This window comes from Gorilla gorilla, chromosome 4 (genome assembly GCF_029281585.2).
Source record: "Gorilla gorilla gorilla isolate KB3781 chromosome 4, NHGRI_mGorGor1-v2.1_pri, whole genome shotgun sequence".
Classification (NCBI taxonomy): Eukaryota; Metazoa; Chordata; class Mammalia; order Primates; family Hominidae; genus Gorilla; species Gorilla gorilla.
The window spans coordinates 179,457,334-179,528,514 of NC_073228.2; the positions used below are offsets into that span (position 1 = coordinate 179,457,334).

General features: G+C 48.8%; 1 protein-coding gene and 1 non-coding gene across 4 annotated transcripts; both read left to right on the forward strand.

The window, feature by feature from the left end:
• Nucleotides 1–1,056: 1,056 nt before the first annotated feature.
• HRH2 (histamine receptor H2) lies at nt 1,057–53,374 on the forward strand. 3 transcript variants are annotated; one of them, XR_002006231.4, is made up of 4 exons: nt 1,057–1,144; nt 25,691–27,290; nt 34,197–34,332; nt 50,399–50,482. XR_002006231.4 is itself a non-coding variant. In XM_019028619.4 (3 exons), the coding sequence occupies exons 2-3, from the start codon at nt 26,215–26,217 to the stop codon at nt 50,589–50,591; spliced, it is 1,269 nt and encodes a 422-aa protein (XP_018884164.1). In that variant the 5' UTR covers nt 1,057–1,144; nt 25,691–26,214; the 3' UTR covers nt 50,592–53,374. The 3 variants fall into 3 exon arrangements, 2 of the variants coding, with proteins under 2 accessions (XP_018884164.1, XP_063563038.1); XM_019028619.4 differs by lacking the exon at nt 34,197–34,332 and having other exon boundaries at nt 50,399–53,374; XM_063706968.1 differs by lacking the exons at nt 34,197–34,332; nt 50,399–50,482 and adding an exon at nt 28,398–34,190.
• On the forward strand, nt 46,518–46,624 carry LOC115934760 (U6 spliceosomal RNA). The gene has a single exon (XR_004070517.1). It is a non-coding gene; the product is annotated as a U6 spliceosomal RNA (small nuclear RNA).
• Nucleotides 53,375–71,181: the final 17,807 nt, after the last annotated feature.

The following is a 71,181-nucleotide window of genomic DNA, read 5'->3' on the forward strand; positions in this document are numbered from 1 at the left end:
GGGCTGGTCCATGGTGACAGAATGGCTTGAGGTGGTGCATCAATCAGCAGTGGCATGTGTCTGACACGCATGCTAGCTGAACCCTCCTCGCTTTCACCATCCTTTGCCAAGCTTCCACAGAAATCCCCCTCCACACACCAGGCTCCCCAAGCAAACCGGGGCAGCCCAGCTGACCGCCTGCCTCCCCTGCACTGGGCTGCTGTCCAGGCCTGGCGAAAATCTCTCACCATCCTGCCCACCCAGGCTCCCTCCACGGAGATCTGTGTGGTTAGCACAGTGGCCTTGATATCTTGATATTTAGGAGACGGGTTTTCCCATCTGAGCCTCCATTTTCTCATCTGGAAGGTGGGCATTATTCTCCCTACCCCCAAAACCCCTTTTCCCAAAGCCCACTTCCTTACTTTTCTCTCTCTTCATCCCTTCCTTCAACCAAAACAAAGCCACTGTAGGGTTTTTGAAGTTTCCTGATTTTTTTTTTTTTTTGGTGATTAATAACCCCTGGACTAATTAATTTCTGCATTTGTGTTTCTAGATTTCAGATTCCAGAATTATTCAAGCTTTTCCCTCAAAACTAGTTATTTCCCCCTTCTAGCCTGACTCTAGCTGGGTCGTGGGCGCCCAGTGTGAGGGATGCCACCTGACCTCCTGGGTCTAGCGCCCACCCGGGGCAGGTCCTCCAGCTGTGGCCACTCAGCCAATATCTGCACAGGTGGCGGTTGCCCGGTCAAGGGCGGGCTCACAATCTGCGGGGCGGGGAGAGGGAAGGAGCCAGGGAGAAAAGGGAGAGAAAGAGGGGGCAGTGTGGCAGAAAGGAAGAGGAAGGGGCAAGTGTCAGAGTCGGCGAGATGAGGAGGGAGGGTGTAGGAGAAAGGAAAATAGAAAGTGGGAGAGGGAGACTGGGGGAGAAAATGTGGGCGTGTGCGCGCTGAGAGAGAGAGAGAGAGACTTGGAGAAGGAAGGAAGGGAACGAGCGTTGAGAGCAAGGAGGAGCGAGTTGGGGGCGGAGACGAGGAAGTGGGTGCGAGGCGCGGGGCGCAGGCCGTGCGCGCGCCGCCCGCTGCATCCCTGCCCGGAGCGCAGCCGGCGCGGGCGCGGGACCGAGGCGAACCGGGTGCGGAGCCAATACCCGGGGCAGCAGCACCAGGTAACGCGGCCGCCGCCTCCCCGCGGGGCCTCGGCTCGGGGTGGGGTCCCAGGCGGGCTTGGGGACCCGGCGTGGGCTGGCGGAGCCGCCGGAGGGGCTGCTCGGGATCCCCGGCGGCCGTCGTGGCCCCGAACCCTGGTTCAAGCCCCGGCCCCACCGCTCCCTGGCTGTGCCTGACCTTGGGCAGGTGCCTCCGCCTGGCCTGCGAGCCTCAGTTTCCTTGTCTGTGACCGCGGGGGTCGTGCCTTCCCCAAGGGGGCGTTGAGAGCTCGGGATGCAGCCCCGGTGCACAGCAGTGCTCGGGACGCGGGTCGGCTTTATATCCCCTTTGCCCGCGAAGGGTGGATTTGGAAAGTCCACTTGCGCCGAAACAGTCCCCGTTTTGTCTCCAGGTCTGGGTGGTGGCATTTTCTCGCGGCGATGTGTCTGTCGGAGCATGGAGCAACTTTCTGCTAAAGGGAAGCCAGCGGAGAGCGGGGGCTGGTGGGGAGGAGGCTTCTATGTCTCAGGAAACCAGAACGACCTGCCTTCATCCCGCTGGGCTGCCGCCCGCTGCCGGATGACCGATGACCGGAGCCACAACAGGCAGCGCTCAGCGGGTGGGAGTCCTTGCTGGGGACATCTGGACGTGGATTTGCCTGTGGGATGAGCCGAGCAAGTGGCCTCCGATAGGAATCCCAATTTGGGCAGTGACCTTGAGCTTGAGAGCCTCAGTTTCCTCCTCCATGAACAGGGCCATGCTAATCCCCCACCCCGTCCATGAGGTGTTGTGAGGCGAAAGAGGTGGAGCAGGAAAGTGCTGTGGTGTCCCCCAGTGGCAGCTGTCATGCCCTAGATCAGATAGGCCCAGTCCTGGAGGCGGTTGCCTCTTGGGAAGTCATTTGTATGCCTCAGGTCCCCTCTGTGTCCTTTGCCAGAGAGGATCAATCGGTGAAGCTGGGTGGTGGCCGGGCTGGGCATGAAGCAGGGCAGGGCCTAGGGAATGTGGGGGGCCCAGAAGCTTCAGCCTCCACTGCACACGTGTCCTGAGGCTGATGCTCCTGTAAGACATGACGTCTCTCAGATGGCAGTTTTTGTCCTGTGAAGACTCCTGGCATAATCTCTCAGCACCTCAGTTTCCTTATTTATAAAAGGAAGTTATAAATTCCTACCTACTAATGAGTTTCCTGTCCCTGGAGGTTATCCAAGGCAATTGGATAGATTACATTTTTTGACATCTCTGGGTCTGGATGGTGGCATTTTCTCCTTATATCTGAGCTAGGATATAAGGAGAATTCAGTATCATGAGAAAATAACTTATCTCGAGAACCTGCTCCTTGCAGGCCTGGTACTCGGTGCATTACAAGTACGGCGTTGGTTACGGTCACCACAGCACTCCTGGGAAACTGGTGCCATCAAATCCCAATTTACAGATGAGGAAACTGAGGTTCCCAGAGGTAAATGATTGATTGCCATGTGGTCACACCGGTAGGAAGTGCCTGTTCAGAGACTGGAACCAGGTCTGCCCGCCTCCAGGGTGCTTCTGGTGGTATCGTGCTGGCCCCAAAATATGACTGTATAAGTTGCGGCATAGCACAGGGCCTGGCACCTGGCACGTGCGCGATCAGCACTGGCTTCTTGTTCCATGTGTCATAGGAAGGACTGCTACAAAGCACTGGAGAAAGTGAGCCTGAAGCCTGGCAGCAGGGTTGGGGTACTCTTTCAAGGGATTTCTCTAAGGGTCTGGAAGGAAGGAAGGTCACTACTCAGTACTACATAGGAAGCCGATATCAGACTGACTCACCCCAGCCCACCAATTTCTTTGCTTCCTCCATCACCTTGTCCCAGTTAACCTTGTCTTTATTCATCTCAGCCTAGGCCGATTCTCCTGAGCTCACAGGCACATTCCACTCTCCATCCTAGGCTGATGATTAACTACTGACCCTCCCAGGCGATGTGTGATGTGTCCGTGGGAAAAACAAGACCAGCTGTGGTCCATCTCTGCCAACACCCCAAAGTAAGGGAAACAGGATTAAGTTCCAATCCCAAGGGTTTAATTCAGACTAGAGGAAGAAATCCCTGATGATGGGGAAAAGGGTGTCCCAGCAGGCTAGAGAGGTTCCTTTGCCAAAAAATGTTTTAAAGAAGAGGAGATCATCCAAATGAAAGGATGGAGATATGCACAAAGCCTCTTTCACGTGCAGAGATATTCATCAACAGTCAGAAAGTGCCTAAATGTCCAACAGTAGGGAATCAAAATTATGGAACACCCATGTGACCACCAAAAGTTGAGAGTTTTTAATGAATGGAAACATGTTTTGCATTGGCATACAGATGGCAGGGTCCCAAATATGTGGCAAGAGCTTAGAAAAAAGATTGGAAGGAAATAGGCCAAAGAGTGTTAACAGTGTTTGCCCATGGATGGTGGGGTTGTGGGAGATTTGTTCCCTGACTACTTTTTCTTGACTTTCCAGATTTTATGCAATGAGCATGTTCTTTAATAATTAGTGGACTACCTGGCTTCGAGTTCTGAGAGCAGGGAGGAGGGTGCCTGATTGAAAAAAAGGTAACTTATGGTTCAGTAAAATGGGTGCCACGTATCTGAGGGTGCCCTGTCTCAGGCCTACAATATAGACTGAATTGCCTCTAAAAGGGTTCAAGTAGTGTTTTCCAGATTGAAGTTTTCACCATCTTCTTGTCTCTTATCTTGTCCCCTCCAATTCTGATACATCCTTTATCCTATTGTCAATTTGGTAATACAGATCTGAGACTACTGCTCCCCTGCTCAAAAATATTCCAAGACTCCTCATTACCAAATGGATCAAGACCAAAGTCCTTAGACTGGCATACATGGCTCATGATGGTTTAGTCTCTGGCCAGCCTTATCGCCTCCAGCTACCCCACCCACCCACCCTCTGCTGGTCCACCTACAACAATCCACATCCAGCTGGCTGAATTAACTATGTTCTTGCCCACCTCCAAACTTCCCACTTGGAATTTCTCTTGCCTGCAATGCCCTCCTTTGCTTAGCAACCCCATCCTACTCATCCTTCAAGATTCCATTCAAACCAGATCTTCTAGGACCCCACAGTTTACAGGTATGCTCCTCCCCCAGGGCTCCTTAAAGATGGGGACGATGTAACCTGTCTCCTCCTTGCCAGCACCCAGGATGGGGCTGGCACATGAAGGCTTGTCAGTAATAGGGGCACCTCTATGTCGAAGCCTGGCAGGCCCCTTAGAAGAAATACAAAATTATTAATATCAATAATGTCTGTTGTTTGTTGTATTCTTACTGTGTTCCCATGATAACCCTATGGGTCTCACCTTCAGATTGGAAACTAAGAGTAACACGCGCTCAGCCACTTGCCCAGTATCTAACAGAATTCGAACGCTGGCCACCTAAATCCATGGCCTACACTCCTAATCAGGGTCAGGGAGGGCTGACAGATTCAATCAACCAACATTTAATCAGGGATCACAGAGCTGCTGTAAAAAGCAATGCATCTCTGCACTGTAGAGGTGAAGAAATGCACAATGACCTCCAAAGTGCAAGGGTTTGTGCCGGATACTGGGGACCTAGGCATATATAAGATGCCGTCTCAGGCTGGACACAGTGGCTCACGCCTGTAATCCCAGCACTTTAGGAGGCCGAGGCGGGAGGATCACAAGGTGAGGAGTTTGAGACCAGCCTGGCTAATATGGTGAAACCCTGTCTCTACTAAAAATACACAAAAATTAGCCAGGCATGATGGCAGGCGCCTGTAGTCCCAGCTACTCGGGAGGCTGAGGCAGGAGAATCTCTTGAACTCAGGAGGCGGAGGTTTTAGTGAGCCGAGATTGTGCCACTGCACTCCAGCCTGGGTGACAGTGAGACTCTGTCTCAAAATAAATAAATAAATAAATAAAAGCCATTGCTACAGGGAGCTTACAGACAGTGGGGTGTGGGGAGAGTGGTGTGTAAGCAGGGTCCTCAGGGCTTTGATAGGGGGTGTTTAGGAAACTGTGGGGCCTCAGGGGATGCAGGGTGAAGACTGCCCAGAGGGGATAATATTTGAAATAGATCAGGAAGGATAAGTAGGAATTCACCAGGTGAGCCAGGGAGGTTGGAAAGATGGTTCTCAACTGGGGACATTTTTGCCCCTTTGAAGACATTTGTCAACATCTGGAGCTATTTTTGATTGTCACAACTTGGGGAGGGGGAGTGCTGGCGTCTAGTGGGTAGACGCCAGAGATGCTGCTAAACTTCCCACAATACACGGGACAGCCCTCATAACAAAAAATTATCCTGTCCCAAATGTCAATAGTGCCGAGGTTAAGAAACGCTGGGCTGGAAGAGAAGAGCATTCCTGACCAGGGATCAGCTGGTTCGGGTAGCCACAGGGGTTTACCAAGTGCCTTCAAAGCACTGGTCCTTTGAGCCTGAGGTTGCTCTATTGGCCACCTGCCCTCCCTGCTTCCCCTCTGCCCCCACCCCTCAAGCAACAAAGGTGGTCTTCTTTTTTTAACGTAAGAGCATTATAGAGACATAATTCATATACTATAAAAGTCACCAATTCAAATGACAAGTCCATAATTTTTAGGATATTCACACAGAGTTGTGCAGCCATCACCAGTATGTGATTTCAGACCATTTTCACTATCCCCAAAAGAAACCTGTCCACATTAGCACTCACCCTCTATCCACTCCCCACTCCCACTCAAGGCTCAGCAACCACTGGTCTACTTTCCCTCGCTATAGGTTTGCCTGTTCTGGACATCTCACAAAAATTGAATCATACGATAGGTTTTGTGACTGATTTCTTACACCTAGAATGTTTTTAAGGGTCATCCACGTTGTTGCAGGTATCAGCGCTTCACGCCTTGTTATGGCTAAATAATATTCCATTATATGGATAGACCACATTTTCTTCATTCATCAGTTGATGGGCATTTGGGTTGTTTCTGCTTTTGGGCTATAATGAATAATGTTGCTGTGAATGTTTGCATATAGGCTTTTGGGGAGACATATATTTTCATTTCTCTTGAATATATGCCTCGGAGTAGAATGGCTGGATCACATGGTGATGCAGCTTTGACTTGGCGCCTGTTTGAGGAATTGCCAAACTGTTTCCAAAGAGGTTGCACTGTCTTACATTCCCACCAGCAGTGCATGGAGGTCCCAGTCCTTTCCAAAGCTTCTTAGGTCTTTTGGATTCTAGCCATCCTTGTGGGTGTGAAGTGGTGTCATTGTGGTTTCGGTTTACATTTCCCTGAGGGCTAATGACTTTGAGCATCCTTCAGTGTGCTTGTTGGCCATTTGTGTATCTTCTTTGGAGAACTGTCTATTCAGATCAGAGTCACCTTTTAAACTTCAATGCGTCACTCCCTTACTTGGACTGAAATGCTAACTCCATAGAAATCTATCAGGCGCCCTCCATCAGGCCCTGCCCGTGCACTGTCTGCATTTCTCCTCACTCGGCTCTGGCCAAAGCATCAAAAGGGCCAGCTCGTTCCCCATCGGCCCTTTGTAGTTGCCAGTTCCTCTGCCCAGCTTGCCCTTTGCACAGCAGTTTAAGGATCAGCCTCAGAGAGGCCCTCCCTGTCCCCCCAGTCTCAAGGACACTTCTCCAGCCCCGCTCTAGCACACTTCAAGTTGTCTTTGATCGTATTTTCCTGTTTGATAAGCTCTTGAAGAACTCCAGGTGTGACTACACCTTTGACTACTGTGTGACCCTGGGCAAGCCACCTCCCCTCTCTGAGCCTCAGCTGCCCCATCTGAAAACCAGAAGAAGTGGGACTGGCTGATTGCAAAGGGCCTTTCCAGCTCTGCCCTTATCTGATGCTGTGTGACAGCAATGCCAGGAGGGTGCGGGCCTGGCGCCATTGCTGTGAGAGAAGGGTGGCTGGAGGCAAGTTGGTCACGGACTAGAGCAGGCAGTGTGGATGATTATTGCCAGCCCCATGGGGACAGTCTGCAGGAGCGTGTGGCAGCTTTGACCTGGCACCCAACCTCCAAGAACAGGAGGGAGGATTGCAAACACCTCCAGCTCCAGCAAGGACTGGACACTTTGGCCACCTTGGGCTCTAGAATTGCCCATTTTTCCTGGGAGAATGATCTAACAGCCAAAGCCTCTCTTAACATGATGGCCATTCATTCACACATTCAGTCACTCACCAAATGCTTCCTGGGGCCCTGCTTGTGCTCAGTCCTGGGCAGTGCACTGAAGATACAGCAATGGATACACCTGATAAGATTCCAGCATAGTGTGGAAAGCAGACAGGTGCATGGGAATGCAGCAGATAGACACAGAGCGTCTGGGTATTCCAGATGTAGAAAGGGCGTGCACAAGGAAACAGAGCTGCAAAATGTCCAGGGGTGTTCAGGGCATTCAGGAGGATTAGGCTTGACCTGAGACCCCAGGGCAGTGGGGGCAGGCAGTAGAGGAATCAAGGGCGCAGACCTTGAAAAGTCTTCAGCGTCAAGCTGAGGTGTTTGGATTTTGTCCTGTAGGCAGTGGGAGCCACGGAAGGATTTTTTTTTTTCTGTCACCCAAACCGGAGTGCAGTGGCGAATTCACGGCTCACTGCAGCCTCGACCTCCTGGGCTCAAGCAATCCTCCCACCTCAGCTTCCCAAGTAGCTGAGGCTACAGGAGAGCCCCACCATGCATGCTGCTTTATTTTTTTCTTTGTAGAGGCAGGGGCTCGCTATGTTGCCCAGGCTGGTCTCAAACTCCTGGGCTCAAGAGATCTTCTTGCCGTGGCCTCTTAACGTGCTGGAATTACAGGCGTGAGCCACCGCACACGGCCTGCACAAAAGGATTTTCAGCTGAGGATAGAGGCGATCTGGTTTGCATTTTCTAAAATGCCTTTTCTCCAGACAGTGCGGAGGAGGGTGGGGCTGAGGAGAGAGCAGGAGGCCAGGAACTTAATCAGGATGCCCTGGCTCTTTTTCTTCATCTTGTGCAGGGATGAAGGCCAGTACTCTGCAGCTGGAGAAGAAGGGACAGCTTCAAAGCTGAGAGGTAAAATCATCTGAAGGGGATATGGGTTGAAGGAAAGGAAGGAATCTAAGTAATGAATGACACAGGAACAGCTGATGCCAGCCTCCCGGGGTTCCTGCTACGACCGAGGAGGCACAGGAGCTGGCATTTGGGCATGGCATTTTCCAGGTGGCTGGAGAGGGGGAGAAGAGGCAGCGGGAGAGGGAGGTCCGGACCCAGGGATCTGGATATGCACAAGCACAGAACTGTGAGAATTAAAGAGAGTTAAAGAAACAGTGAGAGGCCCTGGATACCTGGAGCACAGACGGTGTGATGGCAAGACGGGAGGGGAAACTGAGGCTGGAGTGGGCAGGAGGGGCATTCCTGCTTGGCATCAGAGGGCTGTTAGAACCCAGAGCAGGGATCCTGGCTACAAGACCACTGACTGTTGCTTCCAGGCACAGAGCACTCGCTGCCCTGAGAAAGCCCATTGCTAGAGCTAGAAAGTTCTCAACACCTTACCACACTCCCAGGGCCAGAGATGGGTGCCTGTCAGTCTGATTGTCAAACAGGCAGAAGGCAGATTCCCCCAAACAATTGACCAGTGAATGTGATGTCAACTGAGGCCAAGCTCTCAAAGCGATTATAAAATGGGCAAGAGTGGTTAGAAAAGGAAGAAGGAAATCCTGGAAACCAACCTGGCTCTCCAAGAACACCAGGAACATGCCAAGATCATAGATGGCAGCTGGCAGAGGACTTTTGCAGAGACCACAAGATATTTTTGGGAAAAAAAAAATGAGCCAACAGTTTTAAATGAGATTTCATTGAAAAGTTAGGACATTTTATTTCAAACCCAAAAGATTTTACTGAACATCCAGATTTCCAGCTTCTGGAGAATGTGGAGCTCTGATGGCACTGAGCCCATAGTGGCCACAGCTGTGTAGTGGCTCCCCCATCCAGCTGGGCACTGCACCCCCACTGTGGGTGCAGCCTGCCACATTTCACCTGCCTGCCTGAGCCCTGAGGCCCTGGGATCTGAGACCCCAGGACCAGCCTCATCCTTGTCTCTGCCCTGCTACCTAGAGGCTGGGCCAGTGTGGGAGTTTCTTGCCCTGCAGTCCCCAAACTGTGTTCCTGGAAGTGACAGTCTCAGAGAAGGCTCTGTGGAGGTGGGATCTGGGGCGTCATTTGGCTCTCTGGAAGCCCTGCCACCCCCAGCCCCTCTCAGTCACAGAACAGGATGACGAGTTCAGTCAAGTCCGCAACAGAGACCTCAGTTGATGTGACTCACCCTTGAACTCAGGCGCAGATTCCTTTTTTGGTTTTTGAGATAGAGTCTCACTCCGTCACTGAGGCTGGAGTGCAGTGGTGCAATCTCAGCTCACAGCAGCCTCGACCTCCCCAGCTCAGGGGATCCTCCTCACCTCAGCCTCCCAAGTAGCTGGGACTACAGACATGTAGCACCACACCCTGCTATGTTTTTGTATTTTTTTTGTAGAGACAAGGTTTCACCATATTGCCCAGGCTGGTCTTGAACTCCTGGGCTCAAGCGATCCACCCGCCTTGCCTCCCAAAGCACTGGGATTACAGACATGAGCCACTGCGCCCGGCCTCCAGGTTCCTTTTTTTGAAGTAGCACCTTTAACAAATATCCACAGAGCTCATTTGGGACCATACTGCCTTCTTCTAAAGACTGATTAGATGGTTGTTTTTTCTTTTCACTTTTTGAGTAGATAAGACCTTCATGTGGTTCAAAAGTACAATCTACAGGGTACACAGTGAAAGGCCTCACTGCACCCTGGCCACCGTCTGTCCAATCCCTGCTCAAAAAAAAGAAGAGGTTTCTTTTGTTCATTTGTTGTGGTTTATTCTCCCAGGTTTTCTTTTTGCAAATAAAGGCATATATATATATGTATGTAATGTATAGTCTTATTTTTGGCCCAAAGGGGAATATATTATACATACTATTTTGTACCTTACATGTTGTTTTTTAGTCACTGTAGACTTAACTCTCAATGTAGAAAACTTTGAATAAAGAAATGTGCTGGCTGGGCACGGTGGCTCATGTCTGTAATTCCAGCATTTTGGGAGGCTGAGGCAGGCAGATCACCTGAGGTCAGGAGTTCGAGACCAGTCTGGCCAACGTGGTGAAAACTCATCTCTACTAAAAAATACAAAAATTAGCTGGGCGTGGTGGCAGGTGCCTGTAATCGCAGCTACTCAGGAGGCTAAGCCAGGAGAATCGCTTGAACCTGGAAGGTGAAGGTTGCAGTGAGCCAAGATTGCGCCATTGCACTCCAGCCTGGGTGACAAGAGCAAAACTCCGTCCCTCCCCCCACCCCCCCAAAAAAGAAAAGGAAAAGCCAAAGAAATGTGCAAAGAAGACAAAATAACCAGTACGACCATCCAAAGAAAACCACTAATACCATCCAGTCTGTCCTACCAGGCATACATTTGGTTTTGGCTGTCCCCCCACATCCCCTGTAAGTTAACAGATTAGGAGTTCATAGTTATAATCATTGTCTCCTTACAATTTGAATCCTGCTATTTTTTGACTTAAATATAAGCATTTCCCCTCATTATTTCATAGTTTTCAAGAAGTGATAGTAACAGCTGTAGTAATTTTGTTATGACATAATTTAACCATTCTTCTAGTTTTGAACATATAGGTCATTCCCAATATTGCCTATTGTCGAGAATACAGTTATACCTACAGTTGTTCTGTATATTTCTAATTGGGCAGAGTGAGCATCCCTAGAAAGTGGGCCACCTACTTGGATTTTCTTTAAAATATTCACATGAACAAACAAAAAATATTAAGTGGTGGCAGGGATGAAAGACGATTGGCACAATGCTGAAAATAGGCTGGAAAAAGGGGATGTGGGGTTCATCATTCTCTCCTCTCTACTGCTGTGTCTCTTTGGAACCTCAAAAACAAATGCATTTAACAAAGCAGGGGCCAGGTGCTGAAAAGCCATGGTTTGGTGCTCCAGGGCTGGGACTGTGTGGGGATGAGGTTCTCGAAGGGGAAGGGCCAGGGTGAGGCACAGGCACCTGGGGAGCTGGAGGAAGGCAGGTGCCAGTGTGGGCCAAGCACTGTGGTGTGAGCTTGTGCATCACACATGTGCGCTATTTATGCTCACGGTGTGTGAACAAAGTAGTGAGTGCTGGGGCTTGGCACACATTTACCCACTGACTCCGCACAGCAGTCAGACAGTGGGGGACTGCAGGGATTTCCTTCCTCCAGTTGAGAATTCTGAGGCAGAGACCCCCCCAGCTGTTGCTCGCAGGGTGGGGGTGCAGGGGAATATTACTCGGGAAGTTGGCTCTAGAAGGGTCTTGATCTTGACCCCATACACGTGTCAACTCCATTGTGAGGCTGGGTTATTAGCCCCATTTTACAAGTAAGGGAAATTGAGGCTCAAAGCAAAGTCATCTGGCCAAAATTGACTAACTGGTAGCAGCAGAGCTGAACTAGAACGCACTGCAGCTGCTGTGAAGGATGCCTTTTTTCATCAGGTCCTGGAGACTGAGATGAGAGTCGCGGTGAGGGGCCGGCTAGGAGGAAGGGCCCAGGCTGGTCAGTGAGGAGGAGTCCGGCCATTCTGCAGGCTGTCCAGGAACAATCGCGTGCTCCCAGAAGCAGAGCGAGGGTGACAGGCACTCAAAGACTCTTAGGGAAGGGCAGCAAGGTCAGGGCAGAGTTGTCCAAATCCAGAAAGAGGGTGGGAGAAGCAGGGGAGAGGGGAGCTCCCCAGCATGGAAGGGATGTTGAGGGCAGGACTCACTCAGTGCAGAATCATGGAACAAAGTGCGACAATGTCCACAAAGAATCAATCGTGCAGTTCCCCAGGAGGTCCCTGCTTTGGTTTTTGTTTTGTTTTGTAAGACGGGGTCTCCTCCAGCTCAGGCTGGAGTGCAGTGGCACAGTCATAACTGAGTGCAGCCTCCACCTCCTGGGCCCAGGCGATCCTCCTGCCTCAGCCTTCCAAAGTGCTGGGATTACAGGCCTGAGCCACAGCACCTGGCCCCTGCTTTGTTAAATGCGTTTGTTTTTGAGGTTCCAAAGAGACACAGAGAGGAGAGAAGGATGAACCCCACATCCCCTTTTCCCAGGCTCACTATTTTCAGCATTTTGCCAATCGTCTTTCATCCCCGCCACCATATAATATTTTTTGTTTGTTCATGTGAATATTTTAAAGAAAATCCAAGGCATCATGGAACTGTGCTTGTAAGAATTTCCTTCTTTTTTTTTTTTTTTTTTTTTTTTTTGAGACAGAGCCTCACTCTGTCGCCCAGGCTGGAGTGCAGCGGTGCGATCTCGCCTCACTGCAACCTCTGCCTGCCAGGTTCAAGTGATTCTCCTGCCTCAGCCTCCTGAGTAGCTGGCATTACAGGCACACACCAGCACACCCGGCTAGTTCTTGTATTTTTAGTAGAGATGGGGTTTCACTATGTTGGCCAGGCTGGTTTCAAACTCCTGACCTCAAGCGATCCACCCACCTCAGCCTCCCAAAGTGCTGGGATTACAGGTGTGGGCCACGGTGCTCAGCTTCAGTGTTTGTGTTTATTTCTAACTGATGAGCACATGGCACCCTCCCATTGCTGCAGCTAACAGAATGACAGAAGGAACACAATTCCTTAACATAACCTAACACCCGATTCGCATTCAAGTTTCCCTGATTGCTTCAAGATGCCTTTGTCCCACGATTATGTTCACATCAGGATCCAAGCAAGGTCCCTTTTAATGCTTTCAAAAAGCACTAGAGCTCCACTAAAGGAATCCTGCCTTTACCGTTCATGGACTGAAGAGAACAGGAAGACTGGACACTTCTGCGACTTGAAGCTGCTTTTCCAAGGAGCCCAAATTTTACTAACCCAGGAGCAGCCCCCTCGGGGTGACAAACTCTGATGCTTCCGAGGCCAGGCAGGGGGCATCACTGCTCGGTGTCACTCCCTGGTGGGCCTGTGTCTGGCCAAACAGGCTTCTAGCACCAGGCTCCAATCCAAAGGGGACAGGTGGGAATGAGGGCCAGGGCTGTTTTTCAAGAGTAATTGGAGCCAGGCCTGTAATCCCAGCCACTCAGGGGGCCAAAGCAGAAGGATCTCTTGAGCCCAGCAGTCCAAGACCAGCCTGGGCAACATAGTGAGACCCTGCCTCAAACAAAAATTTTTTTTTAAAGTAACTGGAAATCTAGACTTTTTACATGAAATCTCCTGATTGTTCAATGTTGCTTCTTAAAAAAAATTGATAAACATTATTTGAACCCAATAGCACTCCTCAGTAGCCTGAATTCAGCCTGTGGCCATTGATTCCATCTTTGCTGTCCAAAAATTTTAAAACTAGGGGAGACACATGTTGTTTGAAGGAAATGACCTCCCCATCTTTGGAGGTAATCAAGGAGAGGTAGCCTGGCCATCCATCTGAAATGCTGGACAGGGACTCTTCCACTCACAGTGACCACTAGGCTATTTCCTGTCCTCGGTCCTACTAATAGATGATTCAGAAATCCTACAGCCTCCCCTCGGACCGGCAGTGTGCCTGAGAGCACCGCCACAGCCAGGCTGCAAATGCAACCACCTGCCTGGAGCAGAACCCTCAAGACCCTTGAGCCCACCAGAGACCCTTGGAGAGTCTACATGATTAATCCTAATCCCCACCCTCATTGCTGGGCAAAGACTGGCCACATCAGGATGATGAAAATCTCTTCCAGGCAGACAGCTGCCTGGGCTGGTTCTTGATTTGCTTTGCCAGGCCATATCCAGATTTGGGCCTGTAACAATGCTTAACAAGCCTCATCTGAATGCAGTAGTGGGCAAACAGACATGGGCCCTGCCCTGTGGCGCTTATACTCACCCGGCAGGGGCCAACAGAGAAAGAAAGAATGGCGCACATGGGGTTAATAACAAGGTATGCTAAGTGCCATGCTGGAAGTACAGGATGCCAAGAATGTATAACCAGACGTCTAATGTCTGTTGAGAGTGCTGCGTGGGGATGGGGCAGTGCTTTGGGGAACTGGAGGACAGTTCTGTGCACAGAAGCCTCTGAGTGAGGAAAAGAGAAGTTGGGGACTCATATTAGAAAGTTCCCAGGAGCCAGATGGATTGCCCAAGGGTTTGTAGGGCACCGCATGGGCTTGGTTTTTCTCAGCAGAGCAGAGGTTGCATAAGATAATCAACGGGTATAAATGTTCCTGGCAAGTGTTATCTGTTTGCTGCTGATATCTTTAAGGTGACCCAGCTGGTTGCAGGACTTCTGCCTGTAAGAGAAAGTTGTACCTTGGCAGAAGGGCAAAACCTCCAAGGAATGAGGCTGGGGGAGAGAACAGAGAGGGAGGAAGAGACAGTGTTGTCAGTGGCAGTGCTGGTATCCAGTTCATGTGGCCACAGCTGCTACTGATGGTGGAGGTGACGGTGATGATGGTGGTGATAGCCAGCCTGGAAAAAGGAATTTGGACTTCTTCTCTGAACCTCAGAGCTTTTCAGAGACACACAAAAACTTTGCAAACACACATGCATACACACAAAGTGCCAGGTATAAAATACAAAAAGAAACCCACAAAATTGCAAGTATTAAATGTTCAATTGAACATCCGCAAATGTAACATTATGCCAGCTGGTCAAAGTCAGCTGCCTGAGTCAAATAGCCATATACAAATTATATTTTCTTTGGAAAGTGCATAAATTGCAATGTATTTATTATGCAGTGAGGTATGACCTCCAAAAGAAAGAGGGTGTAGAGCTCTGTAAATGTCCTTAAATGGCTGTGACTCATTGGCAAACACTTTGTAAGATAGTAAGCCCCGCATCGATGGAGGTGTGCAAGGAAAGCCGGGATGACTGCCTCTCTGGGGTGCTACAGAAGGGGTTCCTGAACATGAGGAGCACTGTGTTTTGTTTCCACCCAGAGCTCTCCTATTTTACTATGGAGAGCTCATGATTCCTTCCCTTCTCCCCTCCACACACACACACAGTTGCTGGAAGAGACCTTTGAAATATTCTAAGCCCGTCTCCACATTTTTCTGCTGAGGAAACTGAGGATATGAAACTTGCTTGAGGTAACACAGCAAGTCAGAGTCACACCAGAGACACAAACTCAGGATCCGGATTCCCAGCCCAGTGTTCTTCCCACCCCAGCTCCTGCCCCTGAGCAGTTTTGCCCCTGGGTGGCAGGGATGTGGGCTTCTCTGAAAACATTGGCGATCCACATCTCACCTCCCCAAGAACCAAGGCAGACTCTTCAGCTATCCCATCTCACCCCTGCCCTGAAAACTCCCTCCCCAGGCCTCTGCCACGCTCGCCAGCCCACTGCGGATGGAGGACTTTGGCCAAGTCACAAAACATCATAAACCTTAATTTTCTTATCTATAAGATAGAGATGAATAGTGGTACCCACATAATAGGGTTGTTGAAGAGATTAAATGGGATAATGTACGTAAAATATTTCAAAGATTACCTGACACTTTCAAAGTACCCAATAAATGGGACATGATATTGTTACGATGGTTATTTTCAAGTGCATTTAGCCAACTGAGTGTTAACAGATCCCCCATTATGTGCCTGTTGGGGAGCAAGGTGGAGTGGACCCTGGACCCTGGATCCTGACCCTCGCCAAGCTCTCATTCCAGTAGGGAGACACAAATAGTGAACCAATAGAGAAACACACGAAATGCTAGGAGGGCCATGTGGGGTGGGGGATGTTAAAGAGGGTGAATTGAGCTGCCTTGGAGGGGTCCAGGAGGCCCTTTGGCAGAGCTGATGTGTGTACCGAGACGGGAATGTCCAGGTCATCAGCAGGTCACAGACCAAACTCTGGGGAGGAGCAGGTGTGTAGTATCCGAGGAATAAGAGCAAGGTTAGGGGGGCCAGTGTGCACCCACTGAGGCCTCGGGTGGTAAAAGAGGAGATGGAGCAGGTTGCAGGGGATGCTGATCATAAGGGGCCTTCTGAGCCAGCGGTAAGAGCATGTAACAGGACAAAACTGGTGAGGTAGAAGCAGGCAGGTGCTAGTGATTCAAGCACCAGCAGCAGGGAGGCTGGTCAGGACCTGTCTCAAAACTTCAGGCAAGAGAGGGTGATGGCTCGAACTAGGACTAGGACGGGGGCAGCTGCAAAGGAGAGTAGATGTGGGTGTGTGCGTGTGTGTATGCATGTGCGCGTTTCACAGGCAGACAGGGTTTGCTGATGGGTTGGACGTCAGAGGTGAAGGAAAGATGGGAATCAAGAAGAATGCCTAAGTGTTTAGCCTGAGCAACCAGGTGTTTGGAGGCTGGGGAGGAGCAGGTTAGAAAAAAGAATCAGGGGTCCTTTTCTAGCCCCTCACTTCATGATTTATATGCACTTTGTGCCCACAATACGCAGAAAAGACAAGTCTACAGAGACAGAAAGCAGGTCGGCGGCTGCCAGGGGCTAGGGAAAGGGAGGAAGCAGGAGCGACTGACAGTGGGAACAAGGACTGCTTCTGGGGTGATGAAAATGTTTTGGAACCAGAGAGAGGTGGTGGTTGCACAACATGGTGAAGGTACTGAATGCTCCCCAACACTGTACACTGTAACATGGTGCATTGTATGTTATGTGAATTTCACCTCGGTTTTTTTTTTTTTTTTTTTTTTGACGGAGTCTCGCTGCATCGCCCAGGCTGGAGTGCAGTGGCGCAATCTCTGCTCAATGCAACCTCCGCCCCCCTGGGTTTAAGCCATTCTCTTGCCTCAGCGTCCCGAGTAGCTTGGATTACAGATGCCCGCCACCACGCCCTGCTAATTTTTGTATTTTTAGTACAGACAGAGTTTTGCCATGTTGGCCAGGCTGGTCTCGAACTCCTGACCTCAGGTGATCCACCCCCCTCAGCCTCCTAAAGTGCTAGGATTACAGACGTGAGCCACCACACCCGGCCACCTCAATTTTCTTTTTCAATGTGAAAGATAAATAAAGCCTTTCCCATACAAACAAAAACTAAGGAATTTTGTCATCAGATGGCAGCTTCAGGTTCCCACATCCGCTGTTGGCAGAGGCCAAGCAAATGGTGTGAGTCTCTCACTGATAAGGAAACATCACGCAAGAACTGGTCGCACAAATCAGTGCCGAGGCTGGTTTCATGCCTTCTGTGGCAGGGTGGGTCGGGGGATATGGATGTTCAAAGCCCTGCCTGCCTCTTTACCGGCTGTGTGGCCCCAGACAAGTGAGCTTTCCAAACCTCAGTTTCACCATCTATCAAATGGGAACACGACAATCTCGCTATCCAGATACTATTATTATCATCTGTCAGGTGCCCGGCACGTGGTAGGTGCTCGGGAAATGGAAGTGGCCAGGGTCCTTGCTTCAAGTCCAGGTCCCCCTCTCCCTCACTATGATGCCTAGGGGATGACACTCATCATCATAAAGTGTCCACTCTGACCCCGCCATCTAGCGCTGAGCTGGAGGACACACGTCTCGGGGGTAGTGAGACTCTTCCCAGTCTGTGCCAACAACACAGTTACAGAACCTGCCCCCAATTCCAAATTCCAGACAACATTCAGATCCATTCACTTTTCAGCCTGTGCAGAGGGGTCCCGCTGGGGGCTGCAGAGCTTGGGACAAGACATGCTTGAAGACAGAAGCAAGAACAAGTCATGCCTTTGCACCCCTCCTGACTCAGAAGAAATAAAGGGGCAGGAGCAAAGCTCCTGGGAGGCTGGGGGCTTTCTCTCCAAGGAACAGCCACAGCCAGAAGTCTTTTCCTGCCTATGGGCTTTGACCAAATGTCCTGCCAGGAAGGAGTTAGACACCTGCAACCACAAAGATGAAAGATGTTTGTATGTTATCACAAGGGAGGAAGTGTCTTGTGCTGTTGATACAACTGCAATCATGCCATCTCTTTTAAAAGCCCAAAGTCCTTTCTCCACCTGCAAAGCCAGATATGTGGAGGCCGAGAACAGGGACTCTGGAGGCTGACAGATCTCGGTTCAAATCCTGACTTTGCCACTTACTGTTTTTGAAACTTTGGACAATTTCCTTAATTTTGCTAAGCCTCAGAGTCTGTGTTTGTAAAATGGGGAAAAGAAAAATCTCTTGCCTCACATTGTTGTGGTAAAGATTAAATGAGATAATGGCAGGCCTGTATGAAGTAAGCATTCTTTATATGCCAATTTGTAGTAGTATCATTCTCATGGGTTGAAATCAAGAGATATGGGGTCCCATATCTGCTACCAGTTCCCTAGGTGAACTTACGGCTGATGATTGAACCTTCAATGACTCCTTATTATCTTCAGAACTAAGTCCAAACTCCCAAGCACTCCATCCCCAGCTACATTTTCCTGTTGAGAACTAGCTGAAGAGGTTGGCGGGGGCCAATCACACAGGGCATAGCAGGCATTGCCATTTTTATCCTAACAACAGGAGGGGAATTGGAAGGCCGTGGCATGCTCAAAGACCAGGACAGTTGGATTGCAAAACCTGTGCAATGATTGAGAGGAGAGGATGGGCCCTGAGGGCTATGAGCTTGGAGGTAGAGGACTTTTTATAAAGGGGCATCTGGACTGAGTGGACCAAGCATCAAACCTCACCCAACCCTAGCCTGGAGCCCATCTCAACCATATGGCCCTGTCTTACTCCTAAGCATGAGCTAGTCCTCCAGCTTCCATTCCTTCGTGTGTTGTTCCCTCTGCTCAGCATACCCTTCTCCTTCCATTCTCCACCTGTCAAACTATATGTCTATTAGGTTTTGAGTAGGTGATACATACACAAGGTGGAAAGACTGAAAAGGTCCCAAGAGACACATGGTGAAAAAGAAGCCTTTCTCCCGTCTTGTCCCAGCTCCCATTTCCTCCCTGGAGGCAGCCATCCCTACCCTCTCACTGCCGCCCTCCTGAGCCACTCCTTGACCGATGTTAACATGTAGATGCGTGGGTATGCACACGTGTGTTCTCCCTTGTGCATATCACACTCAGCATCGGCACACTTTTGCAGGCCCCCCATCAGCCCAGACAATCTAAGTCTTTTGGACGGCTTCACCACGTTCTGTCACGTGCACGTTTACACTTTCCAGACTTTGCCTACACAAGCAGTGCTTTGGGGAATCACAGGACAGACTCCTAGAAGTGCAACTGCTGGGTCAGCAGTCTGAGTGATTTTAACATTAATGGGGTTTTCCAGACCCGAGAAAATGCTTCCTTCCACGAATAGGTATGTGTGTGCCGGAGTACACACTCTGGTATGCGCACATCCACGCCTGCACGTGCGCGCACACAGAGCTGTTGCTGGCTACCGCCCTCAGAGCCAAAGCTCCAGTGTCCCAGTTCCCACACCTGTGTGGCCTCCACCCACAGCTCTTATTAGCCATCTCTTACTGTGTCTGAACTTCTAGAGGATTGGGACCACCACACCCTGTTCATATGTATCCCCAGCCCCTGCCCCAGGGCTCGTCTCCGGCTCCTGGGCAAAGGCAAGAAGGAGCCCAAACTCCTAGCACGTAATGGGCTGTCAGCAGTTTTTTCCAGGTTTTTTAAAATTTGTATAAATTTATAGAGTACAAGTGCAATTATGTAACGTACATAGATTGCATAGTGGTCAAGTCAAGGCTTATCATATCTATCACCCAAATAATGTATATCGTACTTATTAAGTAATTTCTTATCACCCACCTCCTCACCCTTCAGAGTCTCCATTGCCTAGCATTCTGTGTGCTAAGTCCATGTGTACACATTTTTTACCATCCACTTCTGAGTGAGAACGTGCAATATTTGACTCCAGTTGCACTGGAGGATATTATTTTAACTAAAACAAGGCAGACACAGAAAGTCAAATATTGCAAAAGACAAGATTTCATTCTTTTTTATGGCTGAATGGTATTCCATTGTGTGTGTGTGTGTGTCTGTATACCACTGTTTCTGTTTCTTTTTTCCTTCTTTTCTTTTCTTTCTCTCTTTCTTTTTTGAGGCAGGTTCTCACTCAGTTGCCCAGGTTGCAGTGCAGTGGCATGATCTCAGTTCACTGCAGCCTTGAACCCCTGGGCTCAAATGATCTTCCCACCTCGGCCTCCCGAGTAGCCTGCACTACAGGCGTGCACAACTATGCCCAGCTAATTTTTAAACTTTTTGTAGATATAGGGTCTCACTACGTTGCCCAGGCTGGTCTCAAATTCCTGGCCAATTCTCCCACCTCAGCCTCCCAAAATGCTGGGACTGCAGGTGTGAATCACTGCGCCCTGTTACTTTTTCTTTATGCAGTCATTCACTGATCGACATGTAGGTTGATTCCATATCTTAGCCACTGTGAATAGTGCTGTGAAAAACATGAGCTCAGGTATCTTTTCGATGTATTGGTCAGCATTTCTTAAATGAAGCTGTTCTGCCATGTTAAGTGGGAAGAAAGGGCTCCCTGGAAAGGCCAGGGATCATTTCAGCTCTGACTGTCTGGGCTGAAGCCACATTGGTCCGCAGCTCGTATCGGGGCAGCCACTCTGGGCTTGGAGAGGCTTGTCTTCCTTGCAACACTAAAATAACTCCCTGCTTCCTTGCAACCCCAAAATAACCCCTCCCAGCCCATTTTGGGCTGCTCCTTGGGTGCTGATGCTGGGGCCACTTCCTGATACCCTCAGTAGGCACCTGGAACATTTGAAGCGGTCGATGACAGGGGAAAAGTTCTGAGAACGAATAGCTCATGAGAATGAGGAACTGGGCGGTGCCGGGCAGCCACCTGCTCTGGCCCACCCCCAGCTGCCACACCCTCGAATCCTGATCTGCAGCAGGAGGTCAGGGACCCTGCGCCACTTTTCCCACCTTCCAATCACATCACCCTCTGCTCGAACTTCCCCTCCACCTGCCGGAGGCGTCTCAGGGTTCTTGGGCTACAACCCACCATCTTTCTCCTCCAAACGTTCACCGTGGCTGTTCTCTCTGGAATCAGCTTGTCCCATGTTCACCCAGTTACCTTGTTCCCATCTGTACCGATCTCAACTCGAATATCGCTTCCTTGGGGAAGCCTTCCGTACCTACACCGTGATACATTCTGGCGGTGCTATTTCCCTTTATATAACTCTTAGCACGGCTGCCATAAATAAGCAGCTCCACAGTAGGTCCCGGATGTTGTCTCCTCCCACCCCTGTGATGGGGGCTCCAGATGTGTCTGCTGTGCCCACTGCTGTAGCCCAGTCCCCAGCACAGTGTCTTCACCTGGAAGCTGCTCAGTATGTGTCATGCACATGAATGCTATTTGCTGGCCATACAGCTTTAGCCAATGACAAAAGTGTTATTGGTAAGAACCTACCAGGTGCCGGGCACTAAGGGTTTTCCGTCCCTTTACTGTCTTCATTTCACAGCCATCAGGTGAAAGAGAAGGTAGTAGCATCACCATTTTACACATGAGAAAACTGAGGCTCAGAGAGTTGGAAGTCACGTGCCCAAGGTCACAAAGCTATTTCAGCGACAGCGCTGGAATTAGAACCCAGATCTGTCCAATGTCCAAGTCCTTGCTTTCAGCCCGGCGGCTCCCCTTCACTCCTCACAGTGTCTGTTCTGTAGAGTAAGGATCAAACCACCTACTTCACAGGGTTGCCGTGACGCTCGCCCAGAAGGGGCGTCGGGCACAGCGGTCGCTGCGTGGATGCAGGATTTTCTCTTCCTGTTGTACATTATTGCCTGGAAAATCAGATTTATCTTTCAGGCCGAGTGAGAAGCCCAATCAAGCCTTAACTGATTCCCCCAAATTGTTGGCCGCTTGTGTGCAATTGCCAGGCTCCCACAGGGCTGTGTCTGGGGTTTAAGTACTTAAACAGAAAAAGGTGTTTCACTTCCCGCTGAAGAGGGAAAAGAAAGTATTGGACTTGATTTCATAAATGTGGAGGGGGAGCACATCCCAGTCACCAGCTTGGTTGCTTTTCTAGATGGCCTCGCCCCTCTGGTTTTCTAACTGCATGCATACCAGTGGCATTTCTTCTGGGGTTTCATGAGTTGGGGGCAGTGAGAGGGAGGCTGTGGCATCAGGCAGACCTGGGCCTGTCTGCCAAGTTCTATCTCTTTCTGTGGAAATCTTCACCCTCCAAGCCCTCATCTTCTTCACCACCAGATGGAAGGATAGAAGAGAAAAGTGGTATTTTGTGTCTCACCACAATTCAGTTCCCGGGGAGACACATTCTCATGGTGAATCACCAAGGACTCCACTAAGAAGAGAGTGCTCCCAGGACCTTGAAAACTCAAAACTCTGCCCAATGGGATTAAAAAACACCCCCTTTCTGTCCACCTCAGAAAGCACAAGCCTCTGCCTGAAGTGAGTACAAGGGAGGTAAAAGTGAGAGAGGATGGAAAACCTACCTCTGGAAGACTTCCTGGAGGAGGTGACAGAGGAGGCCAGGGTTTGAAAAAAGAGTAAGAGCTCTCTAGGTAAGGAAAGACCTTCCAGGCAGTGAAAACAGCATGTGCAAAGGCACAGAATCAGAATGGGCCTGGCACTTTTCAGAATTAAATGCCACAGAGCCAGATCAACACTCCAAGGCAGCAGGTGTTGTACAGTCTAACTCGGTACAAAGTGCAGAGAGATTACTCCTGCTTTTAGGCATCTAGGAGGACTCAAGGAGACAGGTACCTGAGCTGGGCCTTGAAAGGAGAGTGATTGAAGTGAATACAGGAAAGAGTGACACACCAGGCATAGGGGATGCAAAGGCAGAGGAAGGAGGGAGAAGGTGTGCTGCATCTGGGGACATGCTCGGTTGCCTGAGTGTCTGTGAAATTAACAGGCAGATGCTGGAGTGCTGCATGAGACCCTGTTGGAAAGACAGGTTGAAGTCTGATCAAAGAATGGGTATTAAGTACAGGCCAAAGGAGTTTGAGCTGAATTTGAATCCAGGTTCTGCCACTTTCTAGGGGTGTGACATCACCTGGCCTCTTTGAGCCTCAGTCTCCTCAACCGTTAAATGGAGACATGATTTTCCTCACTCGTGGGGTCGTGAGGATTCAGTGATATTTTGTTTACTATGCGTGGTATCGCTTTGCCCAGGACGATCCAGCAGGACAGTTGTGCCGTGGTTCATTAAACCTTCTTCCCCCTGCAGTTGGCAGCTTAGCTTGTTTTCCATTCTTGCCATTGCACGTCTGCCAACGGACATCCTTGTGCACATATCCTCATGAGAGCAGGTGCATTGCCACGGGCTGGGCTCCCTAAAGAATGGCTTCGATCTAAGTGACCTAGAGGGCCATCCGTTACATATTGGGAATTTTACAAGAAGTGAAGGAGAGGCAGTTGCTGAGTAGCATGTATGCTGTGTGCGGACAGTGCCCAGTGTGTGCCCATTGTGCATGCAGAGGCATGAGAAACCCAGGAGGCCCCCACATACCAAACAGTCAGCAGCAGTCACTTCCTGGTGGAGGGGCTCAGGTGTGTGGTGGCCCTGATTTTTGGCCCTTTCTGTACACCTCGGGGATACTTGGCTTACTGGAATAAGCCTGTCATCACTTTGGAAGTTTGAAAGGACAGTTTGAGAGACTATTTTTTGTTAGCTATGATGGTGACAATGACGGTGACAAGGATGACATGATTCTTCCTCACAGGCAAAGAGAACCCATTGAAGGTTGCTCCATAAGGGGATGACGTGGCCCTCTAGGGCATTCCTTCTGCCCACATGGGACAGGAGAGGATGGGAGGGAGAGAGAGCGCCATACAAAATCCCCTGCCCTCGAGAAAGGTGACCAGAACTTACGGGAGCTGGGCTTTAAATAGGAATACAGCAGAAGTGGTGCTTCTTTGAGAACTCTACGAAGAAAGGACTCACAGCTGTTTTGGTCCTCATTGTCCCCCCGGCACCTGGAGTAGCATCTGACACATTGTAGGTTTTCAAAGAAATATGTGTTGAAAAGGACTGAGGAAGGGAAGGAGGGGCGGGAGAGGAGAGAAGGAAAGGATTTTCCAATTATAAGAGAGACTGGTCCACTCAGATTTGAAGACCCCTCATCCAAACATGAACTCAAATGTCAGCCTGAGGCCAAAATACCTATACCCGGCTGTTGTGGTAACTCAGAAAAACTTTGATGAGAAATAGGGATTCTCCAAAAAAATACCCTTATTGCTACCCCCTCCAAAGTTAATTAAGTGTGGCGGTGAGACCCATGCTGTTTGGGCTATTTATGTAATGAAAAGCTCTGCTAAAAATAGTACCCGGAGGTTCAGCTGCCAGGACTGGTGGCTGAGCCAGGGAGCGTGGCAGAAGGTGATCGGGAACCCTGGTCCCTGCATGAACACAATCGTTATGATTAAATGATGCTTCTCATATTCAGGTTGCAAACCGCTCCAGGCAAGAGCCTGGGAGAGGCTTAATTTATGTTTTATGGAGATTAGCTTGCTTCTGAGAGGGGGTTCCGCCATCAGCTCGATTTCTGCACACACTCAGAGCTCAGGAGATTGCCTGCTCTCTGAAAAACCAGGAGGAGCTGGTAGGGAAGGACTGGGGCGTGGAACAGGGCCTCAGCTTGTTTCTCGCCAGTTGGAATCATATACGGCCACCACTGGGAGGGAGCCTTGGAGATTACCTAGTGACCAGGGGCTCTTATTTAATCAAGAGGCATTGCACATGCAGTTACTTTATTGACGTAGTGTTTGCACTACTTCAATAGTGCAAAGGGAGGAAGGGAGGAAGGAGAAACCACCCTAATGCCCGTGAGAGGGTGATATGGGGATGATAGGATAAACCTATTCATGGTGAGCCTCCCCGCAGACTGTTATGCAACCATTAGAAGGAATGAGTGAGTTCTGTCCCTGCTGACCTGGATGTGGGATCACGTGTTCTGCCAAGTAAGACCAGTAAGATTTAGAGATGCGTTCGGAGCAGGGGTGGCGTGGATGACAGGTGACGAACTGCCGACTAAATCTGGCCCTCTGCCTGGCTTTGTACAGCCCGTGGCTAAGAATGGTTTTTACATTTTTAAATTTTGGAAAAAAATCAAAAAAAGGAGATTTTGGTGACACGTGAAAATGATATGAAATTTACATTTCAGTGTTCATTACTGAAGTTTTGTTGGAGTGCAGCCATGCTCTTCTGTCGGCACGTCATCCGCATAGCTGCATTCGCACTGCAAAGGCAGAGCCGAGCCGTCACAGGCTGTGAGGCAGAACGTGTTTATTACCTGACCCTTTTCTGAAAAAGTTTGTCGGCCACCGCCTTAGAGTATGATCACATTTTGCCAAACAGCAGCACCAGATACGGTTCTCAGCACTTCGGAGGAGTAGATTCATTACATTTGTTTATTCGTTCATTCATTTTATCCTTTATTCATCAGATGCTTAATGTCTATCTGTGGGGCCAGGCACCAGGAACCAGCAGAGAACAAACAGATGCAGGCCTTCTTCTTGTGGAGCTGAAAGTCTGTGTCTAGATCCTTCTTTTCTCAGTGCAAGCACTTCCAGCCTTTCCAACTCTTTCTCACGAGTCTCAGTGTCCAGCCCCTTGCATCCTGCCTCCCTTCTGCCTCCCCAGTATGTATCCTGATTGCCCAAGTCCCTCCCAAAAAGAGGTATCCAAACTGGTCCCATACTTCCTGGGGTCTTGCCGAGAGGTTGAGATCTAGGAGAAGGACACATCTTGAATTGGGTCATGCTTTCTATCTGGTTTCAAGGTGCTTAACATCCAACCTTTGCCTTTTCAGCTCCTGCCCTCCACTGACTCCAGAGAGGGAGATCCCCAGTACTTGACTCCATCACGCAGATGGGAGCAGGCACCAGCTATGGAGAGGGATACAGCTGCGTCTCCACATGACCCATCCTGCATGACACCAAAGCCACCGCCAGACAGTGCCTCGGATTCTATGCAAAACCTGGGAAGCGGAGACCTACCCCAGCCCCGGGAGGAAGCTAGCTCTTCAGGGGACCGTCTGAGGACTGGAGTTTCATCCATGAACCTGGCTTCGAGGCCTTGCTTTTCTCTCTTCTTCATTCATATTCATTCCCAACACCTTAGAAGGTGTTGCTTAATTTATTTCTAGAAAAGCAGCCCAGAGTCAGTCATTGAAGCCTTCCCCACCCCCTGGCCAAAAAAAAAAAAAAAAAAAACTGGACACATTTTGGATCTGTTGGGAGCTTGGAGTCCAGTGGTTGGCATAATTGTCACATTGGGAGCAGAGAAGAAGCAACCAGGGGCCCTGATCAGGGGACTGAGCCGTAGAGTCCCAGGATGGCACCCAATGGCACAGCCTCTTCCTTTTGCCTGGACTCTACCGCATGCAAGATCACCATCACCGTGGTCCTTGCAGTCCTCATCCTCATCACGGTTGCTGGCAATGTGGTCGTCTGTCTGGCCGTGGGCTTGAACCGCCGGCTCCGCAACCTGACCAATTGTTTCATCGTGTCCTTGGCTATCACTGACCTGCTCCTCGGCCTCCTGGTGCTGCCCTTCTCTGCCATCTACCAGCTGTCCTGCAAGTGGAGCTTTGGCAAGGTCTTCTGCAATATCTACACCAGCCTGGATGTGATGCTCTGCACAGCCTCCATTCTTAACCTCTTCATGATCAGCCTCGACCGGTACTGCGCTGTCATGGACCCACTGCGGTACCCTGTGCTGGTCACCCCAGTTCGGGTCGCCATCTCTCTGGTCTTAATTTGGGTCATCTCCATTACCCTGTCCTTTCTGTCTATCCACCTGGGGTGGAACAGCAGGAACGAGACCAGCAAGGGCAATCATACCACTTCTAAGTGCAAAGTCCAGGTCAATGAAGTGTACGGGCTGGTGGATGGGCTGGTCACCTTCTACCTACCGCTACTGATCATGTGCATCACCTACTACCGCATCTTCAAGGTCGCCCGGGATCAGGCCAAGAGGATCAATCACATTAGCTCCTGGAAGGCAGCCACCATCAGGGAGCACAAAGCCACAGTGACACTGGCTGCCGTCATGGGGGCCTTCATCATCTGCTGGTTTCCCTACTTCACTGCGTTTGTGTACCGTGGGCTGAGAGGGGATGATGCCATCAATGAGGTGTTAGAAGCCATCGTTCTGTGGCTGGGCTATGCCAACTCGGCCCTGAACCCCATCCTGTATGCTGCGCTGAACAGAGACTTCCGCACCGGGTACCAACAGCTCTTCTGCTGCAGGCTCGCCAACCGCAACTCCCACAAAACTTCTCTGAGGTCCAACGCCTCTCAGCTGTCCAGGACCCAAAGCCGAGAACCCAGGCAACAGGAAGAGAAACCCCTGAAGCTCCAGGTGTGGAGTGGGACAGAAGTCACGGCCCCCCAGGGAGCCACAGACAGGTAATAGCCCTAGCCATTGGTGCACAGGATGGGGGCACTGGGAGGGGATGCTACTGATGGGAATGATTAAGGGAGCTGCTGTTTAGGTGGTGCTGGTTTATGTTCTAGGAACTCTTCATGAGCACTTTGTAAACACCCTCTTGCTTAATCCTCCCAACGGCCCCCAAAGGTAGAACTTAGCTCCATTTTAAAAGGAGCACATTAAAATTCTCAGAGGACTTGGCAAGGGCTGCACAGCTGGGGCCTGAAGAGTGGTCACCGTGGTCACCTGACTTCGGAACTCGCAAGCCCTTCTTCCCAGCTACATTGTCCTTACAATTAGAAGTCTTAGGTTTGAAGCCTGACTGCCACTGAGGAGTTGTAAGTGTTCAACCAACCCCTCCAGGATAGCACTCAAGTAACCATGTCACCAATGCTGCCACCTGACGGGCCTGTTGTGGGGTTAAATGAGAAACTCAGCTCAGTTCAGCATTTATTGAGCACCTACTATGCATCAGCTCTTACCGTGGGGGGGTGTAAGTTGGTGGGGAAAGAGGCCAGTGGAGTCAGAAAGGTGGGGCCTTGAAGGCGGCTGAGTTTGGGCATGATACTGTAGATTTTAGGAAAGGTGAAAGAGTTAGAAGCAAGGGAAAGGGTAACTTAAGCAGATCTATGCTTTAGAAAGAGGGCTTTGGGTACCCCTAAGATGTGGACCAGAGGATGAGACTGTAGACGAGGGGGTTGTGGCACTGACTCATGAGAGAGGAAAGAGAGGAAAGCAAAATCAAGGAGGCCATCGATCTTAAAAGCTTGCAGACTCTGGGATGTTCAGAGTGCGGGAGATGCAAGGGAGGACAACAGGATTTCCCCTCCCAGAGGGCACCAGGCGGAAAAGATGTACAGAATCAGAATGAGATTTGGATAAATTCACTGGTGACAAAGCCAGTGCAGGATCTTAAGGGAAACCACACCAAAGACCTGAGTGGCACCGAGGAAGCTCGCTGTGAGGAGAGACAGCTTACTGGTCTGGGCTTTAGCTTCTGAGAGGAGCAAATGAAAGAATGCTCAGAGGATACCTGGCACATAGAAGTTGCTCAATAAATGTTGCTTTCCTTTCTCTTCCCACAGACCATGGCTTTGCCTTCCAGAATGCTGGTCTGTGGAACTGATCCATTCATTCATTCATTTGTTCATTCATTCATTTGCAAACATTCATCCAATTCCTACCACATGCCAGGAATTATGATGAATACTGGGGATGTAGAAATGAGATTTTTTGGGTTTATGGTGATGAAGTTACAGAAAATCAATGGCACAGCCCTGGTCTCAGCTCTGCCATCACTCAACTTGTATCTTGAGCAAGTTCCTCCCCATCTCAGGCCTCAGTTTCCTCATCTCATAGAGAGTTGGTCTTCCCTCACCGGGCTTCCTACTTGCCCTCCAGAGTTGCCTGAAGCTCACATGAGCGAAGGGACATGAACATGCTCTGCCATCTCCCCATAGGACATAAGTCCACGCTGGAGCGCTGAGCATCAGACTCAAGAAAAGCTTGCGTGGATATTGCAGGCCCACCAACAAGGGCTCCAGGTTCTGGAGTTGTGGAGGCAAAACTGCCTAGTGAGAACCCTACATATTCCCTCTGGTCCTTGCAGCTGCCACCCCCATTCCCAGGGGTGGAGTGTCCCTCCATAGACTTGGGTCCTGGGCCCTCTGCTCCTTCACCACTGTCCATCTGAAGCAAGCCTGGTTGCTCCTGCACTGAACTGTGGCCTCGGGCCCTGGACCCTGCCCTCAAATCCACCCTCCAAGTGCACACCTGGAAACTTCCACTTCCAGCCCTGATGGGTAAAACGCCCACCTACCATATCCTTGCGCAATCTCTTATTCAGGAGGCAGCTGGAGTGCAAAGCTGACTTAGTTCACAAAGTATAAAAAAGTACAGGGATGTGGTTCAGCTAGAAGGTGGTTGCCACTCTTGGGTTTAGTCTTGTATATCACTTTGTGCTGCCATTACTTGTTTGAGCCCTGGGTTAATAAGCCGCCTTTTCAGTTGAGTCCTTAAGGGAACTTATTCATTCAATAAGCACTTAACAACAATAGCTAACATTCATTGAGCATCCACTACTGGCCCGTTTCAGATGTCTGACATTGTTTCTAGGCATTCGTTGTTCTTCAGGGGCATCCTACTCCCACCCCTGCACCAAGTGCTAAGGGCACAAAGTGAGATAGAGCATCTTCCACCCTGTGCCACCCTCGGCCACCTGCAATTGCTCATGGTCTAGTTAAGAAGCTGACCGGTCAGATTCCGAGCCACACATGCCAAGGATTGAAGCCCAGATGGGGCTGGCGCATGGGCCCGGGAGCCCATCCCGGAGAGGAGACCTCTGAGCTTTTAAATGCAAACGAGAAAGACCCTTTCATCCAAGGCAGGGCTGGACCCTTGAGACTCAGGGCCTCACTTCATCCTCAACACAACCCTGGGAAGCAGGGACTTGCTTAATCTCCACTTTATAGGTGGGAAAACTGAGGCGCACAGAAGTCAAGTAAACTGCCCCCAAGGGATACAACCCAAAGTTGCGATCTGAGCAACAGCAGAAATAGCAGCGCCTGCCGCAGACTGTCCTCCGGGCTGCCGGCATGCTGCAGGGTATGAGTGTCCATCTCCTGCTCTGATCCTCGTGGGCACCCTGGGTGGGGGGCTGTGAAGAAACCAGGGCCAGCAGAGAGGTGGTGCCTCCCAGGGTCATGCATGCAGCCGTGGAGGCAGGGCCAGAGCCGAGTCCAGAGCCCATGCTCCTGGAGATCACGGCTATGGTCTGTCCTCCAGCCCCCAGGAGCAGGGGCAGAGGGCTTTGGCAGAGAAGGGTGGGGGAGCCAGTCAGAGGGCCCCACACTGTGGTTGAGGGCATGGAGGGCGGAGGTAGCCAAGAACAGCCAGAGGTTGATATTCCCACCAAGACTGCCAGGGCGATCAGGGCCTCATGTGTCCCTCGATAAGCTCGGCTGCCAGTTTCCCTGCTGGCTGATAGCATGTCCTCCAGCTCTCCGTCTGGGGACAAACCCGCACTGACCCAGAGCCGTTATCACTGCCAAGATTGGGCTGTCTGCCTGAGCCAAGAATTCCGAAGGGAACGGAGCCAGCCTGCCCTGGGTGGGGTGGGGGCACCGTCGGCCAAGGGGTGACTCCAGAAGATAGAGTGGCCAAGCTGGCTGGTCCTCCCTTCCCTGTGGCCAACCAGCAGCCACCCCACAATGTTCCTGCCCAGCCTCTATGAGTGCTCTTTGCAGCACACTCAGGGCAGCTCACCCCACAGTCAGGGGCCCCGGCTGGTCCCACCATTCGAGAACCTGCTGGCTGCCTTGTGGGCAGACACCATCCGCCCCTTCCTGACCCCTACTGTCCACCCCTCATCACCTCTCCCCTGCCTCCTCTCAGATACCTCTGCTCCCAGCCGCTCCCTGTCTGCTCCATCACTCACAGTGAGCTCCCTAAATTATGAATCTCAGTGTAGTGCCCCTGCTCAGGACCCTCCTCTGCCTCCCACGGCCGCCTGCACATAGGTAGCCCTGTGTCCATTTCCTGTGGCTGCCATAACACATCCCCACCAGCCTAGTGGCCAAACACAACACACGTTATTCCGTTGCAGTTCAGGAGGCCGGATGTCTGAGATCAAGGTGCTAGCAGGGCTGGTTCCTTCTGAAGGCTTCCAGAGAGCCTCCCTTTCCTTACCTTTACCCACTTGTAGGCAGCCTGCATGCCTTGGCTCAGGGCCCCTCTCACATCACTCCAGCCTTTGCTTCCAAGGTCACGTCACCTTCTGCTCTGCTGTAGTCAGCTCTCTCCCTCTACCTCCTTGTTAGAAAGACACTCGCAATTGCACGGAGGCCCGCCTGGGTAACCCATGCTACTCTCGAGCCTCAGCTTAAATTCCATAACGTCATCGAATCTGCAAAGTCCCTTTTGCCGCGTAAGGTAACGTTCTCAAGGGATTAGGATGTGGACACATTTGGGGGCCATTATTCAGCCTCCCACAAGTCCCAACCCTCTGGCCTGTCCTGATTTGGTCCCTGCCCACCGTCCTGCTGCCCTTCCTGCCACCTCCCCAGGCCCAGCCACCATCCTCTGCCCCAGCCAGAATAAACCACCCAGAGCTCAGTGAGAAGCATTTACCAAGGACTTGCCACCTGCCAGCACTGTTTGCAGTAGAGCAGTGAGAAAGGCTGAGGCCCTCTTCTCATAGGAATGTTACTCTACAGCAGGCGTTGTCACGGCGTGGCCCCCACCAGCAGGGGACTCCCAGAAACAGAGGAGCTGGCCTGGGCCGCCAGCCTTAATGAGTGGTAGAGCTAGGATTTGAGCCCGAGTCTCTCTGATCCCAAAGCCTAGACTCTAGGACGAAATGCTGTCTGGATTTGAACTTGGCCCTGTTTTTGACTATCACCCCAGTGCTAGCCCTACAGATACCAGATACGGAAAATGAGGCACAGGGAGGCAAGTGACCCGTCTGAGGTGTGAAGCAAGCTCAGGAGAGGCTGGGAGGAGAACCCTGTGTTTCTGGACCCCTGCCGAGGTCTCTTTGAGCCCTTTCCCCACCCATTCTCTTGTTCATGGTAATCTCCCAAGGCAGGAGATAATATTCATTAGCACCTGGGCTATCACAGTCTCCGGGCGTGGCCCTTCCTCATGCCTGCACAGTCCCTGGGCCTTTGCCTGTGGCTTCAATACTCCTGATGCCTGGAGGGCTGCAGTCACAGCTGGTGCCTCCCCACTCCTTCCAGCTCTTCTTCTGTCCCCCAATCAGCCCAGCATCCCAACTGGCCCCTGACTAGCTCTCTGAATTTGCTCTCCTTCCCTCTGAGAGGTTTTCAGGCATAAATTGGATTATACTCCACTTCTATTGCTTAGAGTAAAACACCAAATTCTTATCCCTGTCTCCAAGGCCCTGCCCTGCCGCGACCTCCTCTCCTGCCCCTCTGGCCCCCCTCAGTCCATGTGGTGTCTAACCCCATGCAGGCCCCCCTCAGCCCAGGCCCCCTTCTTCCGCCTCTCGACTTATCCTATTGGCTTAACGTCTGCTCCCCCTAGATCATAAGCTCCATAGGACAGGTCCCTGTCTGTGGTGTTCACTACTGGACCCTAACACGTGGCACTGTGCCTGGCACAGAACAGGCCCAGGAATATTGCTGATTGAATAAATGAATGAGTGGATGTCTTGTTATAGGCCCCCAGCAACCCTGAGAAGTGAACCCACCCCCACTGTAGAGATTAGGAAACCACATCTGTAAGAGGGAAGTTCCAGAAACCTCATAAGAACTCAGAGATTCCTGCTTCCCCTTTTTAGCTTGGATGTCACAATAAGTCTCCCTCCAAATACTGGCATCAGAGGCAGGCTTCCTGGCAGAATCCAGTACCAGCTCTGAATCATAGAACCTCGGGGTGGGAACAGACTAACCCCTCTCCAACTCCAGCACAGATGAACCCGGGAAGGTGGTGCAACTTCTGCCCAATAGCACAGACAGCGAGCTTCTGAGTCAGGATGGGAATCCGGAGTTCCCAACAACCTGGACTGCATCCACAGCATCACCACGACGTGTCCTGGTTTGGCCAGAAGTCAGGGGCACAGCTTGAGGAGCAAGGCTGACTTTGTCTTTTGCTCCAAATCCAATCTCAGAAGATGAGGCTGCAACCATGTGTCTGATACACACACTTCTGAAGAAGAGCTGTTGCCCAGAAGATCAGTTTCCTTAAGGGTCTGAATGTGTTCACCCCTTCACGAGCCCCAGCTTGTTAACTTATACATCCAGCTTAGTGAAATGCTCCCTTTAGCACATGGTTCCAGCGTTCCTGCCCGGCCTCTATGAGTGCACTTTGCATTACACCCAGGGCAGCTCACCCCACAGTCAGGGGCCCCAGCTGGCCCCGCCACTCGGGAACCTGCTGGCTGCCTTGTGAAGCTGCTGCCCCATCTCACAGCTGCTGGGGGTGCTCTCCTGGGGTGTTGGAGGGTGGGTCTGCCTAGTATGAGTCATGGCCCCACCATTTACAGGTTTGATAACCTCAGGCAAGTCACTCTCCAGTCTGAGCTGCAGCTTCCTTACTGTAAAATGCTGATAATCATCAGACTTCCATGGAAAATGAGAAAAGGTGTAAGGGGCGCAGACATTTAGCATCATTCCTGGCATGTGACAGGTACTTCAGCAAACGAGAATTTTCATTCTTCACCATCTATCTCTTTTTCTTGTTCCTGTCTGTCTGCCTGCCTGCCTGCCTTTTTCTTTCTTTCCATTTTATTATAACAGTTTTATCAAGCTACATTTGACATATTATAGGATTCACCTGTTTAAAGTGGACAGTTCGGTGGTTTCTAGCACATTCATGGAGTTGTGCATCTACAATCACAATCCGTTTTAGAGCATTTCATCGCCCCCCAAAAGAAACCCTGCACCTCTGAGCTGACCCCCACACTCCCTGCATTCCATTCCCTGCACCTTCACACCGAGGTGGCCACGCATCTGCTTTCAGCCTCTCTGGATCTGCCTGTGTGGCATTTCATGGAATAGGTGCTCTTCTGTGCCTGGCTCCCCTCACTTAGCATAACATTGCCACGGTGCTACCTTTATTTTCCGCCTTTTCTTCCTTTGTCCCTTTCTTCCATCCTTTTTGCTGTGATTTTTCCCTCCCGTCTGTTTCTTCTTTCCTTCCCTTTCTTCCATCCAAGGGCCCATTTTTCCTTCCCCAAGTGTTTGGGCTTTAGGGCAGCTCGTGGCCGCTGCAGGCCCTGGGTGGAGAGCTCGAGGCTGCATCATGGGCCACCGGAGCCCAAATCCCTGCCCGCCCAGCTTCTCAGGGCCTGCACTTCTGCACAGCGGCCACGCGGAGCAACGGCGCAAGCTCACAGTTAATCCTCTTCCTCTTTGTCTCTTCAGAGAGTTTGGGGAGTGAGAGCCCCTCCCACTCCTGGAGAGGAAGTCAGGGGAAGGAGAGCAGAGAGGAGGTGGGAAGCCCTTTACAGCCTCAAAAGTCAAGGAGAATAAATCGTGGCCCCCCAGGAGTCATTGAAAGGTAGAGAACCTTCCTGCATGGGTCTGGGAATGGTGACTGGAAGCCAGCTGGAGGCTCTGGCTTCTACCTGTGAACCCCTCCTTCCCCTCCCCTGCCCTGCCCTTGCCCTGATCTACACCTCCTGGCTCCCTCTGAGCAAGTCTGAAGGCGCTGCCTTCCCAGGGACCGTGATGGGGCGGGAAGGGGCACCATGCCTTCGGGGCCACTGCTAGTACATTTGTACCCTTAAGAAGGAGCACAGCGGCTGGGCGTGGTGGCTCATGCCTGTAATACCGGCGCTTTGGGAGGCTGAAGCAGGTGAACCACCTAAGGTCAGAAGTTTGAGACCACCCTGGCCAACATGGTGAAACCCCATCTCTACTAAAAATACAAAAATTAGCTGGGCGTGGTGGTGTGTGCCTGTAATTCCAGCTGCTCAGGAGGCTGAGGCAGGAGAATCGCTTGAACCTGGGAGGCGGAGGTTGCAGTGCATTCCAGCCTAGGTGACAGAGCAAGACTCCATCTCAAAAAAAAAAGAAAAAAGAGAAAAAAAAAAGGAGCACAGAAAGGTGAACAAATGAGGAAAAGGCCCTTCCTCCAGGGGACTCGGCCCCAGGGTGCACAGCCTGGCAAGCAGATGGAGGGCTGATTGCAGGCCCTTGACCCCTTCACCTGATGCTTTTGTGCAGAAAACGGCCTACACAACCGTATGGGGGCTGCATACTTTTGAGACCCTTCAGGAGACAGCCCAGCAAAAGGCAGGAGTTAGAAAGCTTTTCCTGCAAAGGGCCAGATAGTAAATATTTTAGGCTGTGCAGCCCATTCAATCCCTGTTGCAGTGCTGCAACTCTGCCCTTGTAGGGTGAAAGCAGCCACAGACCGTACATAAATGGATGGAGATGGCTGTGTTCTCATAAAACTGTATTTATGAACACAAAAATTTGAGCGGCATATCATTTTCACAGGGTCACGAAATGTTATTCTATTATTTTTCAACCATTTCAACAAAAACAGATGGTGGGCTCAATTTGCCTGTGGGCTATCATTTGCCAACCCTGGCGTGGGGGAAGAAATGTGTGCCATTTCCAGCCCCTGGCTCTGTGACCTTGGGCAGGTGGCTTGCCCTTTCTGAGCCTCAGCTTGCTCATCTGCAAAATGGGGATAAAAATGCCTGCCTGAGAGAATTAGGATAAGATTTAGCACCGATTTCTGCAAAGTTCCTGGCACAGAGCAAATGCTTAGTAAGTGGCAGCCTTTATTTATTTTTTTTCCCCATGGCCCATTTGCCAAGGAGCAGCTGGAAAGTTCAGGGCAGGCTCTGTGGATTTATGTCTCAGCTGTGCTACTGAATTGTTCCAGGGGGGTCCTGACCCTAAGCCTGGTGCCCCCCATCTGAAAACGGGAGACTTGGATCGGTGTCCGGGGACCATTCCAATACTAACTATATATAAATACTTAACAACGGAGAGAGCGTGCCAACCCCCCAACTGTGTTGTGTCAAGAATCTTCTGGCAAGGGTGGTGAGGAACGTGTTTTTCATACTAATGAGTCGCTCGAAGTGTGGAGGCAAATTCAGTAAAGCGTGTTCTTGTCACGACTTGAGTTGCCAGTCCGGGAGCCAGGGGCAGGTGAGGGTGCAGGCTGGGCATAGGGCGGGACTGCAGAGACAGCCCCAGCCATGGGGAGAGGAGACCAGACCAGACTTTCTCATTCCACTGCCACAGATTGGCTGTGTGAGCTTGGAGAGATCGCATCCCTCTCTGAGTCCCAATTTCCCCATCTGTAAAAGAGAGCTAAGAATTCTGGCAGCTGTCCCTGTCCCTGAAGCAGCAGTGGTGAGTCACAGGGCTCCCTGTTTTGGGGGGTTCATTACGCTCACAGTGGCTGTTTGTGGCAGAGCATTCAGAGGGTGGAAGGGGGTGTGCCTGCATTGCAGGGTGTGCACAGCCCTTGAGGCTCTCCTGGGGCATAAGGACCATTCCCTCCCCACCCTGCCTGGAGATAGGAAGTCGAGGTGGTCCCGACTGCCAAAAACTGGCACGTGGTGCTAGACAACCATCAGTGTGCCTGCTTCTCCTGTCTCTGATCCATGTAGAAATTTGCAGAAAGTAGCGAGGGCCTCACAGATGGGACGTCGCAGGTCCATGGAGGACACTCAGTCCCTCCTCACGTGAGGACTGACCACATCCCTTTGTTACCCAGGGTGGGTGGCCTGGCTGTCCCCAGTGCCCAGAGGATTCAAGGAACTTCTTCTCATGCTGAATCTGGAGACATAGAGTTTTAAAACTTACTGTGAAAATGGAAGATAAAATGGAAAGTCATAGAGAACCCCATGTCTGTTGCCATCCTTCCTAGTCCCTGAAGTCATAGCTCTGTGCTCCCTTCCCATCTTGGTCCGGGTGCAGACATGGCCTTAATATCATGGTGGTAAGAGGATGCACATGCTCTTGTTCTGCCCCGCTTTTGTTCCACCTGGTGTTCGTTCCTGAGCAGACTGCATGTCTCTCCCTTTTGTGGCTGCTGAGTTTCCTGCTGTCTCCCCCATTCACTCGTCCCTTACCAGACACTCTCGCAAGCTGGGAAGCTATTTATGACATGGCAGTGGTCTGTTGCCAGAGCTCTGAAGGCTGACCTCCCCAATTTGCTGGCTGGCTGACCTGGAGCGAGTGACTTCCTCTCTCTCAAACTCTTGTGTCTTCTTCATCTGAAAAATGGGGCTGATCATTCCAGTGCCTCCCTCCCAGGGCTGGGGAAGGACCAATTGAGTGAGTGCCCTTGCCCCAGGAGTGGAGCTTGGTGCACACACCTGGCTGCACCCAGGTGTAAGATACTTTGTTTTATTCTGCTCCAGGACCTCATAGGCCACCACTTCACAGATGATGGAAAAACTTAAATTTTCCAGGTCAGGGAGCTCAGCCACTTCCAGTAGTAAACATGGTGGCTTTGGAAGTGGCATGCAGTCCATACAGGCTTCTCTCCCCTTCCCACCTGCATCCCCCCAGTGTAAGTCCCCGGAGGCTGTCTGGCCCCAGTGGCATTCTCTGGGCCACTCCAGACCTGTCTTGTCAGCTTCTCTATCCATGGCACCTGCATGGACATAGTCGGCCAGCTCCTGGGCTCTCCCTGGCACTATCCAAAGCCAGCTACATCCCCCTGCAGGCCTTGACCTCTGCTATGGGCCCCCACCCCTAGGACACCCTAGCAGGCAATCCCCAAGGCTCAGCCATGTGCTCAGGCTCACTGTAGGCTCTGCGAGATTTTGACGATCTCCTGCAGCCCCTGTGGAGGAGAGGGAAGAGGAACTGGGGTGCAGCATGAGGCCTCCTAGCTGCTATTTCTGTTTCCCTACAGGGGCCCCTTCCTCTGAGACAGCCTTGTCCTGAGCCTCTAGATTGCAAGTGGAGCATAGCCTCTGTGCTTTCAGACCCCCCAAACTCACCTTCCAGTGACCCCAGCTCCTCTGTAATCTGGTTTTTCACCCAACCGGAGAGTGTTGGGGGTAGGAAGCAGGGCCCAGGCTAGCATCTGACTCAGCCTACCACCCCACTCCCCAGGTGGTGCCCCCTCCGCCCTGGGTGGTGGGGAACGGCTCACAGGGGCTCTTGCAAACCTAATGCACGTTGACGCTCTCTCCACCGTTTCTGTTTGGGACTTCCGAAATTGTCTCTGCCCTCACCTGCCATTGCTGCCTGAGTGGCAGGGCCCGTGCCGATGACACAGACAAGCCAGGGCCAGGAGCCATGCAGTCTCCCTGCATTGCAAAGTCCAGCCCAGCCTGCCCCACCTGACAAGCATCTCATGCTGCCCAGCACGTTGACCCTCTCCCAACAACTGCCTGGTAATTGTAACTACTAACCATCGCTGCCCTGGTAACGGTTGAGGCTGGAGTCAGACTTCAGGGAGCTGGCTGACCTTGGGCCCGCTGATTAACCTTTCCAAGCCTCGGTTTCTTCACTTGTCAAAGGGGATGTTACTAGTACCTGTTTCAAAAAGTTGTTACAAGGATTAAAGGAGCGAATAATACAGAGGCTGGAGAACAGTGTCCGGCACCCAGTGAGCCCCAGAGGTCACCAGCTCGCGCAGGAGTAGGTGCGAGAAGACCCTTCCCTATTGTTGCATCTGGCTGTTGTCTCCTCTTCACCCTATGATAAACATCTTCATGCAGGGAACACTTTGTTTCTTTCAGATTATTTCCCTAGAAACGGAATTTCTGGAAACAGTTACTGGCTAAACGGGAGGGGTATATGAAGCCTTGTGCTACACTTCCCCTCACTATTTTCTGGACAGGCTATGGGGGCCTCCCTGCTGCCAGCCACATCGGAAGGTTATTACTTCCTCGAACCCACATCAGCAAGAGGGCCCTAGAAGTGCTGCGGGAGCGGCAGACTAAGGCAGAGGGTGTAGACCTCAAGGAGAAGGGGCCACCAGCATTTAAGGATGGGCCAGGGAACAGGGAAGAGGGGAGAGGAGTCTTCGAAGGGGCTGAGGAGGAACCATCTGAGAGGTGCCCAGGTCCAAGGCCTGAGCCAGTCAGAGGCTACAGAGCCAGTAAAGGTCTCAAACCAAAGAAACTGGCACAGCGATTCAGGGGCTACACCCAAGACACAGCGCTCAACAGCCCAGGTGATTCCCAGCTCTGCCAGGCACTGCTAAATGCCCAGGGACAAACAGCAGGCCTCTTTGAACCTCAGTTTCCCCATGTATGAAACGGGCATGACACTTTGCCTGCCTCACAGGGCTGGGATGTAATGAGGGATGGTGACTGACATTGAGAATCACCTGTGTGTGAGCCACCGTTGGCATGAGTGGGCAGGGGCCTGGGAGTTTCCTTCAGTTTGAAAAAAACATTTCACAGTTTTGAGGAGAGGGTACGTCAAGTCAGCCCATCTCAAAGTGGTAGTTATTGAAAAGTTCGAGCAGCAGGGCAGGGTGAACACTGTCCAGCACTTGGGAGACCTGAGTGTGACCCCGATTCTGGAGCAGTGTGGGCCAACTCTGGGCCCCCTCTGAGCTCCGCCTTGTGCCTTATAAGGCAGGGAGCCCCCCACTTTGCCGTGGGGCCACCCTGGACTTCTCAAGGCTCCACCACTCACTGTGAGTCCCGGGCAAGTGACTGAAGTTCTTTGGGCCAAGACTCCCTCATCTGTTAGAGAGAAGAACAGGATAAATATCTGTCATATCGATCATGTGGAGGTTGTAAAAGTTAAGTGACAGTGTGGATGTTAAGGGTCTCCTCCATGCACACTCTTGTGGTTTTGTTGCCAGCAATCTTAGGTCCGCAGCAGGAAGTGGATGGCAGGGAGGTGGGGGAGGGGCTCCGCAGGAAGTAGGGCTCCCACACCTTTACTTCTTCCGTGGGACCTGCTGCAACACACTCAGCGCCACCTACTGGCCGTGTGGCCCCCTGGCTGGGTCTTCTAACCTCTCCTGTGCCTCAACTTCCCCTTCTATAAGATGGGGAGAATCTCAGCACCTGCCCCATGGGGTTGGGGTGAGAAGGAACTGAGTTAAGACCTAGAAAATGCTAGAGCCGGGCCGCAGTGCAGCAGGAGCTCAGCGGATGGTGGCCTCCCGTGGTAGCTCTTAGGGCTCAGCACAGGGTTTGCACCTAGCGGAGGTGGCAGGATCCCGGTCCCTCTGCTCACCAGCTGTGTGACCTCGGTCAGGGCACTCAACCCCAGGGAAGGCCGGTCCCCTCTTCTGTTAAGTCCCCCGCTGGCATGACTGCTGGTGGGGGTGAGGGGTCCCAGGCTGAGCACACACTACATGCTCAAAGACAGTGCTGAGTCACAGATTTTGCCTGAAGTTTTACCTTTAAAGAGGATGCCCATGAAAATTGCCCAGACCCACCCCCTGCAGCCTCATCTCTCCTAGCAGTGAGTGAATATGCCTTGCCAGAGAGGCAAGCTCCCTTCCCCATTCCCCCGCTGGGGTATTCACCACCCCACACAGTCACAGAATTTGAAGAAGAGCTGTCCGGGTCACAGACTTAGTCCAGTCGTTGTTCAATTCCTGACACTCCCCTGCTCTACAGCCTTTAGTGGCTCCCCAGTGCCTGCCAGATCACACACAAATTCCTCAATCAAGACCTTCATACTCCGACTACAGAATCCCTTTCTGCCTTTCTCATCTCTTCAGCCCCACGCTTCTTCCTCTTCAGCTGAGATAGGCCATTCCCTGTTCTCAGAGCATATCCCACAGCTCAGGCTGCTCTCTGCCTGAAGAGCCTTGCCCACCTCCCCAAACACCCCTCATGGCAACAGGCCCAACTCAAATGCCACCTGCTCCATGGAGCCTCTTGTGAACTCCAGAGCCAGAAATGGCCATACCATCTTGCTGGTGCACGCCCACCCACACTCACAGGCAACACACCCATGCACACTCAGGCACTGGAGCGCACACACGCTCTTGCGTGCAAGCAGACCTGCCCCTGTGTGTAGTTTACACGTGTGCATACACTGGCACACTGACCTGCACACGCTCGCTTACAGGCTCACGTTATGCACACATGCAGTTTTGTTTTCACACTGCAGCAATTAACCCAAAGATTTTATCACCCTTAAGTTGCTGGAGACCAGCAGCCCTGCCCAGATCATCTCCGTGTCCCTCGTATTATCCGTCTGTGCCGTTTTGCCTAATCCATTTAGTCTGCCCCACAGGAAGCAGCATGTCACAGTGGGAGAGAAGCACGCTTTGAAGTCAGATAGCCCTGGGTTCAGATTTGAGCGTTGCTACTGTGTGACCTGGGGCAGCCCTTACCTACGTGGAGCCTCACGTTCATGGTCTGTTAAATGCACACACTTGTTCTCGCTTTATCATGCCATGGAGACAGTTAAACAGAAAAAAAAAAACAGAAAAAAAGATGCAAAACACCCAGCTCAGGCCCCAGAACACGAGCACTTAGTAAATGCTACTTCTTGCCAGTCGCTTATTCATTCACCAGCAAATCCAGGGATCCTGCTAGAGCCACAGCCAACCCCCTCCCTCTCGCAGCCTCCCGGTCAGGTCTGAGGCTATAGCTCCTGAGTGTTCAGGGATATGTGCCCCAGGAGCTCCCTTATCAAAATTCCCTTTATGGGCCTAAAGCTCCCAGACCCACACTTTCCCTTTGTCATGGAAAAAATGTAAAAGGGGTTAAGGCCTGTGACTGACAACTGTTGATCTCAAGTAAGTCCCACGGGGTTCATTTCACCTCATTGGGTGCAAAAGCGAACCCAGAGTGTTTGCAGAGCTCTTGCTGGGAGTCTCCCCGGCCTGCTCAGCAACCGCTCACGCTGCCTGTCAACGCAGGATGAAGTGAGCCCTGCCTTGAAGGGACATCCCTGCCATTCGCACTGCCCCTCAGTCTCCTTCAAAGCAGACCCTGGGGGCAGGCAAACCCTCTGTGCTTACTTCCAGAAAACCAGGAGAAGGCCGTGAGAAAAGAATTCCTTTCATGGGCAGAGGGCTGAAGTGTGGTCATTTGGGCATATTGGGTAATGTTGGTTTGTGACAGGAAGCAAGGGGGAATGAAAAGAACACTGTGATTGGTCTCCAGGTGACTTTGTGTCCTGAAATTTCCACCATGGCGTATTTTAAAACAACCAAAAAATAAGTATGGCCTAGAGAAAAGGGTCGCCTCCAATTTTAGCAATAGCCTAAGGCAATGAGAAAGACCCCTGTGAGGTGGGTTGTGGCTGGCCCCAAGGGCAGCAGCCGTCCCCTCTCCTCCCCAACCTCCTCCACTTCCATTTCCTCTTAAAGGAGAGACCTGCCAGTTCCCAGGATGCAGGTGAAACCGACCCTCTCAGTCTGGGGTTTCTTGTGTGTTGTTCAGTACAGGATCAGCCCAGAGCCTCAGCACCCAGTCCCTCTACTGTCGGTTTTTTGTTTTTTGTTTTTGTTTTTGTTTTTGTTTTGTTTGTTTGTTTGTTTGTTTGAGACAGAGTCTCACTCTGTCGCCCAGGCTGGAGTGCAGTGGCGTGACCTCGGCTCACTGCAAGCTCCGCCTCCTGGGTTCACTCCATTCTCCTGCCTCAGCCTCCCGAGTAGCTGGAACTACAGGCGCCCACCACCATGGCCGGCTAATTTTTTGTATGTTTAGTAGAGACGGGGTTTCACCGTGTTAGCCAGAATGGTCTTGATCTTCTGACCTCGTGATCCGCCCGCCTCGGCCTCCCAAAGTGCTGGGATTAGAGGCGTGATCTACTGTCAGTTTTTAGGGACCCTCAGGGACAAAGCATTTACAAAGGAGGAGAAAGAGAAGGAGGATTCCCTGAAATTTCAAAACATTCCACTTCTCCCATCTCATCTCATGGCTCTGACAGCCTCTTCTTCAGGACTGTCCCTGTTGTACAGATGTGGAGAGGGACTGAAGAATGGAGAGAGACGGAGAAGTGTGAGACCCAGCAGCAGGGGATGAGGAAGGCTCAGACAGAATGCGGAACTCCTGGTTCGGAATCTCACACCTCCTCCCATTCACTCCTAGCATGCAGTTGCTGCTCAGATATTTGTTGAAGTGGTAAACCTCCCTCACTGTCTCCCTCAAGGGTTCCTGCCCACAAGGCTCTTACAGGCTGGCAGTGAGAAGGTAGATGGTGAAATAAAGCCAGAAAGTGGGTACCGGCTACCGGAGACAGCCGGGGAGAAGCTGGACTGCCTCTGACCATCTGTGAATTTGGGAAGTTAGGAGACAGGAGAATCACTATCCAAAACACACATGAACACCTACTGTAAACTTGGACAAGGTAGATGATGAAAGATCCAATGCCTGGCTTTATGACACTCCTGTTTAGTCCAGGAGACAGACAAGTAAGCTGACACCTAACCCAGGGACATAAGTGCCTCGGCAAAGGGGCTGCAGGAGCCAGGAGGGAACCAGTAATTCTGGGAGACCTCAGAGACAGCTGCCCAGAGGAGATAATACTGAACAGAATATTGAAACAGGAGAAATTGGCCGGGCACAGTGGCTCAAGCCTGTAATCCCAGCACTTTGGGAGGCCGAGGCAGACAGATCACAAGGTCAGTTCGAGACCAGCCTGACCAACATGGTGAAACCCCGTCTCTACTAAAAATCATAAAAAAAAATTAGCCAGGCATGGTGGCATGCACCTGTAATCCCAGCTACTCAGGAGGCTGAGGGAGGAGAATTGCTTGAACCCGGGAGGCGAAGGTTGCAGTGAGCTGAGATCGTGCCACTGCACTCCAGCCTGGGTGACAGAGCAAGACTCTGTCTCAAAAAAAAGAAAAGAAAAACAGGATAAATTGGCCAGCAAAGAAGAAAATACAGGAATTTAAAGCAGTGGGAATAACAAAAATCTGTGCAAAAGCACAGATGCAAGAAATAGCAGGATAACACATACAGATGGTGGTTCTGTCTGATCATTTGTAGGATAAGCAGTGGAGGGAAATGGGAAGGGGCACTGGCATTCATCATCCGTTGTCCTCACATTAGCCCTGTGAGGTCGCTATTATTAACTCATTTCACAGATGAGGAAACTGAGGCTCAGAGCGGGGCTGAGCAAAGCTACCCAAGCAGCTCTGAAACCGGGTCCTGTCCCCTGGTGGCTGAACATATTATAACACGGTCCATGTAAAAACACGAGATTCAGATTCAAATGACATTTATTTAGGAATATGATTAGTCTGAACTCTCTTAACTGCAAGTAGCAGAAACCCATTTAAAAGAGGATGGGGTTTGGGAGATAGGTAACTGACTCATAAAACTAAAGAGACTAAGAGTAGCTTCAAGCATGGTCGGACCCAAGGGCTCAAATGTCCTCAGGAATTTGTCTTTCTCCAACTTTCAACTCGGCTTCCCGCTCGGATTGCCGCTGTAATCCTCAGCCGGAGTCTTCCTATAGAGCCACCAGCAGGTCCAAGCTTCTATCTTAACATCTTTGCAGACCCAAGGGAAAAGTATGTCCCTTTCCTACTATTCTAACACAAAGCTCCAGGCTTTGGTTTCATTGGATTGGGTCCCTCAACCAACTGTCACGTGCCCAACCCTGAAGCCAGGGCAAAGGGAAATAGATCAACTCCACCTAATCTACAAGGACAAAAAGTGGGGAAGGTCGAATTCTGAAGAAGAATCAAGGTGCTGTTAGCATGAGAAGGGGAACTGAGGATGGAAATGTGAAAACGAGGTGTTTCTCACAAACACTTACTGCTCGGCAGATACCGCGTTATACACACCTAGAACCCCGTTAACATCCGCTAAAATAGCTTCCAGTGTTCTGGCTCAGGGCAAAGACGGGCCATGGGACCGTGAAGGGGGCTGAAGAAGATTAAACCTACTAGAATCTCTGCAAGTGGTAGGTTGGTGCAAAAGTAATTGCGGTTTTTGCCATTAAGGGTAATCTGTACTAGAGTCTACACAGCATGGGAATCCCAGCTTGGTGTCTCATCCCAGCTTATGCACAGCATGGGGGGCAGGTAAGAGAGAGAGGGGCTCCTGCCACTGGGCTTTTTAAAGCTAAATATGCATGTCAAAATGCCTGGGATAATCACTTAAAAAACAGAAGGTAGAGATTCCGTATGGTATGGAAGAAAGAGAATGAGAAAAAGAAATCAACTTAAAACAAGAAAAGAGGGGGGAAAATTTAGAAAAAAATGGGACAAATTTAAAGCACAAAAACAGATGGAAGAAATGAATGAAAATAAATCAGTAATTACAGTGAATATAAATGGAATAAATTGGCCAATTAAAAAAATACAAAGATTGTCAGGCTTGGTTTTTTAAATCCAAACAAATGTTTTTACAAGAGACTTAAAATATAAAGAACATAATTTTTGAAAGCATAGGAAGGAAAAAAAAGATATACTCAGCAAATACTAACCGAAAGAAATCTGAGTAGCTATAAGCAAAAAGTATACCATCTTTTTTTTTTTTTTTTTTTTTTTTGAGACGGAGTCTCACTCTGCCACCCAGGCTGAAATGCAGTGATGCGATCTCGGCTCACTGAAAGCTCCGCCTCTCGGGATCACGCCATTCTCCTGCCTCAGCCTCCTGAGTAGCTAGGACTACAGGCACCCGCCACCACGCCCGGCTAATTTTTTTTTTTTTTTTTTTTGTATTTTTAGTAGAGACGGGGTTTCACCATGTTGGCCAGGATAGTCTGGATCTCCTGACCTCAGATCCGCCCACCTCGGCCTCCCAAAGTGCTGGGATTACAGGCGTGAGCCACTGCGCCCAACCAAATATACCATCTTTAAAGATAAATATGATCACCGTATTTTGATAAACAGTTCAGTTCACCAGAAAGATAAATTTTAAATTTGTATGTACCAAATAACCCTGCTTCAAAAATATGTAAAGTTGATAGAACTACAAAGAGAAATTAACAAATAATCATTACAGCAGAAAATGTATAATATACCTCTATCAAAATTTAAAGACTAAGCATGTAAAAACTTCGTAATTAATATTTGGGAAACACAAAGCGCTTAGGACACTGTCTCTAACAACTAGAGAGTACCTATTCCTTTCAGGCACACATGGAATGTTTAAAAAGCTGACCATGTATTAGGTTAAAAAGTATGTATCAGCATATTTCAAGGCACTGAATATGCTTCATACAGAACAATTATCTGACTACAACAAAATTAAATCATAACAAAACTCTTACATAGTTGTAAACATTTTTTAATAGATCGTGGGATGAAGAAAAAGTAATTATGGATATTAGAAAACATTTTAAAGTAAACGACAATGAAAATACTGCACATCAAAGCTTATAGGATGCCACTAAAACTCTACTCAGAAGGAAATATATAGCATAATGGCTCATATTTTTAAAAGCAAATTTGAAATTTAATGATTTAAACAGCCAATTTAGGAAGTTAAAAAGAACAACAAAATAAACTCAAAGATAATTAAAGAAAGGAAACAGTAGAGACAAAGGAAGAAATTAATGAAACAGAAGACAAAGATTTAATAATGAGAAGAGCAACAAAACCAAACTTTAGTACTTTAAAAAGTTCTGGCAAAACTTGTTAAGATAACAGAATAAACAACATAAGTAAAGACTATGAATAATAAAGGGGAGATATTAATATAGATGTTGCAGAGATCAAAAAAGATAATAAGAACATTATGATCAATTTTATGCCCAAAACAAGAAAAAACTAAGGTGAAGTGAATAAGTAAACAGAACTTGCCAAAACTGACTTGGGAAGAAATAGAAAACCTGAATTGCCGTATAGCCATTTAAAATAAATAACATGGCAGGCTCACTTTGGCAGCTCATACACTAAAACTGGAGCCATACAGAAAAGATTAGCATGGCTCCTGTGCAAGTATGACATGCAAATTCATGAGAATTCCATATTTTAAAAATAAATACATAATATGAATAAAACACCAATAGCATTTGGTTTTGCAAATGAGTTCTACCAGACACTCAAAGAAGAGAGATCACTGTGCAGTCCTATACAAACTCTCTTAGAGGAGAGAAAAAGAGAGAAACTCTCCTATTTATTTTATGAGAGCAGATTCAAAAATAAGTATCAAAAAGGAAATTACAAGCTAATCAGAAACATGAATATACTTACAAAAATTTCAGAGCATTAGAAAACATAATCATGCAATATTTTAAAAGAAAAATATAATTCCTCATGACCAAGTTAGATTTATACAGAAATAGAAGGATGCTTTAATATTAGAAATGTTACTAATGTAATTCAGCTCATCAACAAATTAAAGAAGAAAAAACTCTGAATATTATATCAATAGAAGCAGAAAAAAAACACTAAGTTTAAGCATTTATTCACGATTTGAAACACAAAACAAAATCTCTGAGCACATTCTGAATGGAAGGAAACTTCCTTAACCTGAGGAAATACTAACAAACCACTTCTAAAATAAGGAGCAGAGCTGGCCATCATGCTTCTATTCAACATATTACCGGAGATCAGTCCAGTAAGACAAGAAAAATAAATTTAAAAAAATAAGAAGGGGGAGAAAACAAAACTATTACTATTCACAGCTAATAACCATCCTCTATACAGAAACCAAAAAGTATCTACAAATTGTTGTCATGAATACGAAAGTTGAGCAGCATTGCCAGACATAAAATCAACGTACATTGTCAACTTTTGAAAACTACCAATTATAAGAACAATCAGAAAATTAGACATTGAAGAAGAGCTAAATAAATCTTTCAATGATTATATACTTTTCTTCATAAAAATCTAGTATGTCTTTTGTTAGATGAGTACCTGGGTGCCTTGTGATTTTGGTTGTTGTTGTAAGTGTGGTATCCTTTTATAAATTGCATTTTCTTGCTACCTCTTTCTGATACATAGAGAATTGGACTCCGTATGTGCAACTGAATTTTGTATACTGATCTTATGTGCAATACCCTTGTTATACCCTAACATTAATTCAAATGACTCATAGATCCTGGAGGAAAAGACTCAATATTATAAAGATGTTTCTCCTTGCCAAATTAATCTGTATGTTTGGAACAATTCCCATTAATCCAAACAGTGTTCCCATAGAAATGGACAAGCTGATTCTAAAATCTGTATGGTTGAGAATAGGCTCAGGAATAGCAAGTCTTTTCCAAACAGGAAAAAATAAGATATAGCAATTAAGTCCTTGGTGGTAATGCTGCAAGAATAGACAAATAGACCAGTGGAAAAGGATAGAGAATTCAACTAGCACTCAAATACCTATACACCAGGGGACAGGTCCAGTGAAGTCTTAAGCAGCATTTCTTGTAATGGTAAAAAACTCGAAACAATCCAGATGTCCTTCAACAGATAAATGCATAAATAAATTGAAGTCTATTCATACAATGAAATACCTTTTTTTTAAAATTATGGCACATTTTAAACATATACATAGTTAAGGCTCCCTGAACCCATCACACAGATGTAAATAGCTATCAACTTATGCCCAATCTTTGGTTTGTTTGTTTGTTTGTTTGTTTGTTTTTTAACTGCTTCTTATGGAGCAGGACTACCTACCCCCACAGGTAGTGTGCCCAGAGTAGACTTTTTTTTTTTTTTGAGACAGGATCTCACTTTGTCCCCCAGGCTGGAGTGCAGTGGCACAATCTCAGCTCACTGCAGCCTCAGCCTCCCAGGTTCAAGCGATCCTCCTGCTTCAGCCTCCCAAGTAGCTGGGACTATAGGTGCATGCCACCAGGCCCGGCTAATTTTTGTATTTTTTTTGTAAAGACAAGGTTTCACCGTGTTGCCCAGGTTTTGCCATGTTGCCCAGTCTGGTCTCAAACTCCTGAGCTCAAGTGATCGGCCTGCCTTGGCCTCCCGAAGTGCTAGGATTACAGGCATGAACCACTGCGCCTGGCCCTGAAGTACTTTAAAACTGTGAAAATAAGCTACAGCTATACCTATCAACAATATAATGTTAAACAATAACAAAAGTTAGCTACAGAGAAAAGATCATAAAACACGATTTTATATACATACAAGTGAAATACAGGCAGAACAACACGATAGATTGTTTAGGGATACAGAAATATTTGCTGAAAGAAATCGGGCTGGAAAAGTTCAGTGTCCTAATCTGACAGGTGGTTCCACTGGTATTCTTTTCAATAGTCCTTAAGCCATGTGTATGTGTTTTATATAGCGTCTCTTTGGATGCTTAATGCATTTCATTTAAAAATATTTAATGAGTAAATTGACATGTAACAAAGAGATATGACTGAATAGAGGAAGAATTGAGATGTTTATTTTCTTTTTAGTTAATCTCTATGGTCTGAATTTGTTACTATGAACATGCGGTATTTCCAAAATAGCATTATTTTAAGGGATTTTTAGGCCCCTTAGAAGAAGGGAGGTGGTTATTTCCTAGCCTAGAGCTAGCTGTTCTTTGATAATTTCACTGAGTGCAATGAGAGTTGCCTTCTCAGAGCCACAGGCTGCATCTGGAATGTTAATGCAAGGGCAAATACCTGCCTGCTTGGTCAAATATGTACACTGCTAACATGGTAAAGGACGCCCACAGGCTCTGAAATGCCAGAGGGATGACCTTGAGGCCCAGGTGCAGGTGGGGTGTTCAGGGAGGAAGGGCCACACCCAGGCCTTCTGCAATGGCCTGGCCGGCACATGCCCTCACATGGAAGGAAGCGCAGATGTCAGCTATGTCCTTGTTCACAAAGCTTTACAAAGTCAGGCCTCCAAACCCACAGCTATCATCAGGTGGACGCTAAAGGCATGACGGTTCTCTTCCCTCTCTCTATGTGGAAGGGAGAGGGAGCAGTACGCTTCATTCCCTTGGTGGCCGAGGTGTTCACAGCTGATTTGAATGCCAGATGGAGTAACTGAGACTTCTCCCAAACTTCTTCCCCAACTCGGGGCATGCTGCAGATGCTCAGGAATCATCTCACTAAGATTCAGAAATGGCACACTTTGACAGGGCTCCTGCTACCAGACAGCCTGTGTGTGCTTACTTTTATATGTATTCTGTAACACTGAATTCTTTCAGGAGTAGGAAAAGTGAGGGCTGCGTGCAGTGGCTCATGCCTGTCATCCCAGCACTTTGGGAGGCCAAGGCAGGAGGATCACTTGAGCCCAGGAGTTCAAGACCAGCCCAGGAAACAGAGTGACAACCCACTTCTATAAAAAAGGCAATTTAAAAAAACTAGCCAGGCATAGTGGCACGCACCTATAGTGTCAGCTACTCAGGAGGCTGAGGTGGGAGGATCCCTTGAGCCCAGGAGTTAGAGGTTGCAGTGGGCTATGATCATGCCACTGCCCTCCAGCCTGGGCAACAGAACAAGACCCTGTCTCAAAAAACACTAACACAAAAACAAAACAAAAATCGTGAATTGGATATTTTTATCTTCATTTGAAGTCCAGAGACACTAAGTAAATTGACCACAGGCACACAACGTGTTAGAAACAGAGTTAGGATTTGAAAGCAAGTCTCCTGAATACTCCTTCTTGTGGGTTGAGGGAAGAAGTCTTTGTTGCCTATAGGCTGCTCTGGGTGGCAAAGGGCGGCTCCCCTCCCCTCCCCACCCCATCCCACCCTCCCCAGGCCCTGGCTTAGTAGAAGCAAAATTGAGAGGCTAAACCTGGTCTGCCCCCGCCTTGCTCTGTGGCCACCTCAGCCTGGCATGTGCTTGTGTCTCCTCAGGAAGCCAGCACTGTCCTGCACTACGTGCTCCAGCAACCTCCTGAGCTGCTGCAAGAGCCTGTGGGGGCTCAGGTTCCTTCAGAGACACATGGGAGGCCCCTCAGAGGAGCTATCGGGGGAGCCACTGTCTGAGGAGCCACAGAAGAGACCTCCCCAGAAAGCGGTGAGGACGCTGCCCTCTGAGGCTGTCTAGACCTAGCCCCAGGACACTGAAGATACCGCTCCCGGTCCCCAAGATGTGACTCCTGGAGCTCCTAAGGACCCAGTCTCCAAAGCCACCAAGGACTCACCCTGGACTGAATCTGGGGGCTCCCAGAACACACAGCTGGGTGTGGGGTCCTCAGGCCTAGGGCGGAACAGCCTATTCTGTGCTCAGCATTCCCAGACAGGCACGCAAGACTCCTCTGGGCCCGAGTGGGCTGAATCCCATGGGTTCAAAGCTCACGTTGGTGCTGGCCCTGGGAGTCATGAGCAGAGACGGTGGGACAGACAGGGATGCGTGCACATGTGTGTGCATGGGTGCATACGTGTAGGAACGTGCATGACCTCTGAGCAAGGCAGAGGGTATTGAAGAAAGCATTGGCCTCTCACTCCCTCATGGGTTCTGCAGGATGAAGGAGAGGAAAGGAAAAGACAGAGAAAGGAAGGAAATAGCTTTTCATGAGCACCTACTGTGTACCAGGTGCTTCCCTGGCATTAGCTCTCGTAACCCTTATAGCAACATGAGTTTAGAGCAAGAATCACACCCCGACTTTACAGAGATGGAAACTGAGGCTCAGAGAAGTAAGGGACCTGCCCAAGGCCACTCAGCACCTAGAAAGTGTGCCTAGCACATAGGAGGCACACAAAAATATTTGTTGAATGGGTGAATGAATGAGAGAACGGGTGAAAAGCCAGGCCTCAAGCCCACGCTACTGACACTGCACTACACCGCCTCTCAGGAGAGAAGGCAAATATTTCCTTGACTCAGCCACCTTCCTCCTAGCAAGGCTTAGACCCCCAGGCTCTGGGGGTCCCTTCCTGCTACAGTATGACCCTCTCTGGTGCTTGTCATCAAGAAGTGGTGTGCGGTGGACTTGCTGGAGAGAGTGTCTGCAGCCAGGCATCATGGAGGGAGGGATGGAGCTTGAGGGACTGTAATGGTTGTGAATGGGGGAGTTGGCCCCCAGCACTCTCTGGTGGCCGTATGACCTTGGGCACGTCTCCTGACCACTCTAAGCAGCTTTTGATTCCCCTGTCCAAGAGGGTAGGCCCCCTGTTCCTATTTACAGGATCCATAAAGAGACTCAAAGAGATAGGGTAGTGCCAGCCCCAGAGAGAGGGGGCTGTAGAGGGACTTCTACCCCCAGGGCTTCTCAGTGGCATCTCCTGGCTGGCCCCTGACACTCAATCTTCCTTGGTTTCCAAGATGCTTCATGATCTTCCCCCTCCCTGACATCCCCGACCTCCCTTTTCTGTCCCTTTTGCAACTCATTGTCCTCTACCTGCCATCAGATGTGGCTGTTCCCCAGTCTCAGTCCGGAGTCCTCTGTTCTCACTCAGCATCTCTACTCCTGTGACCTTGTCTGCACCCACAACTCCAGTTACAAGGCACGAGGTTTGGTTATGAAATCACTCACAGATTTATAACTGCAGGCTTGGCTCCTTCCGGGAGCTTGAGACCCACTGCCGCCTCCGCAACACCTCCACCTGGGAGTTTCAGAGGCGCTCTCCCTCAGCGTGTCTGCAGCTGCGTGCCTGCAGCTGCGTGCCTGCCTTCTCCCTGCACCTGCTCTGCTCCCCAGGTCCCTTTCTCAGACCAAAGCCTGCCCGGGCTTCACAGGCTGAGGGTCCACCTTGCCACCTCCCTTTGCCTCAGTCCTCATGGAGCCCTGGCTCCACTGTCTGCTGGCTTCTCCCCATCTACTCTGTGTCACTCCATCCGACCACCATTGTCTCCATCAGGACAGTTGGAACACCTCTTCTCAGCACTCTCGCCCCCACCCAGTCCACCCCCTACCCGACAGCCAGAGTGGGCCATGCCAGATGCAACCCAGGTCATGCCACACAGGTAGATAAAACCATCTTCAGCCCAGCCCTCAGGCCCTGTGTGCTGGGACCCTGCTGGGCCCTCTCCAGCCTCCCCCTGCGCCAGGCCTCCTCCGTCACTTCACTCTGGCCCTGCTGTTCTTTTCCTTTTAGTTTGATTAACTCACTCTGCCCATTCCATGCTCAAAGCTGTTTCCGTGAGGAAAGGCTCCTCCTGCTGATTTTAGTGCCCTGAAATGTCACTTCCTTGAGGAAGTCTTCCTTGACCCTCCACACCAAACCAGGCCCCTGCCACACCCCTCAGAGCTCTCCTTGGAAGGCACTGGCATGGCTGTTTGCGTGATTCCTTGAACATTGTCTGTCTCTCCTCCTCACCAGGCTGTGGGTCCTGTCTGTTTCTGGTGACCGTTGTCTGTCTAACCCCTAGAGGAGAGTTTGTCACATGGTAGGAGCTTAATAAATATGTGTTGGATGAATGACCAGAGAAAAGAGAGTGCAGAGAGTGGCCAAAACAGATGCTTTCAGCAGTGTATCTGCCAATAAACCTAAAGGCATGATTTGCCCTGGTGATCCCCCCAGAGGTGCTTAGTCTCTTGGCTGAATTCCTTCTGGAATCCCCAGAATCCCCTCCTTGGAAGTTTTCCCAGGAGTCTGAGGCAGGCAGGTCTCTCAGTCATGGCCACATGACCTCAAGTGAAAACAAACCAGTCTGGCTGTTCACAGACTCAGCTGGTCAGAGCTCTGGCCCAAGGGGCCCACGCACCACCCGCCACTGCAGAAGACGCCTCCACGTCTGTCTCTGGGCTGCCTCCACCTTCTGCAGGCCTCCTGGAGCCTCTGCTGGCTGCAGAAGTGGGGTGCATGCTGCCTGGAGGAGGAACATCTGTGGTGGGACCCCAAATCCATGTTTGTGTTACCATCGTGTTCCAATAAAACTATCGAAACAGATGCTGCCTCACGGTTTTATTTTTTAACTTCCTGGTGAGGAAATGCTTCCCAAACTTCATCATACGGTGTCTTGATTTAGAAAAAGAGTCATGATAAAATGCTGGGGTAAAGGCCAAATTAAAAATTGCCTCAAAAAGGAAAGACGTTTTCCAGAAGCTGGTTTCATCTTAAAGAGCCACACCAGAAATGAGGGAAGGGCTGATCAGAAGGACCTGGAGACCCAGGTAGTTGGGAGGAACTTGGTAAGTGTTCCTGGAGTGGAATAATTCTGAAACTGTCAGATGCAAAGTCACCTTTTTTACGTGGGAGAAACAGGTATCTTTAAAATAGAAAACTTGCCAATCAAACAAGCCCACAATAGAGAGTGGGTGGATGAGGCACAAGTAAAAACCAGGTCAAGAGAAAATGCACGGATTTTGTGCAAGGAATGAATCCCAGAGCTACCAACAAAAGGGTTTTGAGGAGGAAGGAAGGGGGCAGGCCGGAGTTGAGGATGATGTTTGATCACCGCAATGTCAGCCGTCAGCCGTGCTCCCTGGCATGGTAGGGAGGAGGCTAGAGGTTGTGAAATTCTGAGCTTCCAACCCTCCAGAAGAACCCACTAAGACACACCTTGACAAATTTTCACAAGAAGCAGAGAAGAGATTATGTGTAAATCAAAGCTTACAGGAACTGATCGGCTGAAAATGAATTTAATATATATTTCAGGGGAGAAAAGACAAAGCTGGAAGACTTGGGAAAGGTGAAGGTAGTAAATTGGGTTGGCAGATGATGCTAAGCAGTCCTGAACTGAACTGCTAACCCCTGAGCGACAGCCACGGGGGTGATGAATATCGGGGCTCTTTACAGTCAAGCAGCCAGGACTGGGGCCTGGGAACTACAAAGTCCAGAATCCTGTGCCAGCAGGCTCAGATGCCACCAGTGGGAATCGGAGAAGCAAAAACTGTGATCGTTAACTAGGCAAAGGGGAATGGGGTTGCAGAGGGGGAAGGAGACCAAAGAGTCTTTGGAAAACTACCAAGACTAGGGGATGTGAGCCCCAAACAGGCCCCATGGGCAGACTGGAGGCTTGGCGACCACATCAGGAATTGTGTCTCCTCCCATGAGTCACGGGAAGACTTTGAAAGGTTTTCAGCAGAGGGGGCTAAAATGATGCGGTCTGTGTTATGAAAAGAGTATTCAGGCTCCAGTGGAGAAAATAGATCAGGGGGAGGATCGGGGGCAGATCGTGAGTCCCCTGCAGCAGGTGGGGGTGGACAGGAACATTCTATGAGCATCTGCTCACTGCAGACCTCAAGCTACATCTGGGAACCCAAAGGAATCAAAGCTCGTGCCCACCTGAAAGATGGGCATGCACCAAAACGTTACAAGGGAATGAGGGAAGAAATGAGCTGTGTGGAAAGTGGGGTGGCTGTGGCTGGGAGGGAGGCGCAGTGCTCGAGTGTGGGAGGAAGTGGACCCAAGAGCCGTGAGGTTCTAGAGGAAAAGGCTCCTGAGTACCCTGGTTCGGGTGGTGTTTAAACCCAGTTTAGATGCAAGGTGGGTGAGTTGCTCGGTAGCCAGACTGAGGGATGGTTTGGAATCCCATCCCAGCTGAGCTGGGTGGGATGGAGAATCCCATTCTGCTCACAGCGACTTTCCTGTGAGCCCCAGCAAAGCACCCGGAAATTCCCCGTGCTTGGTGTGGCCATCAAGACTACTGTCAAGGAAGAGTTCATCATCCGCATTGTCCAGATGAGGGAATGGAGCTCAGAGAGTTCAGGTGGCTCTCCCCATGTCACACAAGCAGGAAAACATCGCTGGGGACACACATTTGCCACCGGAATTCCAAGCATCCAGTGAGAATTCAGGACCCTCAAGCCTGCAGGGTGAATGGAAGGAGCCCCTCCACCCCCGCTGCCCCAACTGTCAACAGACCTCAGGGCTCATAACTCAATGTTTCGGAGGTCTTTGCAGAAGTCAGTGCCGTGTCCCTGACCTCCTCATTCAAGGTCACAGAGCACAAAGTGCTTCTCACGTCCTGAGATGCCACCGGGCAAGCTGCTGCACTGGTCTGGCCTGATCTTGGCCCTCACCACCTGGGCCATTTGGGGCACTGCCAGAGTTCTCGTGCATCTGGTGGGCCTGGCAGGACTCTCAGGGAAATAGGGCCCCAAAGGGATGCAGTCTGGACCACGTGGCTCCCAGATAAACCGTCTGTCACTTTCCACTGACTTTTACGAGCCCCTTCCTGTACCCAGACATGATGTCAGCCCTTCTGCAGCCACCAGCTCATCTCTTCTGCGACCAGCCATCCCAGGTAGAGATTAGCATCCCCATGAGCTGTTAGCAACTCCAAAATTAACAACCCGAACAAGCAGCATAGCTGGGGCTCCAGCCAGATTCGCTTGTCTCCAAAGTCCAAGTCTTTTCTTTATACATTTATCTTGAAATTAATTGTTAAGGACATAACTGATAATAGACATACAATCTCTTTTTAAAATGGAAACATTACAGAGAAAAGTAGAGTTTATTTGACCCCCTGCCAACAATCTTTTTTCCCTAGCAATTTCTTTGCATGCAACCACTGTTATCCTAGTCTGCTGTATGGTATTTGGTTCAGTTTTATTTATTTTGTTTTTTTAACAGAAAAGTTATACTGCACCTAAGGAACCAAACTCAACAGTATGTCTTCAAGTTTCAACCATGCTAGCACATAAAGATCTTCCTCATTATTTTTAGCCATGGGAAGGTGTTCCGTGCTATTGGTATTGGTAGGTACCCCACAGTTTAGCTGTCTTCCTAGCCACAGACATTTATTTCTCTTTTGTTGGCTGTTTAAACAGTGATATGCTGATCATCTCATGCACGTGTGCAAGTGCAGTTTTTTTCGCTCTGTGTGTGTGTGTGTGTGTGTGTGTGTGTTTAGCATAAGCGTACCTGCAAGTGTTTTTCTGGATGTGGAATATACATGCTGCCAAACAGCCCTCCAGAGAGGCAAAGCATGTTCACACTCCCACCAGCAACACTGGGAAGAAATTGTCTCTTTACAGCCTCAACATCCCACCTGTGCCTTCTAGTCCTTCTAGTCCTCCTAGAGATGCCCTACTTCCAGTGCAGGACAGAAAAAGTAGGTAGAAGAAATACTCAGACTTCTCCTGAGGCTCACCCCAGGCTCTTCGTGAGCTCTACCAAGTCCTGCCTTCCTCTTTGGATCTCTGTGGAGGAAGCCAGCCCTGCCCGAGTCACCCAGCTCTTAGAGGCTGTATCAGCTAAGAGTGGCCACAGGAGTGCTGTGTAACAAACATCCACAATATCTCTCGGCATGTGGCAGTAAATATTTATTTAGCTCATTCATCTGTAGGCAGCTAATCTAGGATGGGCTCTGCTGGGATGGTTCAGCATTGCTTCAGGTGTCTCCCATGCTCTCCTGGGACCAGCAGGGCCACCCAGGCATGTTCTTCTCCAGGAAATGGCAGGAACATAAGAGACAAGCCCAGCAACACATGTGCATTTCAAGTTTCTGGGCATCTCGTCTGCAAACACACCATGAGCCAGAGCAAGTCCCATGGCCAAGCCATGGATGGAGCAAGTAAATCCACCCCTTCGCTCTCCAGTGGAACTGAGGTGAGGGGTGAATGACTATCTAATCCGCCACAGAAGCCAGGCCAGATATGACCTTAAATCTGCCTGATGCCAGAGCCCTGCAGAGCAGGGGTCTCAGGATGGAGACAGGGTCCCCCAACTGACTGGAAATGAGTTCTTTAAAGCTCCTCATTAGTGAAGCTTCCTTCAGTCTCCTACATACACCACAATGATTTTCTACCCTGCCCCACAGTGAGATCTCTAAGACTCAAATCTGGGCCTTGGCACTGCCTGGCTGTGGGCCCCTCAGTGTTCCACCCCCACCACCACTGCCCCACCCCACATGGTCTGGCTCTGCCTAATGGTCCGGGCTCACTCACAGCCCTCCCCCTTTGCTGCACTCTCCCCTTCCCCTCTTGCCCCAGGACCCAGCCTCTTGTGCATGCTCTCACTCCATGGTCATGTCCGCAGCAGAATTCCCTTCCCAGGCATCCTTCAAGTCCCAGCTTGGGCCGCACCTCCATTTCAAAGTGATCCCTGTCCCTGTTCCCAGAATAATTCATTACTTCCTCCCTTGGCACATCCCTCTGTCCAAGAGACACATCACAGACATCCCAGAGGGTCCAACTCAGATGCCTTCAGGGGCCACCAAAGCTCACTGGCTTAAGACAAATAGAAGAGGGTCCCTGGCAATTTACAACCAATGTCTCTGCTGTTGATCTCCACCGCAGCCATGCCAATTGCACGCATGTTTATATGACCTTGGCCAAAAGGGACCACAGCAACTCTGCTAGACGATGACGCTGCCACCTGGGACTGTGGTCCCAGAGTCTATTTTTCAGGAGAAGACATAAATTTGGATATTTATTAGGAATATTAGATGGGTTAATATTTGTAAAGCTCTAAGAAGGATGCTGGGGGCATCGTAAATGCTGTATACCTGTTAAAATAAGTGGATAGATGGAAGGGAGGGACAGAGGAAAGAAGGGAGAGGAGGAGGGTAAATTAGATAAATCTCTCTTTGAAAAGTTGGTAATTTTAAAAAAAATGATATACTGAAGCAACCAATTCTTTTTCCAGGCCACGTTTGACCAGAACGCTACCAGTTTGTGGACTCAGGAACAGAACTGCCCTGTTACTCTGGGGGAGCCCCTAGAGGAGAAAGTAGGGGTGGGGTGTGGCCCCTGCCCAGAGCACACACCACCAAGGATGCCTCCTCCATTTCCCTCTGCCACGACAACACCGCACACACACTTCCCTCAGCTCCTCCAGGGGTACTGGAGAGAGCAGGGAGACCTCAGAGGACAAGAAATACAGAGAGATTGGGAATTGCCTCTGTCTTGACCGGGGTTTCTCTGCAGTGCTCGAGAGAGATCCCAAGAGCCTTTGGACCTCAGAAAGCGTCTTCAGTGGGCCCGCTCTTCCCATCTTCATCACCACTGCCCTAGGTCAGGCCTCGCCATACCTTTCTTGGACTCCCCACTAGTCTTCCGGTCTTCATTCCCTCCTCGTCCAGTGTGTATGGACACCTCCCTGTGTCCCCAAGGGCATCTCAGAGCCAGCAGGTCATGCTATCTGACTGGCTTTGAATTCCAGCTGAGGGAACAAGTCACAATCCAGTTCCCTCATCCACCAATGGGGAAAATTGGTGGTATCTTACAGAGTTGTTGGAAGGTTTCAAAGGATGTCATGCCTGCAAAGGGCTTGGTACAATGCAACCAAAGAGCTTAGACAATGTCATGTGCTCAATAAGCATCAGCTGCTGCTACTGCCAAAGTGCAAGTCATTGAGTGTTCTGCTTAAATGCCTTTGTAGCTTTCATTACCTTTGAATGCAGAGCTGGCTCCTTGGCTTGACATTCACAGCCCTGCCTGATCTAGCCCATGCAGCCTTCCCTGATCCCACATGGATGCAGTTGCCACCCATGAGATGTACACACCCAACTCTAAACGGTACATTCTTGACTTGTCAATTCCGAGCCTTCCAAATGTCAAGACCTTGCAGGCGGCCCCCTCCCCAAAGCAATGGAGGTCCTCCACCAACCTTGGAGCTCAGTCCAGGATTTGAGTGCCAAGGCAGGGCTGCTCTGGGCATTGAAATTGAACCTCTCTTAGAGACTTAGGGACAGAGCTCATTCTGAGTTGACTCTAAGATCTTCTCCCAGGGACCGAGCAGTCATCTGATCTAGAGCCTGAGCCAGAGAGGGAAATCTAGGTGACTGACACAGGCCCCTGAGTCTCATTCTGTCATCTGTGACGTGGTGGTACTGGGACATTTTCTTTGTGCTATTTATAACCAAAACTGCCTTTTCCAAAGAAAGCCCCTTATTGTTAACTAGGTTCCCTTTGTTCTGTTGAGCACCTGGATGAATCTGAAAATGCATTTATCTGCATAATAGTGGGAGAAGAATTTGGAGTTCGTGAGGTACAGTCTGGGGTGGCAGGTGGTGAGGAGGAGGGATGAGAAAAGAGAAAAGCGATAAAAGTCGCTAAGATGGGGACAGAATGAAGTTACCCATGTACATTCCCAAAATGACACTTAGAAGAAAAGTGAATGCCTCATGTTCATTTTATAGTTGTACACACTGATATGGTGTAAACCCTTCTCCAGCTCTCCTCCTACACAAAGATCTCCAGGAGAGACCATTGCACTCATGAGTATTTTGGCTTTGGTAGTGGGGGTGGAATCTGGGAAGGGGGTGGAGTTTGGCATCTGGGCCCACATAGGCCACAACAGAAGGGACCCTAGAGGAGGCAGGCTTCCAGAGCCAGAGAAAAAACAGGAGACTCTGGATCCTTTGGGAAGTCACTAATCTCGGGAAGGCTGTGGTCTTCCTAGAGGGTAGTGAATGAGTGAGATCAAACCAACCTTGTCCAGATCTCAAGGCAACAGGAGGCCACAGATGCCATTTTGTTTACACAAGTTTAATAAAATCTACCTTGCGCATTGTGGTGAGGATTAAGAGATGATGAATAAAAGCATTTGATACATAATGACAACATTATTTGAGGTGGATTTTCCTTGTGGCTGTGACTCCTTCCAATGCCAGGAACAATACTATAGAAATGTCCAATTTGAAGATTTAGGTCTCAGGAAGCATAAAATGCTAAAGCACTGGGTGGATCTAAGCAGGTGTTCAAATGATTTTAAATCTTTTAGACATGTATTGTGTATGAGAGGTAGAGGGGAGAGGACCCTCTCAGTTCTTGGAAACTGTCTCCTCTGGAACATGTCACTAAAGACAGGACCGGCCCAAGCTGAGTTAGAGTGTGAGCCAGCTAGATGGCGGGGAACCCTGAAACATCATGGAAATAAACCACAAATGTGCTAACTCCAGTTTCCAGGATCATTCTTCTCTCATAGCTGGAGAAATGTGCATTGATCCCCACACTTGGACCTTCAAGGAATTTTCCGAAATCCCTTGTTGTGTTGACCCTTTTCTGGAGTGTTTTTTTGATTGAGATATAATTCACATACCATAAAATTTGTCTTTTAAAGTGTACAACTTAGTGTATTTAGTATATTCACAAAATTGTGCAACCATCACTGCTAAATTTTGCAACTTTGCAAAATTTTTTATTATCCCCAGAAGAAACCCCACACCCATTAGCAATGACTCCCCAGCCCCTGACAACCATGAATCTACTTTCTGTCTCTGTTAATTTGCCCACTCTGGACATTGTGCCACACACGGGCTATCAGAGAGAGCTTGGCACCCACAGTGTCCTCTGCTGAAATGCAGGAACCCAGTAGTTCACGCCATTGGGCTGCTTACCAGTAAAAAATAATGCATTGTCTAGAGCTAAAACTCTTTCCTGTGTTTCCACTAACTTATTTTTGGATAATCCCCAAATGAAACTAGGGAAGGAACAAAAACCAAAACAAAATGAAATGTTTTGCTGAGTATTTTCTGAGTACTGACTCCACTGTGACCATGGAAATAAACAGGTAAGTGACTTTGTTTCTGTATATAGCTTTTGTTAACAGAAAAATCCGTTTTTCCCTGACCCAGCTAGATTAATATTGAACAAAGATTGAAAGATGTAGATCTGAAGAAATGCCAAACCATTTACCTCACCGGGAGCCTTGACCCCAGCAAAGACTTGCCCCAGAAAAGCCTTTTTCTCCCCCTTTCTATTGTTAAGAACTTTTACCCAAAACTTGGGAATAAAGCTAAAAGGTGACAGCATGTCCTGTGAGTGTCACATAGGGGGACCTATCTAGCAGGCCCACCCAGGACTATCTGATTCTCCAGGGGAATGTGCCGGTGTTTGACTTACTGTTTACTATTGATTAGGGCCCAGACTCTGCAAAGTTACACGTTAACTTGTAGAAGATTAAGTTGCAAATAGCTTCCTTTTGGCCCATTAGAAATGCAAATGATTTCTGTATAGTGGGAAAGATTACACACCAAAGGTTATAGTTTATTGTCCTGTAGGACATTACCCTGTTTGTGTCTAACTCAGCAATCATATCCCAAGACATTCTTTCAGGGATGGTCTGTGGCTGTTTCTCAGATTCTTATTTGAACCAGCTCCACCTACCATCCTCCTTGGTCTTTCATTAATGAGTTAAATTATTCTGTGTCTCGTGTTGACTATACATTTGTATGAGTCGTGTGTGTCTTTTGAACATTATACCTTGATGAAATCTTGGGTTGTAACCGCAGCCAGTGGGCAGGGACGCCCCCTGCTGGCAGGGCCATTTTATCCATTACACGTTATAAGCGCAAGCTTTTCAGAAGCTTCCAAAGATATTTGGAACCCGAAAAAAAAGAAAAGAAAAGAAAACAGAGCCTTTAAAGTATGAAAAGAAAAATGCAAATTTAAAATGAGTCTACATTTGATTAAAATCTACAAAATGCATTATTTTATTTTTATTTATTTATTTTTTGAGACGAAGTCTCGCTCCCTAGCCCAGGCTGGAATGCAATGGCGCGATCTCGGCTCACCGCAACCTCCGCCTCCCCGGCTCAAGCAATTCTCCTGCCTCAGTCTCCTGAGTAGCTGGGATTACAGGCACCCACCACCACACCTGGCTAACTTTTTTGTATTTTTAGTAGAGATGGGCTTTCACCATGTTGGCCAGGCTGGTCTCAAACTCCTGACCTCAAGTGATCCGCCCGCCTCAGCCTCCCAGAGTGCTAGGATTACAGGCTTGAGCCACCACTCCCGGCCTAAAATGCAATATTTTAGATGTCTACAAAGTATAGCTTGTCAGCCGTAGCTCAGCTCAATTCATAATTACATAAAAATTATCTTTAATATGGGATATTCTGAGTGGTTACAATGTCTGATGGGAGTTCTTCAGGACAAAGGCAGAAGGCATGTTCTGTGCATCATTTTTACTTAATATGAAATGAAAATGATGCAAGGGCATCAACCAGCTCCATCTGCCCTGTTTCCAAGACGAGATTGATCTAGGACTACAGACACCCCACTCCACCTGCTACGGCCACCTTGCCTCCCCAGGATCTGGTGGGAGAGTGTGGGCATAATTCATGTCCTCTCCTGGCTCCCTCTGTCACCAAGATACTGTGCCATCTGTGTGGTGTCTTGCCCACACTCAGGGCCACTGGGCTCTTGACGCTAGTCAGCTGTCCATCCAGGCAGCAAGAGACTGCCTCCCCTCTACACAACCCGCCAATCTTCATGAGATGGGTGCTCTAAGAAATTCCCTTCTGCTATCCTATGAGGCAAGACATAACGAAAATCAGAGCAGAACTGAAGGAAATAGAGACACAAAAAACCCTTCAAAAAATTAATGAATCCAGGAGCTGGTTTTTTGAAAGGATCAACAAAATTGATAAACCACTAGCAAGACTAATAAAGAAAAAAAGAGAGAAGAATCAAATAGACGCAATAAAAAATGATAAAGGGGATATCACCACTGATCCCACAGAAATACAAACTACCATCAGAGAATACTACAAACACCTCTACGCAAATAAACTAGAAAATCTAGAAGAAATGGATAAATTCCTCGACACATACACTCTCCCAAGACTAAACCAGGAAGAAGTTGAATCTCTGAATAGACCAATAACAGGATCTGAAATTGTGGCAATAGCTTACCAACCAAAAAGAGTCCAGGACCAGATGGATTCACAGCCGAATTCTACCAGAGGTACAAGGAGGAACTGGTACCATTCCTTCTGAAACTATTCCAATCAACAGAAAAAGAGGGAATCCTCCCTAACTCATTTTATGAGGCCAGCATCATCCTGATACCAAAGCCGGGCAGAGACACAATAAAAAAAGAGAATTTTAGACCAATATCCTTGATGAACATTGATGCAAAAATCCTCAATAAAATACTGGCAAACTGAATCCAGCAGCACATCAAAAAGCTTATCCACCATGATCAAGTGGGCTTCATTCCTGGGATGCAAGGCTGGTTCAATATGCACAAATCAATAAATGTAATCCAGCATATAAACAGAACCAAAGACAAAAACCACATGATTATCTCAATAGATGCAGAAAAGGCCTTTGACAAAATTCAACAGCCCTTCATGCTAAAAACTCTCAATAAATTAGGTATTCATGGGACGTATTTCAAAATAATAAGAGCTATCTATGACAAACCCACAGCCAATATCATACTGAATGGGCAAAAACTGGAAGCATTCCCTTTGAAAACTGGCACAAGACAGGGATGCCCTCTCTCACCACTCCTATTCAACATAGTGTTGGAAGTTCTGGCCAGGGCAATTAGGCAGGAGCAGGAAATAAAGGGTATTCAGTTAGGAAAAGAGGAAGTCAAATTGTCCCTGTTTGCAGACGACATGATTGTATATTTAGAAAACCCCATTGTCTCAGCCCAAAATCTCCTTAAGCTGATAAGCAACTTCAGCAAAGTCTCAGGATACAAAATCGATGTACAAAAATCACAAGCATTCTTATACACCAACAACAGACAAACAGAGAGCCAAATCATGAGTGAACTCCCATTCACAATTGCTTCAAAGAGAATAAAATACCTAGGAATCCAACTTACAAGGGATGTCAAGGACCTCTTCAAGGAGAACTACAAACCACTGCTCAAGGAAATAAAAGAGGATACGTACAAATGGAAGAACATTCCATGCTCATGGGTAGGAAGAATCAATATCGTGAAAATGGCCATACTGCCCAAGGTAATTTACAGATTCAATGCCATCCCCATCAAGCTACCAATGACTTTCTTCACAGAATTGGAAAAAACTACTTTAAAGTTCATATGGAACCAAAAAAGAGCCCACATCACCAAGTCAATCCTAAGCCAAAAGAACAAAGCTGGAGGCATCACACTACCTGACTTCAAACTATACTACAAGGCTACAGTAACCAAAACAGCATGGTACTGGTACCAAAACAGAGATACAGATCAATGGAACAGAACAGAGCCCTCAGAAATAATGCCGCATATCTACAACTATCTGATCTTTGACAAACCTGAGAAAAACAAGCAATGGGGAAAGGATTCCCTATTTAATAAATGGTGTTGGGAAAACTGGCTAGCCATATGCAGAAAACTGAAATTGGGCCCCTTCCTTACACCTTATACAAAAATTAACTGAAGATGGATTAAAGACTTAAATGTAAAACCTAAAACCATAAAAACCCTAGAAGAAAACCTAGGCTTTACCATTCAGGACATAGGCATGGGCAAGGACTTCATGTCTAAAACACCAAAAGCAATGGCAACAAAAGCCAAAATTGACAAACGGGATCTAATTAAACTAAAGAGCTTCTGCACAGCAAAAGAAACTACCATCAGAGTGAACAGGCAACCTACAACATGGGAGAAAATTTTCACAACCTACTCATCTGACAAAGGGCTAATATCCAGAATCTACAATGAACTCAAACAAATTTACAAGAAAAAAACAAACAACCCCATCAAAAAGTGGGTGAAGGACATGAACAGACACTTCTCAAAAGAAGACATTTATGCAGCCAAAAAACACATGAAAAAATGCTCACCATCACTGACCATCAGAGAAATGCAAATCAAAACCACAATGACATACCATCTCACACCAGTTAGAATGGCAATCATTAAAAAGTCAGGAAACAACAGGTGCCGGAGAGGATGTGGAGAAATAGGAACACTTTTACACTGTTGGTGGGACTGTAAACTAGTTCAACCATTGTGGAAGTCAGTGTGGCGATTCCTCAGGGATCTAGAACTAGAAATACCATTTGACCCAGCCATCCCATTACAGGGTATATACCCAAAGGATTATAAATCATGCTGCTATAAAGACACATGCACACGTATGTTTATTGCAGCATTATTCACAATAGCAAAGACTTGGAACCAACCCAAATGTCCAACAATGATAGACTGGATTAAGAAAATGTGGCACATATACACCATGGAATACTATGCAGCCATAAAAAATGATGAGTTCATGTCCTTTGTAGGGACATGGATGAAGCTGGAAATCATCATTCTCAGTAAACTATCGCAAGAGCAAAAAACCAAATGCCGCATATTCTCACTCATAGGTGGGAATTGAACAATGAGAACACATGGACACAGGAAGGGCAACATCACACTCTGGGGACTGTTGTGGGGTGGGGTGAGGGGGGAGGGATAGCATTGGGAGATATACCTAATGCTAGATGACGAGTTCGTGGGTGCAGTGCACCAGCATGGCACATGTATACGTATGTAGCTAACCTGCACATTGTGCACATGTACCCTAAAACTTAAAGTATAATTAAAAAAAAAAAAGAAAGAAATTCCCTTCTGCTATCCTAGAGACAACGGCCAGCCAATCAGCTTGGCTTTGTTGAATCCTTGCTGCAGGCTGTGAGAACCTAGCACACACACACACACACACACACAAAACTCTAGGTTTAAAGAATAGCTCTCCTGTGTTCTGGTTTTGAGGTGCCTCTTGAGCAATTCCTTGACCAGCTGGTATCGTGGGTCACTCCAAGGGGCAAGGAAGAGGTTTCAATGAGGCTTTCGTATCTCCACGTCCACAGGTCACAAACTATTTCTTGAAAGATCCTAATACTGATTTGGATAATGTAGAAGTATCAATTTTGGCCAGCGATGGAGAACATTTCAAGCACAAGAAATTCTCAACCAGGCCAAAATTGCTCTTAGAGCCATGGGGTGGGGCTTAAGACTCCTGTTCTGAAACCATAATCAGGCCCAGCATATTAGTGTTTACAAAACCAAATTCTATTTTGACCCCAGATAAGAGAAGAACACAGATATGCAAACTGCAGGCCTCAGGGCCTTTGCTAAGGGGAAACCGCACTCCTCACTGGGCCTCAAAACCCTGAGATATGAGCTGTGGCTCCAGTTCAAGTTCTAAGGAAACCTTAGGGGGCCTGTTACTCCTTTATTTGTACCTTGGTTTTCCCATCTGTAAAAAGGGATCAAGGATCAAGTCAGGATTGAATGAGATCATGCATATAACTCATCTAGCACCTATTTAGTACTTAGTAAATATATGTTTTCAAGGTCCCATAATTCTGAAGTAAATAAAAATTAATTTATCCTACGTGTCACCACAACAGTAAAGGTTTCCAGGTTAAAAAAAAAAATCCTGTGGTTTAATGTTTGATGAAGGTCCTTTTTACACAGACACCCTAATCTGGGGGGGCTTACTCCACATCTTAGTAACACACTAAAAGGTTTCCAGACACCACCTGAAATGACTCTCCCAAGTGTTAAATTCAATTGTAATTCACAAGCTGACATATTACTGCCTGCAGAATATGGTTACATAGAAACATTGATTAGCTTTGATCCTGCAGTCTTCTTTTCATATTCTGGAATCAACTTTTTTTTTTTTTTTTTTTTTTTTGGTAAGAAGCAAGCTAGAGGACTGGAAGGTGACAAACCAGTGAGAAGGGGGAGGAAGTCCTGGGCTGGAGATTATAAACAGCAGCAAGGGCCGTGGAGGTCTTTCTGGGGATTGTTTAAATATTTACCCCAAATTTTAATAGAACATGACTTTTAAAAATGGAAGGGATTAAAAATCCTTTATTTGGCAAGATGAGATCATTATTCTTCCACACCAGTGGTCTCAGGAAACAAAAGTGACATGTTATTAGAAGAAAATGTAAATGTTTCATTTTTGTACATTGCTGCTGGGTGATTCCTGCTACCTTGTTATTCCCTGTATTTATTGCCATGGCAAGCAGCTGTCAATCAGGGCTGCCCCAGTGGGGAAACACCCTCTCACGTTTAAATCCTTTCCTCTATTCTGAAAAGCCCTCCTGCCCAGTGTAGAATGCAAACCTCTGCCTTGCTCAGCCTTCTTTACCCCTAGGGTGCAGACATATGACAGAATATCCCGATCAAAGACTCGAGCAACTTTGATTTAGAAATAAGCTCCTCCGAGCAGTGGGATTGCAGGATCATGTGATAGTCCTATTTTCAGTTCTTTGAGGAACCTCCATACCGTTTTCCACCGTGGCTGTACTAATCTACACCCTTACCAACAACGTGCAAGCGTTCCCTTTTCTCTGCATCCTCACCAGCACCCGTTATTTTTTGCCTTTTTGTTGAGACTGGGATGAGATGGTATCTCCTTGTGGTTTCTGCCAGGCAAGGTCAGAGTCCCAGCACTGGGAAGGGATCGACTCGTGGGTTTGTAAAAAAAAAAAAAAAAAAAAAAAAAAAAAAAAAAAAAAGTACCAACAATAGTATAAGTTTGAAAAAGGAAAGTTTTTTAGAAAGGAAGAATGCTGCAAAAGCGTGCAGCGGGGCCCCTCAGCAAGAGGACTGAGCACGCCACAGTGGATTTTTCCTTAGGGGTATTTATGGACCTGAGGCAGGAGCTTAGGGTTGTAAAAATGAGTTTTGGCATGGCATTCCAGAGATGGATAGAAATTTTAGTTACTTATAAAAGTTGAAAGAGGTCTGGAACCAGACGCTGACTTTAGATACTAGGGAAGTCTAATTACTTTTGATTTTCTCCAGATGTAGGGAGTTTTGCCTCCGGAGGGCCTGTTCGATGGTTACCAGGTGGTCGCTGCTCGCTTCTAAACTCCTCAGATAAGGAGTTTTTGTCTCCGGGACCCATCCAATGGTCACCAGGTGATTTCCACTCTCCTCAGTTCCAATGTGGATTTCCCTGATGACAGACATTGAGCATTTTTTCATATACCTGTTGGTTATTTGTATGTATTCTTTTGAGAAATGCTTATTCAAATATTTTGCCCATTTTTAGACAAATAATTTGGGCTTTTTGCTATTGAGTTGTTTGAGTCTATCAACAGATAAATGGATAAAGAAAATGTTATATATATATATATATATATATATATATATATATGTCCATTTTCATACTGCAATGAAGAAATACCAAAGACTGGGTAATTTATAAAGAAAAAGAGGTTTAATGGACTGACAGTTCCACATGGTTGGGAAGGCCTCACCATCATGGTGGAAGGCAAAGGAGAAGCAAAGTCACATCTTACATAGTCACAGGCAAGAGTCTGTGCAGGGGAGCTGCCCGTTATAAAACCATCAGATCTCATAAGACTTACTCACTATCATGAGAACAGCATGGGAAAAACCCACCCCCATGATTCAATCACCTCCCACTGGGTCCCTCCCATGATAGGTGGAGATTATGGGAGCTACAATTCAAGATGAGATTTGGGTGGGGACACAGCCAAACCATATCAATACATGAAGGAATATTATTCAGCCACAAAAAAGAGTGAAATTGCTGTAATATGAATGGAACTAGAGGTCATCATGTCAAGTGAAACAAGCCAGGCACAGAAAGACAAAAATCACATGTTCTCACTCATATATGGGAGCTTAAAAAGTGGATCTCATGGAGACAGAGAGTAGAACGACGGTTACTGGAGGCTGGGAATGGGAGGGGAAGGGAGGATGAAGATAAGTTAATTAATGGGTACAAAAATACAGTCTGATAGGAGGAAGAAGATCTAGTGTTTGATAACTTAGTAAGGTGTCTGGAGTTAACAATAATGTATTGCATATTTCAAAATAACTAAAAGAGAAGAATTTGAATGTTCCCAACATAAAGAAAAGATAAATATTTGAGGTGATGGATATCTCAGTTACCCTGATTTGATTATCACACATTGCACCTATGTATCAAAATATCACATGTACCCCATAAATGTGTACAACTATTATAAATCAATTTTAAAAAGGGAGGGAGGAAGAAGCTCCTCCGAGCAGGACAGAATGCGGTGGGCTCTGGCAGTAGCTGGCTCACCCCGGTGCACAGGCTTCCAAGGGCAGCCCCAGCTCCCAGCCAGGCCAGCTCTGCTGTCAATCCGTGAGCTTTCTAATAACCTATGCTAATAAATCTCTCCCTTCTTAATACCCAGCTCCTGGCCTGTAATATGTGTTCAATGCATTCTAATTAAATGAATCTGCTTGGGGAGAAGGACTGGCTCTGCTCTAAGGTATGTCTTCCTTACTAACTGGGAAGCCAGAGGCTGTGTCCATCAGATGCTTTTGCCAGCAAGTGCTTAGGACAGATCAGGCCCCAGTGAAGGTGGAAGACAGGGAGGAGGGAGGAGATGTGGGCCCCAGCCCTGCCCCTGGGCTGAGTATTATTGAATCTCCCTCTTTTCTGGTACATCCCTGGAGAGACCTCATCTCTGTCTGAGAAGATTAGAACAAGGATCCCTCCCAGGACCCCCCTCAGACCCAGGCAAGAAAGACCCTGCTTTGGAAGACCTGGCCCTGTCCCTCCAGTGGTCCCCACGGGGTCAAGGGTCTATGGGGCTGAAAGGATGTGGCCACCTGGAGCCAACCCCGGCCCCCTTCTAAATCACACTTGCAGGAATTGGGGCCCTAGATTTCCTTGGCCAAATGGTGCTAAAACCCAATTCTTGGGCCTGTGCAGGCCTGTCCCCACGTCCAACCTCTCAGGGGTGGAACATGAACATGGCTAGGCCCAAGTGTGGCTACTTATGGGGGGATATGAATGGAGTTTTGACCCTTGGGCATGTAGATGTGGGGTGTATGGGATGGAGCCCAGGTGGGAAGAGACAGAGCAGGGTGGCCTTCTGCCAAGGTTCAGCTCTCCTCCCCATACCACGTTCTGGTGTGGAACTCCAAGGAGTCCAAAGCTTCCAGATTTGAACCTGACCTTCTAGGTAGTTTGAAAAGTATACTTTCTCAAGATAAAAAAATAGAAGCTATTTAATTTAATAATGTGTCTATGTACCAGTTACCTATTGCTGTGTAACAAATGACCCCAAAACTTAGTAGCTTAAAATGACACATATGTATTGTCTCACAATTTGTCTGATCAGGAATCTGGAAACTGCTTAGCTGGGTTTTCTGCTTCACAGTGTCTTGGGAGACTATAATCAAGTCTTAGCCCAGGGTCTACAGTCTCATCTGAAGGCTCAGCTAGGGCAGGGTTGGTGGCTGAGCTCAGTCAGTGGCTGTCTGTCAGCCAGTCTGGCCTCAGTTCCTTGCCAGGAGGAATCTTGGTTCATCAAGGCATGCATGCCAAGAGGCATCATAAGATTGTAACAGAAGTTACTATTTTTTATAACCTACTCATGGAAGTGACACCCTATCACCTTTGTCATATTCTACTGGTTAGAAGCAAGTCTCCAGCCAGCCCACCCTCAAGGGGAGGTGGTCATACAAGGGCAGGAACATCAGGAGGTGGAAATCACTAGGGCCATCTTAGGGGCTGCCTGTCACAGCTTGTTTGATTTTTGACTTGTAAGTATTTAGATATGTGAGATACGGTCCTCCCAAGCTCCACAAATCTTAAGAGCAGCCTTGCTTTTTCCTGTGAAGCCCACAAAGCACCTCCTTGCCATAAATAAAATGTCCCACCCCAGGGGCTCTAGCAGAATCCAGATGCATCACCTGCCAAGCCCAGGGCTGTGAACTCAGAGCTCCCACTGAGAGACAGTGCTCCGGGATCACAACCCTGCATCCTGGACAGATGAGCAGAGCCCAATTCGAAGGAAGCTTCCATGAAGGACAGAAATTACCACTTCCCGCTCCAATTACCAGCTGAGCTAATTGCAAAAGTAATTGCAACTGAGGGACCTAATCACCAGGCTGGGCCAGAGACGTGCTTCCTCCCCGCCTTTCGGGGCCTCCTGCTGCCTCCTGGGGGCTGCAGACAGGGTGGGAATCCTGTTCTTGAGAGAACAAGAGGTCTGGCCTATGTCCCCGAGACCAGATTGTCAGAGATAGACCAGTCCTCCTCCCAGCGATAAAGCTTCCCAGCCCCGAGAATGGCCCCTCCCATTGGATTTCTGCCCTGG

Excerpts from the sequence above, each read along its gene's own strand:
- HRH2 (XM_019028619.4), top strand. The coding sequence starts at position 26,215 with ATGGCACCCAATGGCACAGCCTCTTCCTTTTGCCTGGACTCTACCGCA. Across the intron at positions 27,291-50,398 it reads CCCCAGGGAGCCACAGACAG|GAAGCCAGCACTGTCCTGCA; the intron begins GTAATAGCCCTA and ends GTGTCTCCTCAG.